Source organism: Pelophylax lessonae, assembly GCF_965119305.1.
Source record: "Pelophylax lessonae genome assembly, chromosome: 6".
Classification (NCBI taxonomy): domain Eukaryota; kingdom Metazoa; phylum Chordata; class Amphibia; order Anura; family Ranidae; genus Pelophylax; species Pelophylax lessonae.
In genome coordinates, this window is record NC_138773.1 from 123,916,410 (window position 1) to 123,988,498 (window position 72,089).

Genomic DNA, 72,089 nt, shown 5'->3' on the forward strand with positions numbered 1-72,089 from the left:
TATCACACCTATATATGTCTAGGGGTATATATTCAGACATATATGTGTATATATACCCCCTATACACATGTTCAGATGTTTTGCATGCCTCAAAAGAACCCAAAAAAATGCCAAAAAAACGCTAGCGTCAAAAAAAAAATGCCCAGGTGTGTTTTTGCTGGCATTTTTTGGGGGTTTTTGGAGGCAGTCAAAACATCAGAACTTGTGCACAGTACCACTATACACAAGTTCAGATGTTTTTCCTGACTGCAAAGAACCCAAAAAAATGCCTTCTATTAAACCGGCAAGGTGTTAAAGCAGCGAAGCCAACCCCCTGAGCTGAAAGTTTTCTAATACAAACGATCTTTTTTTTATGGTTCTGGACATGCTACAGAGCTGAAACTTCACATGTACACTTTTTAGACCCCCCCAGATACTAAATCCAAAGTAAAAATCAAAAAATCTCTTTTTTTTTTTTTTTCAATAATTGGCTTTTTTTATCAAAAATGACAATTTTTAAGAACTTTTTTTGTGTGATTTTGTGTCTGGGGGGTCTAAAAGGTGTACCTGTAAAGTTTCAGCTCTGTAGCATGTCCAGAACCAGAAAAAAAAAGGATTGTATGTATTAGAAAACTTTCAGCTCAGGGGGTTAGCTTCTCTCCTCGGTTTTCACACCTTGCCGGTTTCAAAGCAGGCATTTTTTTGGGTTCTTTGCAGTCAGGAAAAACATCTGAACTTGTGTATAGTGGTACTGTGCACAAGTTCAGATGTTTTGCCTGCCTCCAAAACCCCCAAAAAATGCCAGCAAAAACACACCTGGGCATTTTTTTTTGACGCTAGCGTTTTTTTGGCATTTTTTTGGTTCTTTTGAGGCAGGCAAAACATCTGAACATGTGTATAGGGGGTATATATACACATATATGTCTGAATATATACCCCTAGACATATATAGGTGTGATAGTAGCAGAAATATATTACTGTAAATGATTTCATTAGCGCAAGCATTTATTTCTGCTACTATCACACCTATATATGTCTAGGGGTATATATTCAGACATATATGTCTATATATACCCCCTATACACATGTTTAGATGTCATGTCTGACATCAAACATGTCCTCAAAAAAGCACTGGCAGTGGCAGCCCCTGCAGCATAAAAAATGCTTGGCTGGTGAGAAGCCATCTGGGTGTGCCGAAGCAATTCAGAGAAATAATCATTTCTCTATAGCGGTCACCCTGCTATGGAAGGGTTTTGTCACCCTGCCATAGCAGTCACTGCCAGTTAACCCTACACTACACTACGGTCCCCTTACATTTAACACTTTCCCTACAGAAACTAAATTTTTGAAGCTAACTTAAGTGTAAAGGAGCACTCTAACTACACTAGATATCCCTTTCCTCACACTAATAAATAAAAATCAAAAAATCTCTTTTTTTTTTTAATTTTTCAATAATTGGCTTTTTTATCAAAAATTATAATTTTTAAGAACTTGTTTTGTGTGATTTTGTGTCTGGGGGGTCTAAAAGGTGTACCTGTGAAGTTTCAGCTCTGTAGCATGTCCAGAACCAGAAAAAAAGATCATATAGGTGTTAAAGGAGGGTCCCACATCCCTGTTCTACTGAAAAATTATCTTTTTTTTTTTCATGGTTCTGGACATGCTACAGAGCTGAAACTTCACATGTACACTTTTTAGACCCCCCAGATTCAAAATCAAAAAATCTCTTTTTTTTTTTTTTTTTTTCAATAATTGGCTTTTTTATCAAAAATGACAATTTTTAAGAACTTTTTTTGTGTGATTAATAGTTAATGGGGCATGACCCAGAACCCTAGGCACTTTTTAGGGGCATTTATTGGGTTTTAGGGCTTAAAAATTGTGTTTTTTGATTACCGAAGTTCGGGTCCCATTGATTTCAATGGGGTTCTGAAATCCGAACCGAACTTTTGGGAAATTCGGGTGTTCTGGTCGAACCAAACTTTTCAAAAGTTCGATCATCCCTACTCTCCAGGAGAGTGCTACACAATATTATGTTTATACACTAAATAACATTAACAAAATAAATGTGTGTTCCAATAAACCATACATTTATTGTCTCCCTAAGATTTTGAAACAACCCAACTAGACAACCAAGAAGACCAACTGTAATTGGTAAAGATTCTGTGACAGCTAAACTTGGGGAAAGTTGGTATATTTATACAGCTGTTAGCTACCACCACTGCTACGTTTTTGAAATATATGAAGCATTTTATTCAAATTGTAGACAGCACCCCATTAAGTTTAATATTAGTCATTAACTGTGTAATATTGTTCTAACATCTAAATGCCCATCATATACCAAGTGCCAGAAAATTCACAAAAACCCCACAAGACCACCAGGAAGACCCATTATAAATGCAGTTGAATCATTATATTCAAGAACTGAAGAATACTTAGACCATTTTCTCCAGCCATTGGCACAACAATCACCATCTTACCTGAGCGATAGTAGGAATTTGTTAAATCATATTGAAGGGCTAACCGTTACTGAAAATACTATATTTGCCAGCGTGGATGTGGATTCCCTCTATACAAACATAAAACAAAAAGATGCCTTAGCAGCGGTAGAATGGGCTTTAAAGAAAGATAATACATTTCCACTACCCCAAGTTCAATTCATTTTGGATATCTTGGAAACTGCCATGGGCAATAATTATTTTTGGCATAGTAACAACTTCTATAAACAAAGAAGAGAGGTAGCCATGGGGGCGAAATATGCTCCCACGGTGGCAAATATATTTATGAACAAGTGGGAAACAGAATATATTTTTAACCACCCACACCCTTATTTAAGGGCTTTTAAATGATACATTGATGACATTTTAATAGTATGGAAAGGTCCAGAAGATGCCCTTAAAGATTTTATTAAATGTATGAACAATAATGTTTACGACATCTCTTTTACAGCCAATTACAGTAATGTAAAAATCAACTATTTAGACCTAACTATTTTCAAACAAAACATACATATGGCTTCCAAAACCTATTTTAAAACCACTGACAGAAATAGTTATATTCCTGTGAACAGTGGACACTATCCTTGGTGGCTGTCAGCAGTCCCCAAGGGCCAACTATTAAGAATAAAAAGAAATTGCCATCTAGAAAGGGACTATCAAACACAATCCAAATTATTAATTTAGAGGTTTGTGGACAAGGGGTAAAAGCCTACACAGCTTAATCAAATACAACAGAAAGTGAATAAAATCAACAGAAAATATTTATTAAAATCTAAACCAAAAGTAGAAAAAGAATTTGGACTGGCCTTCTGTACAGAGTTTAATCAGCAATACCGCCAACTGTAAAAAAATATTTAACACACATTGGCCTATTTTATTAAGGGACTCCACATACAAAAAGAGCTGTTACCTTTTTGAATCAGACGGGTTTCTTCAGGTGCGGCAGATGCATCACTTGCCGAACCTGTAAGACCAACAATAAATCAAAAAAGATGACACATTTTCAATCTAACTCTACCCTACGAGAATATGAAATAAATAAATGTATTACCTGTAGCAGCACCCACGTCACATACCTACTGGAATGTGAATGTGGGTTGCAATGCGTAGGCAGGACCACAAGAGAATTACATGTCAGATTAAGAGAGCACATTAATAATATAGGGAGGGAATAAATAATTAGCATTCAATAGTGTAAAAATATATAGTGATATTAAATCAGAATAAATTCTATGATGGCATGCAAAGTTGATAAAATCAAATCCTACACACTTAAAAGGTGACCTAAAATAAAACAATAAAGGTGTATTGCTTCTAATATAGCATAAAATCTAGATAAAGTGCTCTAGTGCTAACATTACAAGCATGGACTTTGCTATAAATCAATAAACTGAAGGTGACATAAAGTGACAAGTGCTCATTCAATTTACATATATAGAAAGCAGGTAAATATAAAGTGCTTATCAGTGAATAAAGGTGCTTATAGTGTCCAAAATGGTGTCCAAATCATTAAAACCGCATAAGCAGAATTTCTTCTTTTTTCTCTTCACTCTTTAAACCTCCACCTTTCACCAAGTGATAATGGGGTGCTTCTTACTCCTTAGAACCCCTAGGGGTGTGCTAACCGCTCACCTCAATATATAAAGAAATGCGCCTTGTAATTATAATCATATGGCTCTCATTTTCCACTCCTCTTCTTACCCACTCCACAGACAGGGTCTTATCTGGATCGGGGTAAATCCTCTCAAGATATTCCACGATATCTCAAAGAAAAGTGCTTATATAGTGCAGTATTGTCATAAAACCATTTATTTAAAGAAAAATATATATTGCACTCACATAAAAAGAAGGTTTGAAAGCCTTAAAACGAGTACAGCTTCGCTGCGGACCTTAATCTCCGCGTCTGACGTCACTTCCGGTATACCGCCCTACGCGTTACGCCACTTCCGTTCACGTGGCTTCTTCAGGGGATCTGTATTCGTTTTAAGGCTTTTAAACCTTCTATATATGTACATTGAATGAGCACTTGTCACTTTATGTGACCTTCAGTTTATTGATTTATAGCAAAGTCCATGCTTGTGATGTTAGCACTAGAGCACTTTATCTAGATTTTTTGGTATATTAGAAGCAATACACCTTTATTGTTTTATTTTAGGTCACCTTTTAAGTGTGTAGGATTTGATTTTATTGACTTTGCATACCATCAAAGAGTTTATTCTGATTTAATATCACTATATATTTTTACACTATTGAATGCTAATTATTTATTCCCTCCCTGGAGCGCGATACCCTCCCCCCTCTTAACTTGTTTATATACTGTCTGGCTCACAGAACGGGTATACGCAGCTTTAAGGGGTGTTTTATATACAGATTTTATCCTCTAGATAGCGCGAGACTCACATCACTATCTACATTAATAATATAAAAAAGGGTTTTCGTAAGCACAGTCTGTCAAAACACTACAGACTTTACCACAATAGGGATCTGAGTAAATTAAAATTTTGTGGTATAGACAAAATAGAAAAACACTGGAGAGGCACCAACATGAAAAAAGGCCATCTCCCAGTATGAGACCAAATGGATCCATCAACTCCGTAATATGACACCTGCAGGTTTGAATGTAGAATTAGACATTAATTGTTTTATTAATGATTTTTAAATAAATATTTTTTTCAGATTTGTTTTCAGATTTTTAAATACAAACCCGATTCCAAAAATTTGGGACACTGTACAAATTGTGAATAAAAACAGAATGCAATGATGTGAAAGTTTCAAATTCCAATATTTTATTCAGAATACAACATATTGATGACACATCAAATGTTTAAACTGAGAAAATGTATAATTTTAAGGGAAAAATAAGTTGATTTTAAATTTTATGGCATCAACACATCTCAAAAAAGTTGGGACAAGGCCGTGTTTACCACTGTGTGGCATCCACTTTTTATAACAGTCTGCAAACGTCTGGGGACTGAGGAGACAAGTTGCTCAAGTTTAGGAATAGGAATGTTGTCCCATTCTTGTCTAATACAGGCTTCTAGTTGCTCAACTGTCTTATGTCTTCTTTATCGCATCTTCCTCTTTATGATGTGCCAAATGTTTTCTATGGGTGAAAGATCTGGACTGCAGGCTGGCCATTTCAGTACCCAGGTCCTTCTTCTACGCAGCCATGATGTTGTAATTGATGCAGTATGTGGTCTGATATTGTCATGTTGGAAAATACAAGGTCTTCCCTGAAAGAGACTACATCTGGATGGGAGCATATGTTGTTCTAGAACTTGGATATACCTTTCAGCATTGATGGGGCCTTTCCAGATGTGTAAGCTGCCCACGCCACACGCACTCATGCAACCCCATACCATCAGAGATGCAAGCTTCTGAACTGAGTGCTGATAACAACCTCGGTTGTCCTTGTCCTCTTTAGTCTGGATGACATGGCATCCCAGTTTTCCAAAAAAGAACTTCAAATTTTGATTCGTCTGACCACAGAACAGTTTTCCACTTTGCCACAGTCCATTTTAAATAAGCCTTGGCCCAGAGAAAAAGCCTGCGCTTCTGGATCATGTGTAGATAAAGGCTTATTTTTTGGCCTATAGAGTTTTAGCAAGCAGCGGCGAATGGCACAGTGAATTGTGTTCACCGACAATGTTTTCTGGAAGTATTCCTGAGCTCATGTTGTGATTTCCATTACAGTATCATTCCTGTATGTGATGCAGTGCCGTCTAAGGGCCCGAAGATCACGGGCATCCAGTATAGTTTTCCGGCCTTGACCCTTACGCACAGAGATTGTTCCAGATTCTCTGAATCTTTGAATGATATTATGCAGTGTAGATGATGATAATTTCAAACTCTTTGCAAGTTTTCTCAGAGAAACTCCTTTCTGATATTGCTCCACTATTTTTCACCGCAGCATTGGGGGAATTGGCGATCCTCTGCCCATCTTGACTTCTGAGAGACACTGCCACTCTGAGAGGCACTTTTTATTCCCAATCATGTTGCCAATTGACCTAATAAGGTGCAAATTGGTACTCCAGCTGTTCCTCATTTGTACATTCAACTTTTCCGGCCTCTTACTGCTTCCTGTTCCAACTTTTTTGGAATGTGTAGCTCTCATGAAATCGAAAACGAGCCAATATTTGGCATGACATTTCAAAATGTCTCACTTACAACATTTGATATGTTATCTATATCATATTGTGAATAAAATATACGTTTATGAGATTTGTAAATTAGTCCATTCCTTTTTTACTCACAATTTGTGCAGTGTCCCAACTTTTTTGGAATTGGGTTTGTATGTAATTTTTCAGATTTTTTGTATTTTGGTTGAGGAATATAAGCCTATGAATTTTATATATACATTTTTATTATATTTATTTATTAATTATTGTTTGTATCGATTGTCATTCTATGTAATTTATTTAATGTAATATATTGATTGGGTGACACGGTATATGCTTATATAGGAAGTCTCCACTAGGGGACACCGTAGTCCTAAGGCAATTCAGGAATGTACATATAATTATGTATATATATATACACTCTCAGGAGGATTAAGTAACATTAAGTTAGAGAAAATATATTTATAAATGAAGCACAGCAATTAATAAAGATAGTTCATAGTAAGAGCCCCGGGCACTTACGGCGGACGTTTCAGCAAGGTGTATTAGATACACAGTGGTGTAGTAGGAGGAGTGTACTCGCATAAAAGAACATAGCACGCTACACGTACCAGCTACAGATGATGCCTAGTGGGAGGGCGAAACGCGTCTAGCTAGGTACAAGCAAACTACATTACTTCCGGCTGGTGGAACGCATCCACACTGTGCAGTAACCACGAGCTGTAAAGAGGACACTTGTGATTTTAGGTGTAAGTGGATACTTTTTCTTAATAAAGCGGTTTAAACGTATTTCCCCATGGAGAGTCTTTTCCTTTATTGTGTCACCGAGGAGGAGTATACAGGAGATCTCAAGGCATAGCAGTCCGGTACAGCCATTTTGTGGTTCCTGCTCAGATCTTCATTGGAATATGATTCGTAGGATACAAGCTCCTATCTAAGTTGTTCCGGTGAGTGGGGACACATAAGGGGAGCACAGATCAACAAGCAGGATTTCAGCACTTTTAATTGGAGCACTACAGCACCTTTTTGCCATTTTTACAGCAGCACTTTATGAACTTATTTATTTATTTGTGGACATTTTGTATATGTATACAGCTGCACTAAATTTCTCTTATTGATTGTACGGGGCACTTTTTATGGTTTAAGTGATTTTGATGTATTACAGTGGTTAGCTTGTGAAGCAGCGCTGACACTCACGTTTTTTCATATTTAAATGCATACTCACCTTTTCGTCAGCAGCAGCTTCTCTTTTCAACCTATATGTTATTGCACATTTGTAGCACACACACCATACTCTCTTAAGGAATATAACAAACTGTTTCCAGTTAGTGGGACACATAGGACCGGTTATAGTTTATTATAGTTGTTTCTCACTTTCAAGTAGTCAGTATGGCAAAAGACAGCACAATAGTTTTGCATTGGCTAACAGTGGCACTTAAAGCATGTGACACATTTCTTTTAAATGCATTGATTCTCAAAGCATAACATACTGTATGCCTTGTGGTTATTTTCAGTGAAGGTGCTAATGTGTTGGGGTGCCTTTCAAAATAATTACATTTAATTGAAACACAAATCATCACGGTTCAAACTTTACCATACTTTCTGGTAACGTGATAAAATGGGCTTTTTTGCCATGCATTACTGCAACACATGAATAAGCATCTGCTTTTTAACAGAAAACATACAATGAGATTTGTGTGCCATAGAAAGAGATAGATAGAATAAAGCCTGGCAGTTAACCAAACACTGAAAGCAATAACATGATTTGTTTTTAAAAACCCCTCCAGTATTTGATAAATCTGTGTTAAATACACCAAAAATTGATGTATATACTGTATAAACAAAAAAATACATAAGCATAAGATATTTACTGTATATATTACTGTATATATAATGTGTACTATAGTAACATTTTAGGACATGTTAGTTGTAGTAAACATTTATTTTAACATTACTAATTTATGTTTTTGACAATGGGTCAAGAATGTTATAAGGGGACAGGAAATAACAGGTACTTGAAAAGATGGATGAGTTTTCTGCAGAGCAAGCATTATGCCCTCCAAATTCCCCCTGGCTTGAATTTAGAATAGGATTATCCATAAAGTGACTGCTCCTAGCAGTGATGCCCTCTTTAGAATAACTGTCTAAATGTTGTGTCAGCTGAAACAAAATATAGAGCGCCTCACTTCAGCACTTAACACGGGAACAATTTTCTCAAGGCAGCTGTCTTCTCTAGTAAGTTTTCATTTTTTAACAATAGGAAATAAAATGCTGTAAATTGTCATTAATTCCATTTCATTTGGATCATTCCGAGGCTGTAAATAGAACAAGAAGAGGAGCAGGATTCTGAAAAAGTTGAGGTGAGAGTGTTTGCTGGCATCTTCTTTCCTAGCAAGCCAATCTTCTATTTTTTTCTTCTTTTAGTTGCAGAAATTCTATCAAAAATAAAAGCATTTTTTGTACAGAAAGACAGTGGAGCCTTCTTAGAACTAAAGGTATTTACATGTCTCATTCCATCCATTCAGTAAACAAAAAATAAGGAGATTATTCTTCGTTTCAGATAGTGGTCAGAGCTTTGCAAATCATTCCTTTTTTTCTTGATGGCTAACAGAACATCCAGAACAGTTTTTTATTATTATTTTCAACAATACTGGATAACACCCATTTTGTAAACCTTATATAGCAAAGTAATATAAGCTGTTCATTGAAAATGACAGTATTTTGGAGTATTCAGAGCAGGGGCAGACTGACAACTCATGGGGCTCTCAGGCAATAAGAGATTATGTCCCTGCCCACACTGGGACTGTGGGGGTTGCCAACCCCCACAACTTTTTTTACATGAAAAAAAGAGAGAGGGAAGGGTGAGAGAGAGGGAGGGATGAGAATGAGAAAGGGGTGAGAGAGATAGGGAGTGGTGAAAGAGAGAAGGGGGGGGTGGGGAGAGAGGGAGGTAAAGAGTGAGGAGGGGTTAGAGATAGGGAGGGGTGAGAGAGAGTGAGATGAGGGAGAGAGGAAGGATGAGAGAGAGGGGGTGAAAAAGAGAGAGAGGGGGAGGGAGATAGAGAGGGGGAGAGTGAGGGAGGGAGGTTTGAGAGAGAGTGGGTGGAGGAGAGCGGGGTGAGAGAGAGATAGGGGGTAAGAGAAAGAGAGGGGATAAGAGAGATGGGGGTAAGAGAGAAAGAAGGGGGTGAGAGAGAGAGAGGGGGGGTGAGAGGGAGAGAGAGAGGGGGTGAGAGAGAAAGGGGGGTAAGAGAGAAAGTGGGGGTAAGAGAAAGAGAGAGAGGGGTGAAAAGACAGAGGGTGGTGGGATAGAAAGAGGAGGGGGTGAGAGAGCAAGGGGGTGTGAGAGAAAGGGTGATTTGTGAGGGAGAGAGTGGGTAAGAGAGTGAGAGAGAGGGGGGTGAGAGAGAGAGGGGGTAAGACAAAGCGAGAGAGAGGGGGGTGAGAGAGAGGGGGTGAGAGAGAGAGGGGTGAGAGAGAGGGGGGTAAGGGAGAGAGTGGGGGTGAGAGAGAGAGAAGGGGTGAGAGAGTAAGAGAGGGGGCAAGAGAGAGAGAGGGTGAGGGGTTAGGAGAGAGAGGGGATGAGAGAGCGAGAGAGGGGGGTTGAGAGAGAGAGAGGGAGTGAGAGAGTAAGGGGGTAAGAGAGAGGGGGTGAGAGAAAGGGGAGTGAGAGAGAGGGGGGTAAGAGAGGGGATAAGAGAGAGACAGGCTTAGAGAGAGAGGGGGTAAAAGAAAGGGGGTGAGAGAGAGAGGGTGTGGGAGGGGGTGAAAGAGAGAGGATGATAAGAAATGGAGAGAGAGGGGATAAGAGAGAAAGGGGGTGAAAGAGAGAGAGGTGAGAAAGGGGGATAAAGGAGAGGGAGGTGAGAGAGGGGGATGAGAAAGGGGGGATGAGAGAGACGGAGGTGAGAGAGGGGGGAGAGAGAGAGGGGGGTAAGAGAGAGTTGAGAGAGAGGTAAAGGGGGGGTAAAAGAAAGAAGAGGTGAGAGACATGGAAGTGAGGGAGAGAGAGGGGTAAGAGAGAGTTGAGAGAGAAAGGTGAAAGGGGGAGAGCGAGAGGGGGGTAAGAGAGAGTTGAGAGAGAGAGGTGAGAAAGGGGGGTGAGAGAGATGTAGATGAGAGAGGGGGATGAGAGAGAGGGAGGTGAGAGAAGGGAGTGAGAGAGGGGGATGGGAGAGAGGGAGGTGAGATGGGGTGAGAGAGGGGGATGTGAGAGAGTGGGTTGAGAGAGAGAGGGGGGGGTAAGAGAGAGAGTTGAGAGAGGTGAAAGGGGGGTGACAGAGGGGGTGACAGAGAGGGAGGTGAGGGGGAGATAAGAGAGAGTTGAAAAAAGAGAGAGAGAGGTAAGAAAGGAGGATTAGAGAGAGGGAGCTGAGAGAGGGGGTGAGAGAGAGAGGGGTAAAAGAGAGTTGAGAGAGACAAGGGAAAAGGGGGGTGGAGAGAGGGAGTGAGGGAGAGAGAGAGAGGGGGGTGAGAGAGAGGTGAGGAAAGGGGGATGAGAGAGAGGGGTGAGAGAGAGGGGGTGAGAGAGAGGGAGGTGAGAGAGGGGGGTGAGAAAGAGGGAGGGGAGAGAGGGGGTAAGAGAGAGTTGAGAGAGAGCGGTGAATGGGTGAGAGAGAGGGGGAAGAGAGACGTAAAGGGGGGTGAGATAGATGGAGGAGGGTGAGATATGGGTAAAAGAGAGTTGAGAGAGGTGAGAAGTGGAGAAGAGGATGGAGAGAGAGGGAGGTGAGAGAGGGGATGGAGGGAGTGAGAGAAGGGGGGTGAGAGAGGGGTATGAGAGAGAGGGAGGTGAGGGGGAGAGAGAGGAAGGGGGATGTTCAGTATGTCTGCTACTTACATCATGACAAGGTTTTCTCTCCCGTCAGCTCAAGCAGCCAGGATCTAGAGCTGTTGTGTTACATCTACCGCTTCCATGGCCCCTTTCACAGCAGTGTTTGCACTGTAGTCTAATATTCTTTTATGCAGTTGATCACGCTCCATCCACAAACAGGAACATTTTCGGATCACCCAGCAGGGGACACAATAGAATGAAATTGGAGATCAGGGCTGCAGAACTAGGACTGTGATCCCAGTGGCTGGGCAGCAGAGGAGTGGTGGGACTTGCCATGCATGGGGCTCTCCACGCTGTCTCCATCCTCTCCTAGAGTTAGGGGGTCTGTGTGTGCAGGGAGGATGGGGGTACCATCATATGTCACTGATTTACTGGAATTAATAGAAAACTGTTGAGGAAGAGCACTAAAATACAGAGACGGCTGTGCAGAAAACTTTTAAGGAGCCTGTATGATCGATGCTCTGCAACAAGTAGGGGTGCAGTGAGGGAGCCTCTCATTGGACCCCCTCCTGGGCTCGGGCCCTCGAGCAGGGCCTGAGTGCCCTAATGATCAGTCCACCCCTTATTCAGACTACTGAATCCTCATTCTGCCTCATATTGTTGAAATCTTCTGAGTATCCCCTTCTATGGCCTGGTCTGTATGGAGCAGAGACATCTCACATTCAATCTTCACCAGATACAGTAGCTGAATGCACCCACAAATATCTTATTTTCATGCAGAAGTTCACTTAAACAATGCAATGAGGTAGATGTTAGGAGCTTCAGATGAAACCATGGCAACTTCAGAAGTAGATACAGTGGAGACCGTTGGTAGCACCTTGCTACGCACTTCGGAAAAAGAAAAGCTTTCCTGTGCAAAAGGTACAATATTCACGTCATCATCAGCAAGATTGATATAACAGCTGTACCTCTTTTCTTCACAGATTGTTTCTTATTGATGCTCATTGTCAGAGGATGGACCGGATCAAAACGGAGAGGCCATTTATAGTTTCTGCGCTGCCTTCCCACTGCAATGTTTCCGGCAACAGAGGCCGGGCGGATGTGACGAAACCGGACGTCGTCACCAGCATCTTTTGAAACAACGACATCCATAAGCGGGCCTCAGCAGAGAAACACGGAAGAAGATTCAAATCACCGGAAGCAGAAAGAGGAGAGGAAGGCTGAGTCGCCGGTACCGCAACAGAAAACTGAACCACCGGGAGAGAAAGGCACCGCTTTGCCATCGCTTTCTCCGGCCCGCTCCATCGACCTCCGCAGCAAGGAATCCATAATGAGGTACTGTAATGCTTCTTCTTCCTCTGATCCCCGCTGACTGACTGTGCTTAATGACTTTTTCTCTTTTTTATAGGCAGCTACTCGTGCCAACATGACAGTATACTCCACAATTGAAAAAAATTACAGGTAAGTACTTAACTGAAAAAAATGTTTATTTTAACAGCTTTCAACTAAAATGTAGAGTTGAGCGAACACCTGGATGTCCGTGTTCGGCGGGTTCGGCCGAACTTGAAAAAAAAGTCCGGGTCCGTGTCCCGGACTTTTTCCGAACTTTACCCGGACACCAAACCCCATTGAAGTCAATGGGGACCCGAACTTTCAGGCACTAAAATGGCTCTAAAACACCAATGGAAAGGGATAGAGTGCTGCAAATGGCAGCAAAATGTAGTTAAGAGCATGGCATCTGCTCTGCAAACAAATGTGGATAGGGAAATAACTTAAAACAACAAAAAAAAACAGAAAAATAAAACAATTTTCTTCATCTGTGAAGGACAAAGCCCATATGGAGTAGGAGGGAGGTTGAGGTGGCGGTGGATGTGGCGGTGTAGGTGGAAGCGGCGGTGGAGGGGGACGAGGTAGCCAACACTGCTTTTTTTCAGTAATTTTAAATTAGGGTACACCCCAAAAGAGTGAGAAAGATCAAAAATATAACAATGGCTGGGTAAGGTCGGTATCCATCTCTATTCTGCACAAGGTACGGAAAAGTCCTGTGGGATCCATGCCTGGTTCATTTTAATGAACGTGAGCTTGTCCACATTGTCTCTGGACAGGCGGCTGCGCTTGTCTGTGATAACGCCCCCAGCCGTGCTAAATACACGTTCAGATAATACACTGGCTGCAGGGCACGCCAGCACCTCCAAGGCGTAAAGGGCAAGCTCAGGCCATGTGCCCAATTTGGAGACCCAGAAGTTGAAGGGGGCAGACCCGTCATTCACTACATGTAGGCGTGTGCACACATACTGCTCCACCATGTTGGTGAAATGCTGCCTCCTGCTAAGACGTTCCATATGAGCTGCTGGTGCTGCTGTATGTTGTGGCGTGCTGACAAAGCTTTTCCACATTTCGGCCATGCTAACCCTGCCTTCTGAGGTGCTGGCGGTGCCCTGGTTGCGTTGGTGACCTCTTCCTCCTCCTCCTCCGCCTTGGCCTTGTGATTCCACTGTGGCCCCGCTGTCAGGTGGGAATGCCAGCAGCATCGCGTCTACAAGCGTGCGCTTGTACTCGCGCATCTTGCGATCACGCTCCAGTGAGTGAATTAAGGACGGTATGTTGTCCTTGTAACGGGGATCCAGCAGCGTGGCCACCCAGTAATCAGCACAAGTTATAATGTGGGCAACTGGGCGGTCGTTGTGGAGACACTGCAGCATGTAATCGCTCATGTGTGCCAGGCTGCCCAGAGGCAACGAAAGGCTGTCCTCAGTGGGAGGTGTATCGTCTGTGTCCTCTGTATCCCCCCAGCCACCCACCAGTGATGGCCATGAGCTGGCCTGGGTGCCACCCTGCTGTGAACATGGTTCCATCTCCTCCTCCATCTCCTCCTCCTCATCCTCCAGAACTGTGCCCCTGCTGGACAATTGTGTACCTGGCGTTTGTGTGTGCAGGAACCCACCCTCTGAGCCACTTGCGAATGACTGCCCTGAAAGCCTTGGAAATGTTACCTCTTCATTCTCCTCCTCCTCCTCATCCTGTGCCACATCCTCTTCCATCATCGCCCGAATCGTTTTTTCAAGGAGGCATAGAAGTGGGATAGTTAAGCTGACAACGGCGTCATCGGCACTGGCCATGTTGGTGGAGTACTCAAAACAGCGCAACAAGGCACACAGGTCTCGTATGGAGGCCCAGTTATTGGTGGTGAAGTGGTGCTGTTCCGCAGAGCGACTCACCAGTGCGTGCTGCAGCTGAAACTCCACTATGGCCTGCTGCTGCTCGCACAGTCTTTCCAGCATGTGCAAGGTGGAGTTCCAACATGTGGGCACGTCACATATGAGGCGGTGAGCGGGAAGGCCGAAGTTACGCTGCAGCGCTGACAGGCGAGCAGCAGCAGGGTGAGAACGCCGAAAGTGCACACAGACGGCCCGCACTTTCTGCAGCAGCTCTGACATATCGGGGTAATTTTTAAGGAACCTCTGCACCACCAAATTCAGCACATGCGTCAGGCAAGGGATGTGCGTCAAACCGGCTAGGCCCAGAGCTGCTATGAGATTTTGCCAGTTATCGCACACCACCAGGCCGGGCTTGAGGCTCGCTGGCAGCAACCACTCATTTGTCTGCTGTTCCATGCTCCTCCACAACTCCTGTGCGGTGTGTGGTTTTTCCCCCAAACAGGCAAGTTTTAAAACTGCCTGCTGTCGTTTACCCCTGGCTGTGCTGAAGTTGGTGGTGAAGGTGTTACGCTGACCGGATGAGGAGGCGGTAGAGGATGAGGAAGCGGAGTAGGTGGAGTTAGGAACAGGAGGCAAACTGAAGCGCCCTGCAATCCTCGGTGGTGGAAGGACATGCGCCAAATTGCTATCCGCCTCAGGCCCATCCGCCACTGCATTTACCCAGTGTGCCGTTAGGGAGATATAACGCCCCTGACCGTGCTTACTGGTCCACGTATTGGTAGTTAGGTGGACCTTGGCACAGATGGCGTTGCGCAGTGCACACCTGATTTTTTCCCCCACTTGGTTGTGCAGGGAAGGGATGGCTTGCCTGGAAAAGTAGTGGCGGCTGGGCACGACGTACTGTGGGACAGCCACCGACATAAGGCTTTTAAAACTGTGCGTCTCCACCAGACGGAATGACAGCATTTCAAAGGCCAATCATTTTGAAATGCTGGCATTCAGGGCCAGGGATCGCGGGTGGGTAGGGGGGTACTTCCTCTTCCTCTGAAGTGTTTGGGAGATGGAAAGCTGAACGCTTCCACGGGACATTGTGGAGATGGTTGGTGACCCAGGTGGGGGTGTTGCTGACAGATCATCTGTTTGCAGGGTGGCAGGTGCCGGTATCACTACAGAGGTGGATGAAGAGGCCGAGACTGCAGCAGAAGAGGAAGCAGGAGGAGCCAGAGACCTTTCTTGGTTTTGAAGGTGTCTACTCCACTGCAGCTCGTGCTTTGCACTTAGATGCCTGATCATGCAGGTTGTGCTCAGGTTGAGAAGGTTTATGCCTCGCTTCAGGCTCTGATTGCACAGGGTGCAAACCACTCCTGTCCTGTCATCAGCACATTTTCTGAAGAACTTCCACGCTAGAGAACTCCTTTGAGCTGGCTTTGGTGCGCTCGGTCCCTTGCTGCGTTGGGCAGTAGAAGGCGTAGTGTCTAGGGCACATCCGCTCCGCTTCTGCACCCTGCTCCCTCTTCTGCTGTGCTGGTGGCTCTGTGCGACCACCGCCTCTTCCTCCAAACTACTCAGGTCACCTGCATGACCTTCATTCCATGTGGGGTCGAGGACCCCATCGTCTTCCACATCATCTTCCACCCAGTCTTCACCCCTGCCCTCCTTGTCGGTCTCCACAATTCTGAGTGCCGCAGCAGTTGGCACCTGCGTTTCGTCATCATCGGAGACGTGCTGCGATGGTCCTTCCATGTACTCATCTTGAGAAATAAGTGGTTGGGCATCGCTGCACTCAATCTCTTCCACTTCTGGGGCAGGGCTAGGTGGATGGCCCTGGGAAACCCTGCTGACAGAGTCATCAAAAAGAAGAAGAGACTGCTGCATGACTTGGGGCTCAGACTGCTTGCCTGATTTGCAAGGGGGTGAGGTGAAAGACGGTTGGACATCGGCTGCAGGTGCCAACTCTGACCTTTCTGCAGTAGACTGGGTTGGAGACAATGTGAAAGAACTGGAGGCACTGTCAGCAGCAAACCAATCTACTATCGCCTCTACTTGTTCTGGCCTCATCACTTGTAGAGGCGCAAGATGCCCTACCAAATACTGCTGCAGGTTCTGTCGCCTACTCACACTTGAGGAAGGTGTTTCACTTGTGCGTGTAGCTGGCACAGATCGACCACGTCCTCTCCTTGCAACAGGAGCTCTACCAGCAGCACCATGACCCAGGCCACGGCCCCTATTTGACGGTCTCCTCATATTTCTGTAATTTATGATCTTGCCCTAGAAAGGTGTTTATTGAATAGCGGAACAAAACAACAACAGTATCGCACGGGTGTATCTCACAGTCAAATATGCAAACTATGCCGCAATATAATTTTTTTTTTACCCCCAAAGGGTGTTTATTAAATAGCGGAATAGAAAAACAGTATACAAATACAACGGGTGTATCTCACAGTCAAATATGCAAAGTATGCCGCAATTTAATTTTTTCACCCCAAAAGGGTGTATATTGAATAGCGGAATAGAAAAAAGGATATAAAACGGTGTATCTCACACGTACAAACACAGACTAGGCCCCGATTACAATTTTTTGTACCCTAAAGGGAGGATGAGGAAGAGGAGTAGGAGGAGTTCGGAACAGGAGGCAAACTGAAGCACCCTGCAATCCTCGGCGGTGGAAGGAGATGCGCCAAACAAATTTAAAAGGTGTATCTCACACGTACCGATACAGACTATGCTGTAATTTAATTTTTTACACTCCAAAAGGGTGTATATTGAATAGCGGAATAAAAAACATTTCATAAAATGGTGTATCTCACACGTACAAACACAGACTAGGCCCCGATTACAATTTTTTGTACCCTAAAGGCAGGATGAGGATGAGGAAGAGGAGTAGGAGGAGTTCGGAACAGGAGGCAAACTGAAGCGCCCTGCTATCCTCGGCGGTGGAAGGAGATGCGCCAAACAAATTTAAAAGGTGTATCTCACACGTACCGATACAGACTATGCTGTAATTTAATTATTTACACTCCAAAAGGGTGTATATTGAATTGCGGAATAAAAAACATTTCATAAAACGGTGTATCTCACACGTACAAACACAGACTAGGCCCCGATTACAATTTTTTGTACCCTAAAGGCAGGATGAGGATGAGGAGTAGGAGGATTTCGGAACAGGAGGAAAACTGAAGCACCCTGCAATCCTCGGTGGTGGAAGATGCGCCCCAAAAATTTGGAAGGTGTATCTCACACGTACCGATACAGACTATGCTGCAATTTAATTATTTTTACCCCAAAAGGGTGTAGATTGAATAGCGGAATAGAAAATATGATATCAAAATGTGTATCTATCTCACACGTACAGACCCAGACTAGGCCCCGATTACAATTTTTTGTACCCTAAAGGCAGGATGAGGAGTAGGAGGAGTTCGGAACAGGAGGCAAACTGAAGCACCCTGCAATCCTCGGCGGTGGAAGATGCGCCCCAAAAATTTGGAAGGTGTATCTCACACGTACCGATACAGACTATGCCGCAATTACATTTTTTTTACCCCAAAAGGGTGTCGATTGAATAGCGGAATAGAAAATATGATATCAAAATGTGTATCTATCTCACACGTACAGACCCAGACTAGGCCCCGATTACAATTTTTTGTACCCTAAAGGCAGGATGAGGAGTAGGAGGAGTTCGGAACAGGAGGCAAACTGAAGCACCCTGCAATCCTCGGCGGTGGAAGATGCGCCCCAAAAATTTGGAAGGTGTATCTCACACGTACCGATACAGACTATGCCGCAATTACATTTTTTTTACCCCAAAAGGGTGTCGATTGAATAGCGGAATAGAAAATATGATATAAAAAGGTGTATCTATCTCACACGTACAGACCCAGACTAGGCCCCGATTACAATTTTTTGTACCCTAAAGGCAGGATGAGGAGTAGGAGGAGTTCGGAACAGGAGGCAAACTGAAGCACCCTGCAATCCTCGGCGGTGGAAGATGCGCCCCAAAAATTTGGAAGGTGTATCTCACACGTACCGATACAGACTATGCCGCAATTACATTTTTTTTACCCCAAAAGGGTGTCGATTGAATAGCGGAATAGAAAATATGATATAAAAAGGTGTATCTCACACATACAGACCCAGACTAGGCCCCGATTACAATTTTTTGTACCCTAAAGGCAGGATGAGGAGTAGGAGGAGTTCGGAACAGGAGGCAAACTGAAGCACCCTGCAATCCTCGGCGGTGGAAGATGCGCCCCAAAAATTTGGAAGGTGTATCTCACACGTACCGATACAGACTATGTAATTTTTTTTATCCCAAAAGGGTGTAGATTGAATAGCGGAATAGAAAATATGATATAAAATTGGTGATTTTCCAATAGCACATGTGAACACAGCAGTGTCTTATGTTTTATGTCACGGTCAGCTCAGCAGCAGGCTATGAAGGGAAAAAAAAAAAATTCCCCTTTAACTTTGTAATTTTTAAATAGCAGATTAGTACAGACTATGCCACAATTTAATTTTTTTTAACCCAAAAGGGTGTATATTGAATAGTGGAATAGAAAAAAGTATATAAAATTGAAAATCACTCAATAGCACATGTGAACACAGCAGTGTCTTATGTCACGGTCAGCTCTGCAGCGGGCTATGAAGGGAAAAAAAAAAAATTCCCCTTTAACTTTGTAATTTTTAAATAGCAGATTAGTACAGACTATGCCACAATTTAATTTTTTTAACCCAAAAGGGTGTATATTGAATAGTGGAATAGAAAAAAGTATATAAAATTGAAAATCACTCAATAGCACATGTGAACACAGCAGTGTCTTATGTCACGGTCAGCTCAGCAGCAAGCAGGCTATGAAGGGAAAAAAAAAATTCCCCTTTAACTTTGTAATTTTTAAATAGCAGATTAGAACAGCAATCTGTAGTAAAATATAGCTGAACGCTGCACACAACAGACTCATAAAAATATATTTTTTTCTCCCTCCTCCTCCTCCTCCTCAGTGGGCTCAAGTGAGGGCAAAAAGATTGTTCACTGCACCACCCCCCACACTGCAAAATCGATGTAGATCGCTAATGGACGATTGTTCTGTCCCTGCCTAATCTCTCCAGCCTGTCCCTAAAATGCTCAAATAACTTTCCCTGCCTACACCTGTCCCTGCATTCTTTTCGGGCACAATTTTTCACTGTCTGTCCCTAATCAGCAGCCAGCACGTATGATGTGTGCTCTCTCCCTACACTACAGCAGAATGATGCACCGCGCTGTGTCTCTCGAACTTATAAAGACATGGGTCATATGCTTCAGATGGCCAATCACAGCTACTAATACATTAGTAGGCATGGCTGGGATGGCTTAAGGCACACCAGTTAAACGCTTGTTGATTGGCTGTTGAAAGCCCGCCATTAAAAGCGCGCCATTACATACAAAACAGGAAATAAAATTACCGAACACGGATTTCAAACCCGAACATACAGTAAAGTTTTCGGGTCCGTGCCAGTGTAGCAAAAATCCAATTATCCGGTACGAACCCGAATAATACAGTCCGTGTTCGCTCAACACTACTAAAATGTCTTGCCACGGCTCCATACATGGAGGGCGGGTAAATTTCATGACCCTCCCTCCATTTTCATTCTCACTCCATACAATTTAATGGGTAAAACATCTTGTGGGATTAAAACAGAGAACTCCAATGGCATAGTAACTGAAAACCATCCAATTTTAATAAAAAATATATATAAAAGAGCTACTCAAATTATGTAAAAACAATTCCGGTGTTTGCATATATGGATCAGAGAGGCATTTCTATGGTCTAATGTCTCGCCACCGATGGACGCTGCCCAATCCACATCCCGGTGTCTTCTGTGGTCGCTGCATGAAAATAAATGCAATTCAAGCAGAACTTCCCATGATTCCTATGGGGATGGTTCACATTTATGCACTGTAGTTTACTTGCCCTCCTGTTGGCAGCCATCATTCTGTTTTATTCCCACAAGACATTTGATCCATTAAATTGTATGGAGTGAGAATCTGGCATCTACCTTGGAGCTGTTTGATTATAGCTGGTTTGCCGACCATGGCAGAGAGTGAGTGGAAGGCATTAGTAGCTGGTGAGTTCACATCCATGGGGAGTGGGATCACTTTTTGCACGTGAGACGGTGTTGGAAATGGACTTTGCATAAGGAAGACTTCACTGTTTTTATGATTTAAAGAGTTTTTTGGCACATTAGCAACACCAACAGCATCGGGTGTCTTCATATTATATGGACTTTATTCTATGGCACATTCATTTTTATTGTTAAATAATTGTTGTGTTTTACCAATTTTCTGTTAACAACCAATATCCTAATGTCCAAATCTGTTTCATCAAGATCTTTGTTCCAAGTTTTCATATTTGAGTGAAAACAGTAAGTTAGCTGTTCATAGACTTCTGAAATTGAGTAATTTTTGGTTTGTATGAGACGATCAATTAGGGAGGATCTGAAGAGTTTAGATTTATCTGAACCACAAGATTTAGTGTAACTACAAAACATTTGTGTGCTAGCACTAAGTGGGTCAATCTGTGGCAGTGTGCAATACGTGTACATATACGGACACTAAATAATAGGTGTAAATAAATGCAGCGCTCAATTAAAATGATTCCTTATGTATCAAAAAAGTATAAATAAAGAATCAAGTTAATAATAATCAATAATGTAGTCAAAAACTGTAGTGACGTAGTGTTACACCATATAAATAGTGCAAGAAATAATTGTCCTTTAAAACGTTAATAGATAATACATTTCATAAGAAAACAAAGGTGATCAGCAATGTAGGAACCTCCACCTTGGTGTTCTTGCCTCCATCAAACATAAAGAGTGCAAACTCACCAGAACCAATTGCTGTCTAGCATAGATATACAACAACAAAACCTAGGGGTATACATAGCATTCACCGGATATGAATATTCTTCCGACTTTAAACATGGACATCAGAGGGAAAATTCATTTGCATCCTACTGGACAGTGAATCACCGATACCAGAGAGAAAAGGATTATAGTGTGGTATTTGTTTCCAACAAGAGATTAAAAGTATATAAACCAGTAAGAACACACAGTGGTCTGCAAAAATAAAATGCCATTATATATGCTGCTGGGCCACACCAATTTACATCTGATGCCACTAAACTACAGAAAGAATGGTGGCTGGACCTCAGGTGTATCACAGTAGTTCAAATATATATATAAACACACAAACATACAGAAACACACACACACCTGTGTTTGAGCTTTGACGTACACACCCTAATGCAATAGGCTGTGCCCACCTATGCATTGCATTCTTGTAAAAGAATACCACTACATTTAAGACTTCCTTCAGCCTGTGACTGGATAGGGAAGTAACAGTAATATACTGATCAAGTCATCACTCTGTTTTCGCCTGTTATCAATGCTAGATGGACAATACTACACAATAGAGTGTAGTCAGACTAGCTCCTAGTCCTAGGGCAATTTTCCAACACCTTATCTGAATGCAGCATAAATGTTATAGAAGGCTAATATAGATTAGGTTAAAGATAGATTAATGTATGTTTGTCAGCTTAATGTATAAATACATTTAATTATTATTTCCCTTACCTTGATACAATTATTTTTTAACTGCCAGCTTTAGGTTTATCATGCTGTATAATAAACCTTGCTGTCAATCATTGATTAATCTCAAAATGTATAGTAATTAATGAAAGGTAAGACTATTACTTGTCATCTGTCAACACTATTTAAACAATCATTTTGATGCACCTGTATTCTACTCTATTTATAGCATTTAATTATTTTTTCCAAGTTCATAGAGAACGTGAACTGCCTCAACATGAGTAATCCTTACTAATAAAGCTACTGACAATTTTTTTATTATTTACGCTATTTTAATACAATCGGCAGGTGAACCCACTTATAGAAACTACTGAGAGCAAACAGTTGATTACATTTGATGTTGACATTGTAGGGTTTTAGCAGGTAGAAGTCTTTATGTGCAACTTTGTTCCAGACCAGATACTAAAAAAGAGCTTGTATATGAAGGATGCACCTAAAAAATACAAGCATTGGGCAAAAGACTACTCATCAGTATTGCCTATAGGCAATACTAATCTATCCCCTATAACTGACCTACCATGCGTTTTACACTGTTTCTCTGTGTGGTTATCTAATAAGAGGCAGGGATTTGCTTCCTAATAACAAAGCTACCTCATTGATGACTGGTGGGGAAATGTCAGGAAGCAGCTGCAGAGAAGCCTAAAGCACAGATCAACAAATTGAATTAGGAAGAATCAGGGATATCCTACTACTGTATTTTCTCAAGCGAGAATTGTGAAAAAAAACAAAACAATATTTTTCGCTTTCTGCTATTTGACATCCCCCCCCCCCCCCCCCCAAATGTAAAAATCAAACTTTTTCAACCTTTTAGGTCAGTTTGTATTGTGCTACATATTTTTGGTAAAAAAAATCCCAAAAAACGTATTTTGATTGGTTTGCGCAAAAGTTATCGTGTCTACAAACTAGGGGAAAGATTTATGTCATTTTTATTTATTTATTTATTTTTTACTAGTAATGGCGGCAATTTGCGTTTTTTAGCGTGATTGTGACAGTGCGGCAAACAGATTGGACCCCTAACTGACATTTTGGACACTTTTGGGGGGACCAGTGACATTACTACAGTAATCAGTGCTAAAAATATGCACTGTTATTGTAATAATGACACTGGCAGGGAAATGGTCAACATAGGCGTGATCAAAGGGTTAGGTGTGGGACTAGGGGAGTGTTTTCTAACTGTGTGGGGGAGGGACTTGTGGAATCAACACAGAGACCTGTGATCCTAAATAGGAGGATCACAAGCGCTCTGTGTTCATTCCAGAGAGAACAACGGTCTGCCGTGTTTACAACAGCAGACCGTCGTTCTCTCTCCACGGGGAGCGATTGCGGGTGCCCGGCGGCAATCACGGCCGCCGGCTTTTTGGATCGGCTTCCCTGCTGCCTGACAGGGGCGGGTGCACGTCACGCGCCCACAGGTACGGCGGTTCGCACAGCCGAGCCAGCCTGCCGCAGTATATATGCGGCGGGCAGTCGGTAAGTGGTTAAATAAACATTTTTTTTGAAAACTATGCATTCCATGTAGGTTTTAGAAGTTGAGCTTAAGCTAAGGGCTGAAGTGTCAATAAGCCCACATCATTAAAAATTATCAATACCTGCTGTATTACACGCTGTCTATTCTCACTCTGTCACTATAGGATTTGTTTTCTCTACTCTGCAAAACAACTTGGTTGATCCTGTTGTTATCTATCCCCTCCTCCCCAGTAGCGGCTGGTGCTCCAAATTTTTTTTGGGGGGGGGCGCAAAAAGAAAAATGTAATATTTGCTTCGCGGCAAAAAACACAATAAAAAATTGCGTGACTTTGAGGTCATGGTACAGGCATGGCACAGATGATGGTATAGGCATAGCACAGGTGATGGTATAGGCATGGCACAGGTCATGGTATAGGCATGGCACAGGTGATGGTACAGGCATGGCACAGGTCATGGCCCAGGCATGTCACAGGCATGGCACAGGTCATGGTCCAGGCATGGCACAGGCATGGCACAGGTCATGGTACAGGCATGGCACAGGCATTGCACAGGTCATGGTCCAGGCATTGCACAGACATGGCACAGGTCATGGTACAGGCATGGCACAGGCATGGCACATCATGGTCCAGGCATGTCACAGGCATGGCACAGGTCATGGTCCAGACCTGGCACAGGCATGGCACAGGTCATGGTACAGGCAGGGCACAGGCATGGCACAGGCATGTCACAGGTCATGGTACAGGCATGGCACAGGTCATGGTCCAGGCATGTCACAGGCATGGCACAGGTCATGGTACAGGCATGGCACAGGCATGGCACAGGTCATGGTCCAGGCATGTCACAGGCATGGCACAGGTCATGGTACAGGCATGGCGCAGGTCATGGTCCAGGCATGGCACAGGCATGGCACAGGTCATGGTACAGGCATGGCACAGGTCATGGTCCAGGCATGTCACAGGCATGGCACAGGTCATGGTACAGGCATGGCACAGGTCATGGTTCAGGCATGGCACAGGCATGGCACAGGTCATGGTACAGGCATGGCACAGGCATAGCACAGGTCATGGTCCAGGCATGTCACAGGCAATGTGTAATAATCAGCGCAAACCAAATGAATGAATAAATGAATAAAACGCACACAAGGCAGCAAACAATCAGTGCTATACACAAAAATACCAGTGAATAATAGATAAATAAATATTGCTGCGCCAAGTGAAATATAATCAATCAGGGTGATTAACATATAAACAACATCATTGGTGTATGTAAAATAAATCAATACGTATTTAAATGACAATAATCTGTGCCAGATGCTAAAATAGTGAAACAAAGTCCAAGTGCTAGTGGCACAGTGATTATGAAAGTCCCAAAATCAATAACAAATAGATCAAAATGATCAAAATAATTCCATCTGTAATCCAAATTATACTGCAAACGTACTCCACACTCCAAACCAGTGCTCCCAGTGCTTGGTGCAAAAATGGCAGCTCACCTCAAGGATAGACTCCAGGGAGTTATACATGTTTTTAAGGATAATAGATACTGGACAAGCAGCCTGTTTACTCCTCTCCTTCTCCTCCTCCTTATACTGACAGTCCGAGTGCAACAGGAAACTCAGTAGGATAAAGAAAAAAGGGATCTAGTGCTCTCAGTTTGAATGATTTATTAAAGGTAAAGATAGAGATACACTTACATTCACCGGCACTTATGCAGTGCGGGCTTCCGAACAGCTGATGTGTATTCAAATTAATCCATTGTGGATTTGGTACTTTTCGGATTTTTAATTTTTCCACTCGGCGAGCGTCAGACCCTGGGAGGTTCAGCCTTTGAATACACATTAGCTGTTCGGAAGCATTCAAACATTTAGAAGAGATTCTTGTATCCTAATACAAACATGTAACTTTTACTCAAGCTCCTGATGAATGGATGGAGGTCCATGAAACGTATTGAGTCTACAGATATTAAGACATATAATTGTATTGGATGCATTAGATAGAGACCGTGAGCCCACAGATATCAAGATGTATTATTGAATTATATATGCTTTTTAAAGATTGACTATATAGTTCCTTGAAATATTTTATTAATGATTTATTATGAAGTGTAACAATATATGAATTGCCATATGTCAGCTTTCTGTACATATGTATGTATTATAATTGTATATTATTTTTATGTATTTAATAACAATCAAGGAACGCACAATAAAATTGTAATTTGAATTTACCCTGTTGCTATTTATATATTCAATGACCTAGTTTAAAGTCCCAAAACAATTGTTTTTTGTTTTATATATACATATATAGGGTTTGAGGTACATAGATATTGAATGTGTCAGATCATATTTTGCTTTTCTGTATAAATTGGGTGGAAGACACCCGGGTTTCTGTGATCTGCCACATTTCCTATTCAGATTCTTCGGCTGACGCTAACTGGCATCTCCAATGACACCAATACAATACACCAATACAAGGATCATTAAAATCACTGTACTTGGTGACAATGTAACAGGGAGTGAAAGTGTTAATGGGGGTGGGGGTGAAATATGTGCCTATGTGTAATGGTGTCAGTGTAGTGCTTGTGTACTAACTGTCTGATGCTCTCTCCTCGCTCACTGAAACCGAAAAGCGCTCCAGTAGGGTCGATTGCACAATTTCCTGTGCCTGTCTTTACATTACACAGGCACAGGAGGTTCTTCCAATGGTCAGAATCGATCAGCAGGTCCAGGCCATAAATCTTTGGCCTGGACCTGATGACTGATTGGCACTGAAACTAATCAGATTGCTGCAGGGACATAGCTGCGGCCATAGCTGCGGGCGCAAATTATCTACCTGTACATGATTTTGCGCAGCCGGGCCGCCCTGCTGCAGTATATGTACATGGGGCAGCGGCTACTCCTTCCAGTAAGGAGGATTACTTCATCACAGTGGTGCTGTGTGGTTCCTCTGTCACACTGAAGCTGGTGCTGAGATTATCTCCCCTTTGGCTGGTCCCTCATAAGGACTTTTTTATTATGGTATATGTTTTCTCTTAATCAGCGCTGCATGTTTTTATTATATATGGTCTATTTGCAATCAACAAATGTGATGCTAGCTGCTGATTTTGAGGTTTTGTGTACTGTTAGCGCATATAGTTTTTACATTTTGAATTGTTTTTGAATGATCTTCAAAGTTGTTTATCCTTTTGCTTCACCCTAGTGATTTTCTTTATTAGCAGTATGATTGTACATTTAGAACTTTATTATGTACATACATTGTTTATTTAAAATTAGGATTTTTAGCAAGTAAGAATAAAGTTTGATTATACTGCGGCACAGTGTTGAAGCAGAGTATGAGCTTGCAAACTAAATGTCCTGTTCACCTGCCAGTTAAAGCAAACCTCTGGCTGTTCAGGAGTCATTCAATTAGTGGTGGTAGTATCTCCCTTCATTTTCACTTAGATTGTGGCTATACTTTTGGGCAGGAACTTCCTGGAGCCTCAGTTTAACCACCCTCACAAATGCTCCCAGCCAGGACTACCAGTGTAAATTCCCATGCTTCGAGGCCTGACACACACAGTGCAACAGGAAGCCTTATTCCATGCAGTTCTTTTAACTACTTGCCGACCGCCTACCGCATATTTACTGTGGCAGGTCGGCTCTATTGCACGAAATCATGTACCTGTACATGATTTCGTGCAATAGCCACTGGGGAGGGGGGCAGTGGACCCGATGTCCGCCTGCCACTCACGATCATTCCCGGGAGAGGCAGAAAGGCGGTCTGCCTAAGTAAACAATGCAGATTGCTGTTCTGACAGGGAAGACGATTGGGGATGTTGTGTTGCAGCTAAGCAGGAACATGGATCTCTGTCTTCCCCCAGTCAGAGAACCCCCCCACAGTTAGAAGGCACCCCCTATGGACACATTTAACCCTTTGATCGACCCTGATATTAACCCCTTCCCTGCCAGTGTCATTAGTACAGTAACAGTGCATAGTTTTAGCACTGATCACTGTATTGGTGTCACTGGTCCCCCATAAAAGTGTTTAAAGTGTCAGTTAGGTGTCCAATTTGTCTGCCGTAATGTTGCAGTCCTGCTAAAAATCACTGATTGTTACTAGTAAAAAATAAATAAATAAAACTTCCTTTAAAATATCCTATTGTTTGTAGACGCTATAACTTTTGTGCAAACCAATTAATATACGCTTATTGGGATTTTTTTTTACCAAAAATATGTGGCTGAATACATATCGGCCTAAATTAATGAAGAAAAATGATTCTTTCAATTTTTTTTTATTGGATATGTTTTATAGTAGAAAAACCAGTAGCCATACACACAATTTTCTAAACCTTTCCCTATACCAGCTATTTAATCACCCCCCCCCCCCCCATTACCCCTTGGCATAGTTTCATCTATGCTTTTATAGTGTTTACTGGTAGACACTGTGTTAACAAATAAAGTGGACATTCACCCTAGAATTACTGTATGGCTATTAACCACTTCAGCTTTGGAAGGTTTTACCTACTTAATGACCAGGCCATTTTTGCGATTCGGCACTGCGTAATTTTAAAGAAAAATTGCACGGTCGTGCGATGCTGTATCCTACTACAATTGATGTCCCTTTTTCTCACAAATAGAGCTTTCTTTTGGTGGTATTTGATCACCTCTGCGGTTTTTAGATTTTGCGCTATAAACAAAAAAGAGCGACAATTTTGAAAAAAACACAATATTTTTCACTTTCTGCTATAAAACATTCGCAATAAAAAAATTTAAAAAATCTAATTTTTTTTTAAGTTTAGGCCAATTTGTATTCTGCAACATATTTTTGGTAAAAAAAACTAAGGGTTTGATTTTTGGACTTTTTTTTTTTTTTTTAGTAATGGCAGCGATCAGTGATTTTTAGCGAGACTGCAAGACTGTGGCGGACAGATCGGTCCCCTAACTGACATTTCTGACTATTTTTGGGGACCATTGACATTAATACAGTAATCAGCGCTAAATAATATGCACTGTTACTGTATAAATGACACTGGCAGGGAAGGGGTTAACACTGGGGGTGATCAAAGGGGTTAATGTATGCCTAACTGTGCTTACTCACTGTGGGGGGGAAGGGCTTTGTGACAGGCACAGAGAAATCAGGGTTTTAGCTTAGCTGAAACTCCTGATCTCTCTCTTCCTGTGTGACAGAAGACTCGCCTGCTTTGTTTATATAAGCAGGCAGGTCTTCTGTCAGTTTCTCTGACAATTGCGGGAGGCTTGCAGCAATCGCCGCCGCTCCTCCCGTGGCCCGCCTCCTCCTGCGGTGCGCTTGTGCGGCGAGGTCGCGTGCAAAAAATCACGTAGTTGTAAGTGATTTTGCGCAGCTGAGCTGCCCTGCCTCAGTAAATCTGCGTGGGGCAGTAGGCAAGTGGTTAAACAGCAATATAACACATGTACCTTGATAAATGCATAGCATCATGTTTGAATTTTGTTCACACTCAAGTTTTTCAGCAAACAGCTTTGGAAAATGCTGGCCATTTAGCAGTAATACTATGCAACTCCCGATGTTGCTCAACCCCCCTCAAGCACAAGACTTGGATAATATGGGGTGGCTGAGCAATACCATGAGTTGCATATTGTCCCTGGTAAATGATAAGTACCTTAAAAGTGCATTTGTCCTTTAAAACATATTCATATGTAAGTTATGGATTTGTCTTTTGTTTTTATCAGTGACAGATTCAGCTTAAATGTTAAAATATTCTGTTCTGCTGCTGCTGCTCTTAAGACATTTCTTTGTTAAAAGTTCACGGAAAATCAAAATATGCTCAACCTGCCAGCATTCTGTCAATCATAACCTACAAGCTTTTTCTGATTGAAAGAAGCATCCTTATCACTTTTGTACGTGAATTTATAGCTATAGAACTGTGCTCAGTATTAACAAGCTTGCATTTTAAACAAATCGACCACAATACAGCTACAAGAGTGGATGAGAAAACAGATCAGGCTTAGGTTTCTTGAAGAATTGCAGCAGCACAGAACCATATTATGAAAACCCTGCTTTGGGAATGAGAAAAATGACAACGGCGGAAAACAATTTTTCTGCTTGAGTTTTTATTACGATCTGTAGCAATAGATCTTTTGGAAGTGCTGAGGAAAAAAACATATGAAAACATTGTGGCCTGATTTCATACACTCAGTCCAATAAATCATTGCTCTTGAAGCAGATGGAACATTAGCTGGGTCACTTTCTTTCAAATTGAGAAATATCTTTCATGAGGAAGCCTTGACTTCTAATTTTTGTCAAACAACAAAATGTTAAAAGACCTTTGGCTAGACCCTGTACTGCAATTATTACCTTTCAGGGCTCATTCACACCATAACACATGCATTAACATGCTTTGTAGTAACATGTGCTGACATACTGTATATTTCAGATGCTTTGCTTTTGAAGGACCGTTTAAACTGTCTGAAGTTGAAAGTTGCAGGCCAGTGTACTAAAATGTATTGTAGTATGCAAGGAACAGCAGGGCAGTGCATCACAATAAAAAACATTGATCTGAAAGAGCCCTAATGAAAACATATATAGATTTTTTGACATGCCTCCTTATACTAATAGTGAAAGTAGTCCCCCCTTAAATTGGCATCAGTAAATAGGTGCCCCCTAGATTGGTGGTAAGTGTAGTGTCCCTTTAAATTGGTGATCTGTGTAGAGAGGAACCTCCTTATTAGTGCCACTGCACTTGAGAAAGGAGTGTGCATGCCCTGTGCACGCTCGGAAACGCGGTGTGCGATTGGCTGCTGGATCTGTCACGCTGGGCTCCCCTATCTGTAGGCGCCGGATGTACTGAGGAGCACGGCGCCCTTCTGAAGCCGTCGGCCATCCTACCAAACGGTCTCTCGGCTCACCAGGTGTCTCCCTGAGGAAGAGAACACCTTCCTGAAGCAGCCGACCATCCTACTATCCGGTCTCTTGACCCTCCAGGCATCTCCCTCCTTCACCATCCCCTGCACCACCTCTTGGAGCCACAACATCCAGCCGGGGACCCCTGTGTTCCTGCAGACCCCGTAACAGATGAGCTATTTTATACTGTTTTTAATGTGAGCAGTTTTCCTGTACCTGCCTTACCCTTTTAATTAAACTGATAACACTTAGAGGCGCTCTGCTTTTTGTTTTTATTTCCACTTTCAGAGCTGACCTCTCTGCAGCTGAGTGTCATCTATTTCAGCCACCAACTACACCAGACTAATGACTATACATGAACTGCATACCCGTTGATGCTATCTGGGTATGTGTGATGCGCGACTCCTATTCTGCTTGTTCATGTCCTTATTATTGGTCAGTGGTGAAATGCCTGCTTACTTTGGTCAGTTAAGCGGTGAAGTGCCCCATAATATTGGTAGCCTGTAGCATCTGAATGCCTGTCACCATCATTCTGTACAAAGCATGCAACCCACTATTGACAGTAATATGCCAATGATAAAAGTTCTGGGGGAAGGGTTGCAGGGTGCTGCAGACCACTGATAAAATCTGTCTCTGGTTAATTCAAACTGAAATCAAGCTAATATGCAACTATCAATGTATTTTGCCTTCTTCTAAACTGCACCAAACTGATCTGCATAGTAAAATGTAGTCTAAAGCACACATTACAAAAATAGATGTATACTCACAAGCAACATATCATCTCAACCTCATCATGGCCCACAGTTTCCCGCATAGCCTGATCCACTGCGAGAGTTCCAAAATAGCTGAAGCGTTTCGAGGATGGGTCCCCTCTTCCTCAGAGTCAAATGATAGCCATAGTCTTCATTATATATTGTACTGTATTACACCAGTCACAAAACTCCCCACACACACACAGATGTGAACATGTAACCATTCTCATATACATACATGTAAACATTAGTATATCAATAAAAAATGGCCATATCTCGATCTTCCTTCTCCAAAAAATTAAACAGTATGCTTTGTCTAGATATAATATAATATAATGAAATCATATAATGTCATGGCCCCATGATAAATAAAAGGAAATACATTATTACACTATATTGTCAAAAGTATTGGGACACCTGCCTTTACACCCACGAGAACTTTAATGGCATACCAGTCTTAGTCTGTAGGGTTCAGTATTGATTAGGTGAAGGTGTTCTTTAGGGTTGAGGTCAGGACTCTGTGCAGGCCAGTCAAGTTCCTCCACCGCAAACTCGCTCGCTCATCCATGTCTTTATGGACCTTGCTTTGTGCACTGGTGCACAGTCATGTTGGAACAGGAAGGGGCCATCCCCAAACTGTTCCTACAAAGTTGGCAATAGGGATGGGTGAACGGGTCTGCCCGAGCATGAGTTTGGGCCAAACATTGGTTGTTCGCCCCTTCGACGAACACTCAAATTATGGTGGCGTTCAACCATTTGTTCGGCCCGCTGAATGACCACAAGGTACAGCGCCACCGCACAGTGCATCAGAAGCCCTGATTGGCTAAACAACAAAAGCTTTTCCTAATCCGGGCACAGAGCACTGTCAGAGCCATGATTGGAGAAAGTAATAATGACTTTATTCAATCATGGCTCATTGCTCTTAGTCCCACCCCACACTATAAAAGTATTCTTTCAATAGCGGCCATTTGTAGTGTGATATCGGGGTGGAGAGAGCTTGAACAGGGCTCTGTTCAGTGCTTCTAGAGAATTATAAAATATCAGTATAGTGTAAATCTAGTGATAGTTTAGTTAGTGTTAGTGTAGTGACCATTAATTTTTACTTTAGTGTCAGTTTATTTTGTCACAGCAGGTTTACTGCATTATAGTTTAGTGCACGTTTAAGGAAGTATATTTCTGTGCTTTACTCCATGTTTAACGCAGTATAATTCTGTGTAATATGTGCAATTTAACGCAGTATATTTCAGTGTGTTACGTGCCGTTTAACGCAGTGTATTTCTGTGCATTAATGCATGTTTAATGCAGTATATTTCAGTGTGTTACTGCACGTTTAACGCAGCCTTTTTCTGTGCCTTGGTGCATTTCTGTGCATTTTTTCACATTTTGGGCAGAATATTTCTGTGTGTTAGTGCACATTTAATGCAGTATAATTCTGTGCATTAGTGTGCATTTAACACAGTATATTTCAGTGCGTTACTGCACATTTAACGCAGTATATTTCAGTGCGTTAGTGCACATTTAATGCAGTATATTTCAGTGTGTTACTTGCCGTTTAATACAGTATATTTCAGTGCGTTAGTGCATGTTTACTGCAGTATATTTCAGTGTGTTACTGCACGTTTAATGCAGTATATTTCTGTGTGTTAGGGCACATTTAATGCAGTACATTTCATTGCATTCCTTGCTGTTTAAAGCAGTTTATTTTAGTGTGTTATGTGCCGTTTAACACAGTATATTTTAGTACGTTACTACATGTATAACACAGTATTTTTCTGTGCAATTGTGCATATTTAACGCAGTATATTTCAGTGCCTTAGTGCACATTTACCACAATATATTTCAGTGTGTTACTGCACGTTTAACGCAATATATTTATGTGCATTACTGCACGTTTAACGCAGTATATTTCTGTGTGTTAGTGCACGTTTAACGCAGTATATTTCTGTGCGACAGTGCATGCTTAACACAGTATATTTCAGTGTGTTACTACATGTTTAAAGCAGATTATTTCTGTGCGTTGGAGCACGTTTAACACACTATATTTCTGAGCGTTAGTTTACATTTAACACAGTATATTTCAGTGCTTCACACGCAGTACTGCATGTTTAACGTAGTATTTTTCAGTGCTTTAGTGCGCGTTTAATGCAGTATATATAAGTGTGTTATGCGCCGTTTAACGCAGTATATTTCAGTGCATTACTGCACATTTAACGCAGTATATTTCAGTGCGTTAGTGCATGTTTAACACAATATATTTCAGCGAGTTACTGCACGTTTAGCGCAGAATATTTCTGTGTGTTAGTGCACGTTTAACACAGTATATTTCAGTGCATTACTGCACTTTTAACGCAGTATATTTAAGTGTGTTAGTGCACATTTAACACAGTATATTTCAGTGTGTTACTGCACGGGTAACACAGTATATTTCAGTGCGATAGTGCACATTTAATGCAGGTTATTTCAGTGTATTACTGCACGTTTAACGCAGTAAATTTCTGTGCGTTAGTGCACGTTTAACGCAGTATATTTCAGTGCGTTTCTTGATGTTTAAAGCAGTATATTTCAGTGTATTACTTGCTGTTTAACACTGTATATTTCAGTGCATTAGTGCACGTTTAACACATTATATTTCTGCTCGGCCTTCCTGTTGACAAGTTAATGAGGATTGATAGAGCCCACAGGGCCTTTCGCCCCCGCAGCCTGCAGACAGAGACCCCAAGAGATATCATATGCAGGATTCATCACTATCCTGAGAAGGAGCGTATAATGCTTAGAGCTCGGGAAGTCCAAAATCTGGACTTTGATGGGGCACCTTTGTCGCTTTATCCTGACTTGGCTAGGGAGACCTTGGAGCGCCGCAGGGTATTAAAGCCCCTCACAGAAAAGCTGAGAGCGACCACTATAACATACCGGTGGGGTTTCCCTTCCTGTCTAATCGCATCTAGAGAAGGACGCATTGCAACTTTGCGATTCCCCGAAGATTTAGAGGGCTTTTGCATGGCGCTTAATATACCAATACCTGACCTCCCGGGCTGGCAAGATGAAGCCTTTCTGGCTCCAGCCTCATCTGTAGATGGTGCCTGGCAGAAGACGTCTAAATCGCAGAAACCACGGAAATCTCCCTCTGACAAGCCTACTTGATTATAACGTGAATATTGGCAAGCTTTCCTGGATCCAACCCCATCTGTAGAGGCTATCTGGCAGAAGATGCCTAAATCACAGAAATCACGGAAATCTCCCTCTGACAAACCCACTTGAATACTACTTGAATATTAGCAATTACAATATTGCACTAATTTTTTTTTTTCTATTTGGCCCCCTTCTCCCTTTTTTTTTTTTTCTCTGTTTTCCTGGAACTGATTGACTGACTGATAGGTTGGACTGGTCCTTTAAGGCCGTATGGTCATCATTTTTTGGCCCCTTATGTTTCGGTTTAGACGAACAGAGGTCAACCATAGCGTTTTTTTTTTTTTGTTTTTTTTGGGCTATTCGGAAGATACAAAGAGAGAAAAAGTGATAATTTGATAAATTTTTCAGCCACCTGGCGAAGTCCCGCGGAGGGGCTCCGGACTTTTCAGGGTTTTTATCTCTGATTGGTTTTGCCTTGACCCCCCTCTCACTGCTCACCCCTCCCCAATTTTTGAGCGGAGCTCGGCTTTCCCTCACCTGCGTTTCCCGCCAGGTAGCGGGTCTCCAGGTGGGACCGTGGCTGAGGGATCGCCGTTTTTCCGCTTTTTGGTGAGTGTTCCTCACCAATATACTGTCGCGATGGCGACAACCTTTTTCCTTCTATTCCCTTTTTTTTTTTTTCTCCTCTCTCTCCTATTGTTCCTTTCCCCCCCTTGGTGTACACCAGTCTATGTGTGGATATCAGTATATATCCGGTTTAGATTTCAATGTCGAAAGTGACATATCTATCCTATAATGTAAGGGGGCTTCATACTCCAGCTAAACGGCATTGTCTATATAGGGAACTGAATGCGCTGAAAGGAGAAGTAGTGTTCCTGCAGGAGACCCATATCACCCACACCTCAAATCTTAAATTGACTACCCCCACGTACCCTACTTGGTACTATAGCCTTTCGGATATTCGTAACTCCAAGGGTGTTGCCATAGGGTTCCGTAAAGGCTCATCCTTTAAACTCACACAAATGGTAGCTGATAAATTTGGGCGTTATTTGTTCCTGAAGGGCACCCTGGGCGGCACTGTTGTTTCTTTTGCAAATGTTTATGCTCCTAATCAAGATCAAGTGTCTTATTTAACGACCACCCTGCGCAGGTTCCACGAATTTGCTGACGGAATATCAGTGGTGGCAGGCGATTTCAACGTCACTATGGACCCCTTGCTGGATACCTCCTCGGGTAAGTCTTATATTTCATATAAACGGTTAAGCTATTTGCATACACAATTGCATGAATTTCAATTAATAGATGCTTGGCGTGTTTTCCACCCTTCAGATAGGGATTACTCGTATTTTTCCAAAACACATAACTCATATTCAAGACTTGACTATTTCTTGGTGGACCACTTCCACCTCGAACTAGTTGACTCTGTCACTATCGCTTCATCTTCTATTTCGGATCATTCCCCTATTTGTCTGACCTTGAAGATTCCTTCTCTCCTTTATAAAAAATCCACATGGAAGTTAAATGATTCCCTAATTCTGAGCCCCCTGGACAAACAAAATATAGGTAAAGAACTAGATAATTTTTTTTGTGGACAATTCTTTGCCGGAGGTCAGTACTGCTGTTCGCTGGGAGGCCCATAAGGCCTATATTAGAGGTAAACTAATAGAATTAGGAGCAAGGAAGAAGAAAGAGCGCGTATCATCTCAAAGAACTCTTGTTGCTGAAATACAGGCTCTCGAGCGCTCTCATAAGGCCTCCCTTGCTATTTCTACCTTACAGTTATTGACTAAAAAACTGGAGGAGCTTAAGGCCCTATTTCATGCACAAAACAAGGCCATATACCGCAAGGTGTCCCAAAGGATATACGAATGGGGTGATAAACCTGGCCGACACCTGGCACGGTCCTTGCAACAACAAAAAGTAGCCTCTTATATTCCTAAAATCAAGCGACATGATGACTCTTTGGCGCACGACTCCACCTCCATCGCGGCCGAATTTCACAAATTTTATTTAAATCTCTATTCTGTTCCGAAAGCTATCTCGGATCCAGAAAAGCGTAGATTATTGATGTCAGAATATCTTGCTAGTGCCAATCTCCCTTCTATCCCACCAGAGAAAGTTAATTCTCTGGAGGATGAAATTTTGGTGGAAGAACTCCAAATTGCTTTAATCTCTACCCCAATGGGGAAGGCCCCGGGCCCTGACGGCCTCTCGGCCTTTTACTATAAACAATACACCGAAACCTTGATCCCTCACTTGGCCTCCTATGTTAATTCTATTCTGGTAGACTCTTCTTTGCGTCCTGAGACTTTGCATGCATATTTTACATTAATCCCGAAAGAAGGTAAAGACCCCTCTTTATGTTCTAGTTATCGTCCCATTTCTTTGTTAAATGTCGATGTTAAACTATATGCCAAGGTAATCGCCAACAGATTGCTCCCCTTTTTACCCGCTAGTATCGCCAATAGTCAAACGGGTTTCATTCCTGGTAGTGAGGTGAGGGACAATGTGTCACGTACAATTTCACTTTTATCTTTTGTTCACCGGCACTCCCAGCCCACCCTGTTGCTTTCCACGGATGCTGAAAAAGCGTTCGACAGGGTGGACTGGGAGTTCCTGATGGCGACACTACAGGCGTTTGGTCTAGGCCCCCGCCTGTGTCGTTTGATTAATGCGTTATATAAATCCCCTACTGCTCAGATTAAGGTTAATGGTATCCTTAGAGAATCAATTAAGCTCTCTAATGGGACCAGACAGGGTTGCCCGCTCTCCCCTATACTTTTTGTTTTATCTTTGGAACCATTTCTGGCTAGAATTCAAGCAAACCCCTCGATTCACGGTATCACGGTCGGGTCTATGTCACACAAATACGCGGCTTATGCGGACGATGTTCTTTTTTTTGTACAATAACCCATGATATCCCTGCCTAACCTTCTTTCTGAATTTGATAGATATAGTGCTTTGTCTAATTTCAAAATCAATTTAACGAAATCGGAAAACCTAAACGTCACAATTGACCCGGCAATGGCACATGTTATCAGCCCAGCATTTCCCTTTATATGGCAACCCTATTCTTTTAAATACATAGGGGTACATATTACTGCCCAGGTGGAGGATCTAGCACGAGTAAACTATATTCCTTTACTTAACACAATTAGAGCTAACTTTGCAAATTGGCATCATTTAGCCACCTCTTGGATAGGGAGGGTAGGTGTTGTCAAGATGAATGTGCTGCCCAGGGTGCTCTTCATGTTTCAAATGCTCCCGTTTAACATACCCGTCAATTTGGTGAGGACTTTAAACTCTCTGGTTAGAGCATATGTGTGGCGTAGCTCACAGCCTCGGCTTGTGCTCTCGCTACTATCGCGGGGCAAAAGCCGGGGGGGGGGGTTGGCGGTGCCGGACTTTGGGAGATATCTGAATGCCGTCTCCCTGGTTCGAATAGCCGACTGGAAATTTCATACAGAGGAAAAGCTCTGGGTTCAGCTTGAGCAGAAGCTGGCAAATACATCATTATATAATCAACTTTGGATACCGCCAGAGACTAGAAATTTTGCTGACACTATTTCGCCTTTAACCAGTTCGGTTTTCCGCGTCTGGGATCGGCTTCATAGGCTCTATAAAATTCCATATAACTCACCGCTTATGCCGATTTTAGGCCATAGCCTTTTCCCGCCTGGTCATAAAGATCACTCTTTCTCCCAGTGGCTACCACAGGCCAACGCCACGCTGTTGCATCATATAACGGGGATGGAAGGAATACTCCCATTCTCTAAAATATGCCAGGCCTCACCAAAGACATTTATGGATTGTTGGAAATACCACCAACTTCAGCAATTTGTGAAAAAATTGCCTCACCCCTTACGCAACATACATTCCCTGAACCCAATTGAACAAATTCTAGCACGTCCTGAATCAGGTAAAGGTTTATTATCAAAGTTTTATAAGTCATTGGACGCACTAGGCTCCAACTCCACCCCACACTTTTTGAAACAATGGCAACTAGACTTTAAGTGCACATTTTCGCCGACACAGGAGGAGGTTATTCTTCAATTGTCTCATAGTTCAGGAACATCGGCGCGGACAGCAGAAGCCAATTATAAGTTTCTCACTAGATGGCACTACTCCCCCGTTAAGCTACAGAGGATGACACCATCTCTCTCGGCTGCCTGTTGGAGAGGCTGTGGGCTTAGAGCTACGCACGCACATATATGGTGGTTCTGCCCAGCAATTCGACCCTTCTGGACTAGCGTATTATCTTTAATTGAAGAAATTCAGGGTTTACCTATTGCTATGGATCCGTTGTCTGTCTTATTCCATGACACTAAACTACCTCCGGCCCAGTATCGAAAGTCCATTACCCCTCACCTTTTAAATGCAGCCAAAGCATTAATCCCAAAATATTGGAAACAGTCTACAGTTCCCTCGATACCTCAATGGTTGCGGGCAGTTGACCGTATCTATTATCTGGAAGACATGACACTGGATCTTCGTGGTCAGGCATCTCTGGCACGTCAGATTTGGTCATGTTGGTTAACATTTACCCACACTAACATATACGCTTCATACATGGCTGAGGCCTCTCTAGGCTAGAACGTCAAGACTGGTGAAACACCAAGGGACCCCCCCCTTTTTTTTTTTTCTCCTTCCTTCTCTCTTTTCTCTCCTTCCTCTCTTTATTGGAGAGCCCCCGCTTAAACAACTGGACTAAAATATTTAACAATCCCAGAAATATTGATTTTTGTAGGTAAATTACACCGGATGTTTTCTGCATTGGTTCTAGTTATGACGAGCAGGGATTGCCTAACTGTATAAAATCTGGGGAGACTCCCCTTTTTTTTTTTTTCTCTTTTCCATTTCATGTTTGTATAATTCGTATAGAATTCAATAAAAAAATATATTAAATAAAAAAACACATTATATTTCAGTGTGTTACTGCATGTTTAACGAAGTGTATTTCAGTGCGTTAGTGCACATTTAACGCAGTATATTTCAGTGTATTACTGCACATTTAATGCAGTATATTTCTGTGCTTTAGTGCACATTTAACACAGTATATTTCAGTGCATTACTTGCTGTTTAACACAGTATATAGGAGTGCATTAGTGCACTTTTAACACAGTATATTTCAGTGTGTTACTGCAAGTTTAATGCAGTATATTTCAGTGCATTAGTGCACATTTAACACAGTATGTTTCAGTGTGTTACTGCATGTTTAACGTAGTACATTTCAGTGCGTTAGTGCACGTTAAACGTAGTATATTTCAGTGCTTTAGTGCACGTTTAACGCAGTATATTTCAGTGTGTTCCTGCACATTTAACACAGTATATTTCAGTGCCTTAGTGCATGTTTAACACAGTATATTGATGTGCATTTGTACACGTTTAACACAGTATATTAATGTTACTGCACATTTAATGCAGTATATTTCTGTGCGTTAGTGCTTGTTAAACGCAGTATATTTCAGTGCATTAGTGCACATTTAACACAGTATATTTCAGTGCGTTAGTGCACGTTTAACACAGTATATTTCAGTGTGTTACTGCACGTTAATGCAGTAAATTTCTGTGCATTAGTGCATGTTAAACGCAGTATATTTCAGTGCCTTAGTGCACATTTAACACAGTATGTTTCAGTGTGTTTCTGTATGTTTAACGTAGTACATTTCAGTGCGTTAGTGCACGTTAAATGTAGTACATTTCAGTGCTTTAGTGCACGTTTAACGCAGTATATTTCACTGTGTTCCTGCACGTTTAACACAGTATATTTCAGTACATTAGTGCACGTTTATTGCAGTATATTTCAGTGCATTACTGCATGTTTCACGCAGTATATTTCTGTGCACTAGTGCACATTTAATGCAGTATTTTTCAGTGCGTACTGTGCCGCCACACAGTGCATCGGAAGCCTTATTTGGCTGAAGCAATGAAAGCTTTATCCAATCAGGGCACAGAGCACCATCAGAGCCATGATTGGGGATTGCATAATCTATGGACAATTTCATATGATTGGACACTTTTTTTGGAATAATTTTTTTGTTTGCACATATCTAATATAGAGTGGTTTCATAAGTTTGGGTGTTTTATATATAGCATGAGCCCAGTGCTTTGTGTATTATGTAGTCCAGAACCCAGTGATCTGTGTATTATGTATTCCTGGGCCCATCGCTCTGTGTATTATGTAGTCCTATGCCCAGCACTCTGTGTATTATGTGGTCCTGTGCCCAGCGCTCTGTGTATCATGTAGTCCTGGGCCCAGCACTCTTTGTATTATGTAGTCCTGTACCCAGCATTCTGTGTATTATGTAGTCCTGTGCCCAGCGCTCTGTGTATTATGCAGTCTTGTGCCCAGCGCTCTGTGTATTATGTAATCCTATGCCCATCGCTCTGTGTATAATGCAGTCCTATGCCCAGCACTCTGTGTATTATGTGGTCCTGTGCCCAGCGCTCTGTGTATTATGTAGTCCTGGGCCCAGCACTCTTTGTATTATGTAGTCCTGTACCCAGCATTCTGTGTATTATGTAGCCCTGTGCCCAGCGCTCTGTGTATTATGCAGTCTTGTGCCCAGTGCTCTGTTTATTATGCAGTCTTTTGCCCAGCTCTCTGTGTATTATGCAGTCTTGTGCCCAGCGTTCTGTGTATTATGCAATCATGTGCCGTGTCAAAAAAAATATGTCCCCAGATTTCATTTTAAAACTCTGGTCACCTTACTCTAGACCTCACTGTTGGGTTATTTATTAGCGATCGGATCTTTCTATATTTAACCACTTAACAACCAGCCACGTAGACCTACGTCGGCTGACTTTAAGTGGTTTTACCAGGGTGATGCTAGCTAGATGCATCACCCCAGTACCATTTTTTAGAGCCGGCAGTCGGCTTTCCGGCGGTAATGACCGATGCGTTACACCAGCGAGCGGGAGGGGACGCCCACTCCTGCCGCCTTCCGCGGCTCTGCCTGAGTCTCCCGTCCCACCGGAATCTGGTTGGAGTCTGGTTGGAGTCCCGATCAAAGCCGGATGCAGCTTCGATCTGGTCTCGGATGACTTAACCCGGAGGCAGCGTCCATGACGTCACATCCAGGTTACCAGGCTGCTAAAGGCCCTGGATTTAAAAAGTGAATGTATTCAAAAATGCAGTTTTCGGCGTTTTGAATACATGGAAGTATAGTGGAGGGGGTCTAGGGTCTTTTAGACCACGATCCCTCCATATAGAGTACCTGTCACTGCCTATTTCTGTCACAAGGGATGTTTTCATTGCTTGTGACAGCAATAAAAGTTTTTTTAAAACCTGTGCTAAAATAAAATAAAAAAATAAAATAAATAGAAAAAAAAAATGTAGCCACTCCCGTCGCTGTGAACTCGCGCACGAAAGAAAACGTATACGGAAGTCGGGCCGCAAATGAAATCGCTGTTCAAACCACACATGTGAGGTATCGCTGCGATCGCCAGAGTGAAAGCAATAATTAAAAAAAAAAGAGCTACACTGTAACTCTAAACTGGTAACCATTAGAAAATGTTAAACGTCACCTTTTTTATTGATCGTAGTTTGTCGCCATTCCGCGGGTGTGCGCAATTTTAAACCGTAACATGTTTCCTATCTATTTACTCGGCGTGACATCATCTTTCACAATATACAAAACAAAATGGGCTAACTTTACTGTTTATTTTTTTTTAAATGCAGTGATATGTAATTTTTCGTAATTTTTCCAAAAAAATGGCATTTGAAAGACAACTGCGCAAATACCACGTGACAAAAAATATTGCAATGACCGCCATTTTATTCTCCAGAGTCTTTGCTAAAAAATATATATATATATATATATATATATATATATATATATATATATATAATGTTTGGGGGTTCTGAGTAGTTTTCTTTAAAAAAAAAAAAATGATTTTGACTTGTGAACAAAATGTGTCAAAAATGGGCTTGGGGCTACAGTGGTTAATAAACAGGATTCACTATAGGATTGTTTTTCAGCAGATAAATTAGGGGCTCATGGTTGATGCGACATGCATGTACTCTTGCAAATCCATAACACAAGCACATCAATTATCTTCATAGAAATTCCTCCTTGACCTTGTGCATTTTCTTATAGTAAGTCAGGTCCATGTGTCTACCACATCTTCACTCAAGCATTCTTACTGTTGAAAATATAAATACCTGTCAGAGATCATTGTTCTGGAACTCAAATGTGTACAGCATCAGCTGTAATTAGACAGAAGACTATGCTCAATTAGCATCAAATTCATCTGTTACAAACATACTTAAAGTACATCAAACATTTTAAAGCATGTGATAACTGGGTAGTTTGATGGTGAATCTCAGGCCTCAGAATTTAGATACAAAAAAAAATGCTTTTATTGAGTTACTGTAGTGAGTAAAATAATTTATATATGATGTGTATTGGACTTCACAGGTTTTTCAGAATTAATTGTGCTGTGATTAATCTAAAAAGAGACATTTACAAAAATGTAAGATTAGGATTTGGGTTATTTTCCAGGAGAGAAGGTAAAAGTGTAAAAAAAAAAAAGCTTTAGTTCAGAAATATTTTTTCTGTGGAGTACAGCAATGCTAGAGCCTCATCAGCTTTTTATTCTTCCACTAATACATATGATGCAACACTGTGTTACCAACAACCAGTGTGTAGAGGCAACCAATCTCACATTAAATAAAACACATATCCTAAAGCACACCACACTCAACCTTGGATCCAGCTGTTTATGTCAACAGCAAGAGAGTTGTGGATCAGATTTGTTATTGAGCACACATTTTCAGTGGTGCATAGAACACCTTTTCTTCCCTAGGAAATATGCACAGGGGGCATATAGACCCTTTGCATCCAATCCAGGTGTCTTAGTGCACCCAGGAAGTACAGTTGCGGCATCTAGACACATTGCGTGCAGCCTGTTATATACAGCCTAGACAGTATATAACAGGCTGAAGCACTCTGTGGCTGGCATTACCAAGGGAAGGGGGGATAAAATGGGGAACACCAGGAAAGCAACTCAAAACCCCTGTGACGGGGTATGAGGATGTGACATAGATAATTGGAGTACAACACCTATTACCCAGCGGTATATGACCTGTGAGCCAAGCAACTGGAGCAAGGATCAAGTAAAAAGAAAGAAGAAGTTGCAAGTATGGCTCCAACAAGGGTGTGGTGTGTATAAAGTTCTGTACTTTATTGAGGCAAAAAATTAAACATATGAAAACCATTAGGGTTGAGCGGACACCTAGATGTCCGTGTTCGACGGGTTCGGCCGAACTTTAAAAAAAAGTCCGGGTCCGTGTCCCGGACTTTTACCGAACTTTTCCCGGACACCGAACCCCATTGAAGTCAATGGGGACCCGAACTTTAAGGCACTAAAATGGCTCTAAAACACCAATGGAAAGGGCTAGAGTGCTGCAAATGGCAGCAAAACGTAGTTAAGAACATGGCAAGTGCTCTGCAAACGAATGTGGATAGGAAAATAACTTAAAACAACAAAAAAAAACAGAAAAATAAAACAATGTTCTTCATCTCTGAAGGACGAGGCCCATATGGAGTAGGAGGGAGGTTGAGGTGGTGGTGGATGTGGCAGTGTCATAGGCGTGCGCACAGGGTGTGCCGGGTGTACCTGGGCACACCCTAATCACCTAGGGCACATAGCATTATCGCTCTGTTTGCCAGTGAGGAGATGGGAAAGATCTCCCTCGGACCTGCTCTGCTCTATTTCTCTTTGCCAGCAGGGAGAGTAATGTATCGGGGCCATGTACATGTAGGCAAACACATGCATGTGTATTTCAACTTTGGGGTGCACACCCTAATGCAATAGGCTGCGCACACCTATGGGCGGTGTAGGTGGAAGCGGTGGTGGAGGAGGACCAGGGCCGGATTAAGAGCATCATGGTCTTGGTGCTGAGGATTTTGAAGGGCCTTAAGGGCCGTGCCTTGGCATGCACCCAGAGGAGGAAGGGTGCAGCCATGCATGCCTAATTCAACATGGGATGCTGTCTCTGAAGCCCATAAACACATCCATGCATCGGCAACTGTCCCTCCTTGTCAGGCCTTCGCGCTGTGTGGGGAGGTTCTGAGGGTGCTGCCTGGGGAAGCGAGCATAGAAGCCAGACTTCTGTGTTTACAAGTGACAGAAGAGCGGTCACAGTGAATATAACCAACCCGGGGCCTATATAAAAGGTAGGGGCCTGGAGCTGCAGCTCCAATAGCCCCTACGTTAATCTGGCCCTGAGGAGGAGGACGAGGTAGCCAACACTGCTTCTTTTCACAAATTTTAAATGAGGGTACACCCAAAAAGAGTGAGAAAGAGCAAAAATGGAACAATGGGTGGGTAAGGTCGGTATCCATTGCTATTCTGCACAAGGTACGGAAAAGTCCCGTGGGATCCATGCCTGGTTCATTTTAATGAACGTGAGCTTGTCCACATTGTCTCTGGACAGGCGGCTGCGCTTGTCTGTTATAACGCCCCCAGCCGTGCTAAATACCCGTTCAGATAATACACTGGCTGCAGGGCACGCCAGCACCTCCAAGGCGTAAAGGGCAAGCTCAGGCCATGTGCCCAATTTGGAGACCCAGAAGTTGAAGGGGGCAGACCCCTCATTCACTACATGTAGGCGTGTGCACACATACTGCTCCACCATTTTGGTAAAATGCTGCCTCCTGCTAAGACGTTCCATCTGAGCTGCTGGTGCTGCTGTTTGTTGTGGCGTGCTGACAAAGCTTTTCCACATTTCGGCCATGCTAACCCTGCCTTCTGAGGTGCTGGCGGTGCCCTGGTTGCGTTGGCGACCTCCTCCTCCTCCTCCTCCTCCTCTGCCTTGTGCTTCCACTGTGGCCCCGCTGTCAGATGGGAATGCCAGCAGCATCGCATCTACCAGCGTGCGCTTGTACTCGCGCATCTTGCGATCGCGCTCCAGTGAGTGAATTAAGGACGGTACGTTGTCCTTGTAACAGGGATCCAGCAGCGTGGCCACCCAGTAATCAGCACAAGTTAGAATGTGGGCAACTCGGCGGTCGTTGTGGAGACACTGCAGAATGTAATCGCTCATGTGTGCCAGGCTGCCCAGAGGCGACGAAAGGCTGTCCTCTGTGGGAGGTGTATCGTCCGTGTCCTCTGTATCCCCCCAGCCACGCACCAGTGATGGCCATGAGCTGGCCTGGGTGCCACCCTGCTGTGAACATGGTTCCATCTCCTCCTCCAGCTCCTCCTCCAGCTCCTCCTCCTCCTCATCCTCCAGAACTGTGCCCCTGCTGGACAATTGTGTCCCTGGCATTTGTGTGTGCAGGAACCCACCCTCGGAGCCCCTTGCGAATGACTGCCCTGAAAGCCTTTGAAATGTTACCTCTTCATCCTCCTCCTCCTCCTCCTCATCCTGTGCCACATCCTCTTCCATCATCGCCCGAATTGTTTTTTCAAGGAGGCATAGAAGTGGGATAGTTAAGCTGAGAACGGCGTCATTGCCACTGGCCATGTTGGTGGAGTACTCAAAACAGCGCAACAAGGCACACAGGTCTCGCATGGAGGCCCAGTTATTGGTGGTGAAGTGGTGCTGTTCGGCAGAGCGACTCACGCATGCGTGCTGCAGCTGAAACTCCACTATGGCCTGCTGCTGCTCGCACAGTCTTTGCAGCATGTGCAAGGTGGAGTTCCACCTTGTGGGCACGTCACATATGAGGCGGTGAGCGGGAAGGCCGAAGTTACGCTGCAGCGCTGCCAGGCGAGCAGCAGCAGGGTGAGAACGCCGAAAGTGCGCACAGACGGCCCGCACTTTCTGCAGCAGCTCTGACATATCGGGGTAGTTTTTAAGGAACCTCTGCACCACCAAATTCAGCACATGCGCCAGGCAAGGGATGTGCGTCAAACCGGCTAGGCCCAGAGCTGCTATGAGATTTCACCCATTATCGCACACCACCAGGCCGGGCTTGAGGCTCGCTGGCAGCAACCACTCATTTGTCTGCTGTTCAATGCTCCTCCACAACTCCTGCGCGGTGTGTGGTTTGTCCCCCAAACAGGCAAGTTGTAAAACTGCCTGCTGTCGTTTAGCCCTGGCCGTGCTGAAGTTGGTGGTGAAGGTATTACGCTGTCCGGATGAGGAGGCGGTAGAGGATGAGGTAGCGGAGTAGGATGAGTTAGGAACAGGAGGCAAACTGAAGCGCCCTGCAATCCTCGGTGGTTGAAGGACATGCGCCAAATTGCTATCCGCCTCAGGCCCATCCGCCACTGCATTTACCCAGTGTGCCGTTAGGGAGATATAACGCCCCTGACCGTGCTTACTGGTCCACGTATCGGTAGTTAGGTGGACCTTGGCACAGATGGCGTTGCGCAGTGCACACCTGATTTTTTCCCCCACTTGGTTGTGCAGGGAAGGGATGGCTTGCCTGGAAAAGTAGTGGCGGCTGGGCACGATGTACTGTGGGACAGCCACCGACTTAAGCTTTTTAAAACTGGGCGTCTCCACCAGACGGAATGACAGCATTTCAAAGGCCAATAATTGTGAAATGCTGGCATTCAGGGCCAGGGATCGCGGGTGGGTAGGGGGGTACTTCCTCTTCCTCTCAAGTGTTTGGGAGATGGAAAGCTGAACACTTCCACGGGACATTGTGGAGATGGTTGTTGGTGACCCAGGTGGTGGTGTTGCTGACAGATCGTCTGTTTGCGGGGTGGCAGGTGCCGGTATGACTACAGAGGTGGCTGGAGCGGCCGAGACTGCAGCAGAAGAGGAAGCAGGATGAGCCAGAGACGTTTCTTGGTTTTGAAGGTGTGTACTCCACTGCAGCTCGTGCTTTGCACTTAGATGCCTGATCATGCAGGTTGTGCTCAGGTTGAGAAGGTTTATGCCTCGCTTCAGGCTCTGATTGCACAGGGTGCAAACCACTCGTGTCCTGTCATCAGCACATTTTCTAAAGAACTTCCACGCTAGAGAACTCTTTTGAGCTGACTTTGGTGCGCTCGTTCCCTTGCTGCGTTGGGCAGTAGCAGGCGTAGTGTCTAGGGCACGGCCGCTCCGCTTCTGCACCCTGCTCCCTCTTCTGCTGTGCTGGTGGCTCTGTGCGACCACCGCCTCTTCCTCCAAAATACTCAGGTCACCTGCATGACCTTCATTCCATGTGGGGTCGAGGACCTCATCGTCCTCCACATCATCTTCCACCCAGTCTTCACCCCTGCCCTCCCTGTCGGTCTCCACAATGCTGAACGCCGCAGCAGTTGGCACCTGCGTTTCGTCATCATCGGAGACGTGCTGTGATGGTCCTTCCATGTACTCATCTTGAGAAATAAGTGGTTGGGCATCGCTGCACTCAATCTCTTCCACTTCTGGGGCAGGGCTAGGTGGATGGCCCTGGGAAACCCTGTTGACAGAGTCCTCAAAAAGAATAAGAGACTGCTGTATGGCTTGGGGCTCAGACTGCTTGCCTGATTTGCAAGGGGGTGAGGTGAAAGACGGTTGGACATTGGCTGCAGGTGCCAACTCTGACCTTTCTGCAGTAGACTGGGTGGGAGACAATGTGAAGGAACTGGAGGCACTGTCAGCAGCAAACCAATCTACTATCGCCTCTCTGTGTTCTGGCCTCATCACTTCTAGAGGCGTATGATGCCCTACCAAATACTGCTGCAGGTTCTGTCGCCTACTCACACTTGAGGAAGGTGTTTCACTTGTGCGTGTAGCTGGCACAGATCGACCACGTCCTCTCCTTGCAACAGGAGCTCTAGCAGCAGCACCACGACCCCGGCCACGGCCCCTATTTGACGCTCTCCTCATATTTCTGAAATTTAAGATATTGCCCTAGAAAGGTCTTTATTGAATAGCAGAACAAAAGAACAACAGTATCGCACGGGTGTATCTCACAGTCAAATATGCAAACTATGCCGCAATTTAATGTTTTTTACACCAAAAGGGTGTGTATTGAATAGCGGAATAGGATAAATAACTGTGTATCTCACACGTACAAACACAGACTAGGCCCGATTAAATTTTTTCCTACCCTAAAGGGAGGATGAGGAAGAGGAGTATGGAACAGGCAGCACCCTCAAATCTTCAGAAGTATGAGAAGAACCTCAAAAACTTGGAAAGGTGGATCTCACACGTACCGATACAGACTATTCCGCAATTTAATTGATCCCCAAAGGTTTTTATTGAATAGCGGAATGGGAAATATGATCAAAAAAAGTGTATGTATCTCACACGTACAGAAGCACACTAGGCCCCAATTACTATTGTTTGTACACCTAAAAGGATGGATGAGGAGGAGGAGGAGTATGGAACAGGCAGCACCCTTAAATCTTCAGAAGTATGAGATGAACCTCAAAAACTTGGAAAGGTGGATCTCACACGTACCGACACAGACTATTCCGCAATTTAATTGATCCCCAAAGGTTTTTATTGAATAGCGGAATAGGAAATATGATCAAAAAAAGTGTATGTATCTCACACGTACAGAAGCACACTAGGCCCCAATTACTATTGTTTGTACACCTAAAAGGATGGAGGAGGAGGAGGAGGAGTATGGAACAGGCAGCACCCTCAAAGCTTCAGAAGTATGAGATGAACCCCAAATACTTGGAAAGGTGGATCTCACACGTACCGACACAGACTATCCCGCAATTTAATTGATCCCCAAAGGTTTTTATTGAATAGCGGAATAGGAAATATGATCAAAAAAAAGTGTATGTTTTTCACACGTACAGAAGCACAATAGGCCCCAATTACTATTGTTTGTACCCCTAAAAGGGTGGATGAGGAGGAGGAGGATGAAACAGGCAGCACCCTCAAATCTTCAGAAGTATGAGATTGTGTTCACTGTACCCCACAAAGATTGTGTTCACTGCACCCCAAAAGGATTGTCTTCACTGCACCCCACAAAGATTGTGTTCACTGTAATCCACAAAGATTGTGTTCACTGTACCCCCCAAAGATTTTGTTCACTGCACCCCACAAAGATTGTGTTCACTGTACCCCACAAAGATTTTGTTCACTGCACCCCACAAGGATTGTCTTCACTGCACCCCACAAGGATTGTCTTCACTGCACCCCACAAAGATTGTGTTCACTGTACCCCACAAAGATTGTGTTCACTGCACCCCAAAAGGATTGTCTTCACTGCACCCCACAAAGATTGTGTTCACTGTACCCCACAAAGATTGTGCTCACTGTACCCCCCAAAGATTTTGTTCACTGCACCCCACAAGGATTGTCTTCACTGCACCCCACAAGGATTGTCTTCACTGCACCCCACAAAGATTGTGTTCACTGTACCCCACAAAGATTGTGTTCACTGCACCCCAAAAGGATTGTCTTCACTGCACCCCACAAAGATTGTGTTCACTGTACCCCACAAGGATTGTCTTCACTGCACCCCACAAGGATTGTCTTCACTGCACCCCACAAAGATTGTGTTCACTGTACCCCACAAAGATTGTGTTCACTGCACCACAAAAAGGATTGTCTTCACTGCACCCCACAAAGATTGTGTTCACTGTACCCCACAAAGATTTTGTTCACTGCACCCCACAAAGATTGTGTTCACTGTACCCCACAAAGATTGTGTTCACTGCACCCCAAAAGGATTGTCTTCACTGCACCCCACAAAGATTGTGTTCACTGTACCCCACAAAGATTTTGTTCACTGCACCCCACAAAGATTGTGTTCACTGTACCCCACAAAGATTGTGTTCACTGTACCCCACAAAGATTTTGATCACTGCACCCCACAAGGATTGTCTTCACTGCACCCCACAAGGATTGTCTTCACTGCACCCCACAAAGATTGTGTTCACTGTACCCCACAAAGATTGTGTTAACTGCACCCCAAAAGGATTTTCTTCATTGCACCCCACAAAGATTGTGTTCACTGTACCCCACAAAGATTGTGTTCACTGTACCCCCCAAAGATTTTGTTCACTGCACCCCACAAGGATTGTCTTCACTGCACCCCACAAGGATTGTCTTCACTGCACCCCACAAAGATTGTGTTCACTGTACCCCACAAAGATTTTGTTCACTGTACCCCACAAAGATTGTGTTCACTGTACCCCACAAAGATTTTGTTCACTGCACCCCACAAAGATTGTGTTCACTGCACCCCAAAAGGATTGTCTTCACTGCACCCCACAAAGATTGTGTTCACTGTACCCCACAAGGATTGTCTTCACTGCACCCCACAAAGATTGTGTTCACTGTACCCCACAAAGATTGTGTTCACTGTACCCCCCAAAGATTTTGTTCACTGCACCCCACAAGGATTGTGTTCACTGTACCCCACAAAGATTGTGTTCACTGTACCCCCCAAAGATTTTGTTAACTGCACCCCACAAGGATTGTCTTCACTGCACCCCACAAGGATTGTCTTCACTGCACCCCACAAAGATTGTGTTCACTGTACCCCACAAAGATTTTGTTCACTGTACCCCACAAAGATTGTGTTCACTGTACCCCACAAAGATTTTGTTCACTGCACCCAACAAAGATTGTGTTCACTGCACCCCAAAAGGATTGTCTTCACTGCACCCCACAAAGATTGTGTTCACTGTACCCCACAAGGATTGTCTTCACTGCACCCCACAAAGATTGTGTTCACTGTACCCCACAAAGATTGTGTTCACTGTACCCCACAAAGATTTTGATCACTGCACCCCACAAGGATTGTCTTCACTGCACCCCACAAGGATTGTCTTCACTGCACCCCACAAAGATTGTGTTCACTGTACCCCACAAAGATTGTGTTCACTGCACCCCAAAAGGATTGTCTTCACTGCACCCCACAAAGATTGTGTTCACTGTACCCCACAAAGATTGTGCTCACTGTACCCCCCAAAGATTTTGTTCACTGCACCCCACAAGGATTGTCTTCACTGCACCCCACAAGGATTGTCTTCACTGCACCCCACAAAGATTGTGTTCACTGTACCCCACAAAGATTGTGTTCACTGCACCCCAAAAGGATTGTCTTCACTGCACCCCACAAAGATTGTGTTCACTGTACCCCACAAAGGTACGTTGTCCTTGTAACAGGGATCCAGCAGCGTGGCCACCCAGTAATCAGCACAAGTTAGAATGTGGGCAACTCGGCGGTCGTTGTGGAGACACTGCAGAATGTAATCGCTCATGTGTGCCAGGCTGCCCAGAGGCGACGAAAGGCTGTCCTCTGTGGGAGGTGTATCGTCCGTGTCCTCTGTATCCCCCCAGCCACGCACCAGTGATGGCCATGAGCTGGCCTGGGTGCCACCCTGCTGTGAACATGGTTCCATCTCCTCCTCCAGCTCCTCCTCCAGCTCCTCCTCCTCCTCATCCTCCAGAACTGTGCCCCTGCTGGACAATTGTGTCCCTGGCATTTGTGTGTGCAGGAACCCACCCTCGGAGCCCCTTGCGAATGACTGCCCTGAAAGCCTTTGAAATGTTACCTCTTCATCCTCCTCCTCCTCCTCCTCATCCTGTGCCACATCCTCTTCCATCATCGCCCGAATTGTTTTTTCAAGGAGGCATAGAAGTGGGATAGTTAAGCTGAGAACGGCGTCATTGCCACTGGCCATGTTGGTGGAGTACTCAAAACAGCGCAACAAGGCACACAGGTCTCGCATGGAGGCCCAGTTATTGGTGGTGAAGTGGTGCTGTTCGGCAGAGCGACTCACGCATGCGTGCTGCAGCTGAAACTCCACTATGGCCTGCTGCTGCTCGCACAGTCTTTGCAGCATGTGCAAGGTGGAGTTCCACCTTGTGGGCACGTCACATATGAGGCGGTGAGCGGGAAGGCCGAAGTTACGCTGCAGCGCTGCCAGGCGAGCAGCAGCAGGGTGAGAACGCCGAAAGTGCGCACAGACGGCCCGCACTTTCTGCAGCAGCTCTGACATATCGGGGTAGTTTTTAAGGAACCTCTGCACCACCAAATTCAGCACATGCGCCAGGCAAGGGATGTGCGTCAAACCGGCTAGGCCCAGAGCTGCTATGAGATTTCACCCATTATCGCACACCACCAGGCCGGGCTTGAGGCTCGCTGGCAGCAACCACTCATTTGTCTGCTGTTCAATGCTCCTCCACAACTCCTGCGCGGTGTGTGGTTTGTCCCCCAAACAGGCAAGTTGTAAAACTGCCTGCTGTCGTTTAGCCCTGGCCGTGCTGAAGTTGGTGGTGAAGGTATTACGCTGTCCGGATGAGGAGGCGGTAGAGGATGAGGTAGCGGAGTAGGATGAGTTAGGAACAGGAGGCAAACTGAAGCGCCCTGCAATCCTCGGTGGTTGAAGGACATGCGCCAAATTGCTATCCGCCTCAGGCCCATCCGCCACTGCATTTACCCAGTGTGCCGTTAGGGAGATATAACGCCCCTGACCGTGCTTACTGGTCCACGTATCGGTAGTTAGGTGGACCTTGGCACAGATGGCGTTGCGCAGTGCACACCTGATTTTTTCCCCCACTTGGTTGTGCAGGGAAGGGATGGCTTGCCTGGAAAAGTAGTGGCGGCTGGGCACGATGTACTGTGGGACAGCCACCGACTTAAGCTTTTTAAAACTGGGCGTCTCCACCAGACGGAATGACAGCATTTCAAAGGCCAATAATTGTGAAATGCTGGCATTCAGGGCCAGGGATCGCGGGTGGGTAGGGGGGTACTTCCTCTTCCTCTCAAGTGTTTGGGAGATGGAAAGCTGAACACTTCCACGGGACATTGTGGAGATGGTTGTTGGTGACCCAGGTGGTGGTGTTGCTGACAGATCGTCTGTTTGCGGGGTGGCAGGTGCCGGTATGACTACAGAGGTGGCTGGAGCGGCCGAGACTGCAGCAGAAGAGGAAGCAGGATGAGCCAGAGACGTTTCTTGGTTTTGAAGGTGTGTACTCCACTGCAGCTCGTGCTTTGCACTTAGATGCCTGATCATGCAGGTTGTGCTCAGGTTGAGAAGGTTTATGCCTCGCTTCAGGCTCTGATTGCACAGGGTGCAAACCACTCGTGTCCTGTCATCAGCACATTTTCTAAAGAACTTCCACGCTAGAGAACTCTTTTGAGCTGACTTTGGTGCGCTCGTTCCCTTGCTGCGTTGGGCAGTAGCAGGCGTAGTGTCTAGGGCACGGCCGCTCCGCTTCTGCACCCTGCTCCCTCTTCTGCTGTGCTGGTGGCTCTGTGCGACCACCGCCTCTTCCTCCAAAATACTCAGGTCACCTGCATGACCTTCATTCCATGTGGGGTCGAGGACCTCATCGTCCTCCACATCATCTTCCACCCAGTCTTCACCCCTGCCCTCCCTGTCGGTCTCCACAATGCTGAACGCCGCAGCAGTTGGCACCTGCGTTTCGTCATCATCGGAGACGTGCTGTGATGGTCCTTCCATGTACTCATCTTGAGAAATAAGTGGTTGGGCATCGCTGCACTCAATCTCTTCCACTTCTGGGGCAGGGCTAGGTGGATGGCCCTGGGAAACCCTGCTGACAGAGTCCTCAAAAAGAATAAGAGACTGCTGTATGGCTTGGGGCTCAGACTGCTTGCCTGATTTGCAAGGGGGTGAGGTGAAAGACGGTTGGACATTGGCTGCAGGTGCCAACTCTGACCTTTCTGCAGTAGACTGGGTGGGAGACAATGTGAAGGAACTGGAGGCACTGTCAGCAGCAAACCAATCTACTATCGCCTCTCTGTGTTCTGGCCTCATCACTTCTAGAGGCGTATGATGCCCTACCAAATACTGCTGCAGGTTCTGTCGCCTACTCACACTTGAGGAAGGTGTTTCACTTGTGCGTGTAGCTGGCACAGATCGACCACGTCCTCTCCTTGCAACAGGAGCTCTAGCAGCAGCACCACGACCCCGGCCACGGCCCCTATTTGACGCTCTCCTCATATTTCTGAAATTTAAGATATTGCCCTAGAAAGGTCTTTATTGAATAGCAGAACAAAAGAACAACAGTATCGCACGGGTGTATCTCACAGTCAAATATGCAAACTATGCCGCAATTTAATGTTTTTTACACCAAAAGGGTGTGTATTGAATAGCGGAATAGGATAAATAACTGTGTATCTCACACGTACAAACACAGACTAGGCCCGATTAAATTTTTTCCTACCCTAAAGGGAGGATGAGGAAGAGGAGTATGGAACAGGCAGCACCCTCAAATCTTCAGAAGTATGAGAAGAACCTCAAAAACTTGGAAAGGTGGATCTCACACGTACCGATACAGACTATTCCGCAATTTAATTGATCCCCAAAGGTTTTTATTGAATAGCGGAATGGGAAATATGATCAAAAAAAGTGTATGTATCTCACACGTACAGAAGCACACTAGGCCCCAATTACTATTGTTTGTACACCTAAAAGGATGGATGAGGAGGAGGAGGAGTATGGAACAGGCAGCACCCTTAAATCTTCAGAAGTATGAGATGAACCTCAAAAACTTGGAAAGGTGGATCTCACACGTACCGACACAGACTATTCCGCAATTTAATTGATCCCCAAAGGTTTTTATTGAATAGCGGAATAGGAAATATGATCAAAAAAAGTGTATGTATCTCACACGTACAGAAGCACACTAGGCCCCAATTACTATTGTTTGTACACCTAAAAGGATGGAGGAGGAGGAGGAGGAGTATGGAACAGGCAGCACCCTCAAAGCTTCAGAAGTATGAGATGAACCCCAAATACTTGGAAAGGTGGATCTCACACGTACCGACACAGACTATCCCGCAATTTAATTGATCCCCAAAGGTTTTTATTGAATAGCGGAATAGGAAATATGATCAAAAAAAAGTGTATGTTTTTCACACGTACAGAAGCACAATAGGCCCCAATTACTATTGTTTGTACCCCTAAAAGGGTGGATGAGGAGGAGGAGGATGAAACAGGCAGCACCCTCAAATCTTCAGAAGTATGAGATTGTGTTCACTGTACCCCACAAAGATTGTGTTCACTGCACCCCAAAAGGATTGTCTTCACTGCACCCCACAAAGATTGTGTTCACTGTAATCCACAAAGATTGTGTTCACTGTACCCCCCAAAGATTTTGTTCACTGCACCCCACAAAGATTGTGTTCACTGTACCCCACAAAGATTTTGTTCACTGCACCCCACAAGGATTGTCTTCACTGCACCCCACAAGGATTGTCTTCACTGCACCCCACAAAGATTGTGTTCACTGTACCCCACAAAGATTGTGTTCACTGCACCCCAAAAGGATTGTCTTCACTGCACCCCACAAAGATTGTGTTCACTGTACCCCACAAAGATTGTGCTCACTGTACCCCCCAAAGATTTTGTTCACTGCACCCCACAAGGATTGTCTTCACTGCACCCCACAAGGATTGTCTTCACTGCACCCCACAAAGATTGTGTTCACTGTACCCCACAAAGATTGTGTTCACTGCACCCCAAAAGGATTGTCTTCACTGCACCCCACAAAGATTGTGTTCACTGTACCCCACAAGGATTGTCTTCACTGCACCCCACAAGGATTGTCTTCACTGCACCCCACAAAGATTGTGTTCACTGTACCCCACAAAGATTGTGTTCACTGCACCACAAAAAGGATTGTCTTCACTGCACCCCACAAAGATTGTGTTCACTGTACCCCACAAAGATTTTGTTCACTGCACCCCACAAAGATTGTGTTCACTGTACCCCACAAAGATTGTGTTCACTGCACCCCAAAAGGATTGTCTTCACTGCACCCCACAAAGATTGTGTTCACTGTACCCCACAAAGATTTTGTTCACTGCACCCCACAAAGATTGTGTTCACTGTACCCCACAAAGATTGTGTTCACTGTACCCCACAAAGATTTTGATCACTGCACCCCACAAGGATTGTCTTCACTGCACCCCACAAGGATTGTCTTCACTGCACCCCACAAAGATTGTGTTCACTGTACCCCACAAAGATTGTGTTAACTGCACCCCAAAAGGATTTTCTTCATTGCACCCCACAAAGATTGTGTTCACTGTACCCCACAAAGATTGTGTTCACTGTACCCCCCAAAGATTTTGTTCACTGCACCCCACAAGGATTGTCTTCACTGCACCCCACAAGGATTGTCTTCACTGCACCCCACAAAGATTGTGTTCACTGTACCCCACAAAGATTTTGTTCACTGTACCCCACAAAGATTGTGTTCACTGTACCCCACAAAGATTTTGTTCACTGCACCCCACAAAGATTGTGTTCACTGCACCCCAAAAGGATTGTCTTCACTGCACCCCACAAAGATTGTGTTCACTGTACCCCACAAGGATTGTCTTCACTGCACCCCACAAAGATTGTGTTCACTGTACCCCACAAAGATTGTGTTCACTGTACCCCCCAAAGATTTTGTTCACTGCACCCCACAAGGATTGTGTTCACTGTACCCCACAAAGATTGTGTTCACTGTACCCCCCAAAGATTTTGTTAACTGCACCCCACAAGGATTGTCTTCACTGCACCCCACAAGGATTGTCTTCACTGCACCCCACAAAGATTGTGTTCACTGTACCCCACAAAGATTTTGTTCACTGTACCCCACAAAGATTGTGTTCACTGTACCCCACAAAGATTTTGTTCACTGCACCCAACAAAGATTGTGTTCACTGCACCCCAAAAGGATTGTCTTCACTGCACCCCACAAAGATTGTGTTCACTGTACCCCACAAGGATTGTCTTCACTGCACCCCACAAAGATTGTGTTCACTGTACCCCACAAAGATTGTGTTCACTGTACCCCACAAAGATTTTGATCACTGCACCCCACAAGGATTGTCTTCACTGCACCCCACAAGGATTGTCTTCACTGCACCCCACAAAGATTGTGTTCACTGTACCCCACAAAGATTGTGTTCACTGCACCCCAAAAGGATTGTCTTCACTGCACCCCACAAAGATTGTGTTCACTGTAATCCACAAAGATTGTGTTCACTGTACCCCACAAAGATTTTGTTCACTGCACCCCACAAGGATTGTCTTCACTGCACCCCACAAGGATTGTCTTCACTGCACCCCACAAAGATTGTGTTCACTGTACCCCACAAAGATTGTGTTCACTGCACCCCAAAATGATTTTCTTCACTGCACCCCACAAAGATTGTGTTCACTGTACCCCACAAAGATTGTGTTCACTGTACCCCCCAAAGATTTTGTTCACTGCACCCCACAAGGATTGTCTTCACTGCACCCCACAAGGATTGTCTTCACTGCACCCCACAAAGAGTGTGTTTACTGTACCCCACAAAGATTTTGTTCACTGTACCCCACAAAGATTGTGTTCACTGTACCCCACAAAGATTTTGTTCACTGCACCCCACAAAGATTGTGTTCACTGCACCCCAAAAGGATTGTCTTCACTGCACCCCACAAAAATTGTGTTCACTGTACCCCACAAGGATTGTCTTCACTGCACCCCACAAAAATTGTGTTCACTGTACCCCACAAAGATTGTGTTCACTGTACCCCCCAAAGATTTTGTTCACTGCATCCCACAAGGATTGTCTTCACTGCACCCCACAAGGATTGTCTTCACTGCACCCCACAAAGATTGTGTTCACTGTACCCCACAAAGATTGTGTTCACTGTACCCCCCAAAGATTTTGTTCACTGCACCCCACAAGGATTGTCTTCACTGCACCCCACAAAGATTGTGTTCACTGTACCCCACAAAGATTTTGTTCACTGTACCCCACAAAGATTGTGTTCACTGTACCCCACAAAGATTTTGTTCACTGCACCCCACAAAGATTGTGTTCACTGCACCCCAAAAGGATTGTCTTCACTGCACCCCACAAAGATTGTGTTCACTGTACCCCACAAGGATTGTCTTCACTGCACCCCACAAAGATTGTGTTCACTGTACCCCACAAAGATTGTGTTCACTGTACCCCCCAAATATTTTGTTCACTGCACCCCACAAGGATTGTCTTCACTGCACCCCAAAAGGATTGTCTTCACTGTACCCCACAAAGATTGTGTTCACTGTACCCCACAAAGATTTTGTTCACTGCACCCCACAAAGATTGTGTTCACTGCACCCCAAAAGGATTGTCTTCACTGCACCCCACAAAGATTGTGTTCACTGTACCCCACAAGGATTGTCTTCACTGCACCCCACAAGGATTGTCTTCACTGCACCCCACAAAGATTGTGTTCACTGTACCCCACAAAGATTGTGTTCACTGTACCCCCCAAAGATTTTGTTCACTGCACCCCACAAGGATTGTCTTCACTGCACCCCACAAGGATTGTCTTCACTGCACCCCACAAAGATTGTGTTCACTGTACCCCACAAAGATTGTGTTCACTGCACCCCAAAAGGATTGTCTTCACTGCACCCCACAAAGATTGTGTTCACTGTACCCCACAAAGATTGTGTTCACTGTACCCCCCAAAGATTTTGTTCACTGCACCCCACAAGGATTGTCTTCACTGCACCCCACAAAGATTGTGTTCACTGTACCCCACAAAGATTGTGTTCACGGTACCCCACAAAGATTTTGTTCACTGCACCCCACAAATATTGTGTTCACTGCACCCCAAAAGGATTGTCTTCACTGCACCCCACAAGGATTGTCTTCACTGCACCCCACAAAGATTGTGTTCACTGTACCCCACAAAGATTCTGTTCACTGTAACCCACAAAGATTGTGTTCACTGCACCCCAAAAGGATTGTCTTCACTGCACCCCACAAAGATTGTGTTCACTGTACCCCACAAAGATTGTGTTCACTGTACCCCCCAAAGATTTTGTTCACTGCACCCCACAAGGATTGTCTTCACTGCACCCCACAAGGATTATCTTCACTGCACCCCGCAAAGATTGTGTTCACTGTACCCCACAAAGATTGTGTTCACTGTACCCCACAAAGTTTTTGTTCACTGCACCCCACAAAGATTGTGTTCACTGCACCCCAAAAGGATTGTCTTCACTGCACCCCACAAAGATTGTGTTCACTGTACCCCACAAGGATTGTCTTCACTGCACCCCACAAGGATTGTCTTCACTGCACCCCACAAAGATTGTGTTCACTGTACCCCACAAAGATTGTGTTCACTGCACCCCAAAAGGATTGTCTTCACTACACCCCACAAAGATTGTGTTCACTGTACCCCACAAAGATTGTGTTCACTGTACCCCCCAAAGATTTTGTTCACTGCACCCCACAAGGATTGTCTTCACTGCACCCCACAAAGATTGTGTTCACTGTACCCCACAAAGATTGTGTTCACTGTACCCCCCAAAGATTTTGTTCACTGCACCCCACAAGGATTGTCTTCACTGCACCCCACAATGATTGTGTTCACTGTACCCCACAAAGATTTTGTTCACTGTACCCCACAAAGATTGTGTTCACTGTACCCCACAAAGATTTTGTTCACTGCACCCCACAAAGATTGTGTTCACTGCACCCCAAAAGGATTGTCTTCACTGCACCCCACAAAGATTGTGTTCACTGTACCCCACAAGGATTGTCTTCACTGCACCCAACAAGGATTGTCTTCACTGCACCCCACAAAGATTGTGTTCACTGTACCCCACAAAGATTGTGTTCACTGTACCCCCCAAAGATTTTGTTCACTGCACCCCACAAGGATTGTCTTCACTGCACCCCACAAGGATTGTCTTCACTGCACCCCACAAAGATTGTGTTCACTGTACCCCACAAAGATTGTGTTCACTGCACCCCAAAAGGATTGTCTTCACTGCACCCCACAAAGATTGTGTTCACTGCACCCCACAAAGATTGTGTTCACTGTACCCCCCAAAGATTTTGTTCACTGCACCCCACAAGGATTGTCTTCACTGCACCCCACAAAGATTGTGTTCACTGTACCCCACAAAGATTGTGTTCACTGTACCCCACAAAGATTTTGTTCACTGCACCCCACAAATATTGTGTTCACTGCACCCCAAAAGGATTGTCTTCACTGCACCCCACAAGGATTGTCTTCACTGCACCCCACAAAGATTGTGTTCACTGTACCCCCACAAAGATTCTGTTCACTGTAACCCACAAAGATTGTGTTCACTGCACCCCAAAAGGATTGTCTTCACTGCACCCCACAAAGATTGTGTTCACTGTACCCCACAAAGATTGTGTTCACTGTACCCCCCAAAGATTTTGTTCACTGCACCCCACAAGGATTGTCTTCACTGCACCCCACAAGGATTATCTTCACTGCACCCCACAAAGATTGTGTTCACTGTACCCCACAAAGATTGTGTTCACTGCACCCCAAAAGGATTGTCTTCACTGCACCCCACAAAGATTGTGTTCACTGTACCCCACAAGGATTGTCTTCACTGCACCCCACAAGGATTGTCTTCACTGCACCCCACAAAGATTGTGTTCACTGTACCCCACAAAGATTGTGTTCACTGCACCACAAAAAGGATTGTCTTCACTGCACCCCACAAAGATTGTGTTCACTGTACCCCCCAAAGATTTTGTTCACTGCACCCCACAAGGATTGTCTTCACTGCACCCCACAAGGATTGTCTTCACTGCACCCCACAAAGATTGTGTTCACTGTACCCCACAAAGATTGTGTTCACTGCACCCCAAAAGGATTGTCTTCACTGCACCCCACAAAGATTGTGTTCACTGCACCCCACAAAGATTGTGTTCACTGTACCCCCCAAAGATTTTGTTCACTGCACCCCACAAGGATTGTCTTCACTGCACCCCACAAAGATTGTGTTCACTGTACCCCACAAAGATTGTGTTCACTGTACCCCACAAAGATTTTGTTCACTGCACCCCACAAATATTGTGTTCACTGCACCCCAAAAGGATTGTCTTCACTGCACCCCACAAGGATTGTCTTCACTGCACCCCACAAAGATTGTGTTCACTGTACCCCCACAAAGATTCTGTTCACTGTAACCCACAAAGATTGTGTTCACTGCACCCCAAAAGGATTGTCTTCACTGCACCCCACAAAGATTGTGTTCACTGTACCCCACAAAGATTGTGTTCACTGTACCCCCCAAAGATTTTGTTCACTGCACCCCACAAGGATTGTCTTCACTGCACCCCACAAGGATTATCTTCACTGCACCCCACAAAGATTGTGTTCACTGTACCCCACAAAGATTGTGTTCACTGCACCCCAAAAGGATTGTCTTCACTGCACCCCACAAAGATTGTGTTCACTGTACCCCACAAGGATTGTCTTCACTGCACCCCACAAGGATTGTCTTCACTGCACCCCACAAAGATTGTGTTCACTGTACCCCACAAAGATTGTGTTCACTGCACCACAAAAAGGATTGTCTTCACTGCACCCCACAAAGATTGTGTTCACTGTACCCCACAAAGATTTTGTTCACTGCACCCCACAAAGATTGTGTTCACTGTACCCCACAAAGATTGTGTTCACTGCACCCCAAAAGGATTGTCTTCACTGCACCCCACAAAGATTGTGTTCACTGTACCCCACAAAGATTGTGTTCACTGTACCCCCCAAAGATTTTGTTCACTGCACCCCACAAGGATTGTCTTCACTGCACCCCACAAGGATTATCTTCACTGCACCCCACAAAGATTGTGTTCACTGTACCCCACAAAGATTGTGTTCACTGCACCCCAAAAGGATTGTCTTCACTGCACCCCACAAAGATTGTGTTCACTGTACCCCACAAGGATTGTCTTCACTGCACCCCACAAGGATTGTCTTCACTGCACCCCACAAAGATTGTGTTCACTGTACCCCACAAAGATTGTGTTCACTGCACCACAAAAAGGATTGTCTTCACTGCACCCCACAAAGATTGTGTTCACTGTACCCCACAAAGATTTTGTTCACTGCACCCCACAAAGATTGTGTTCACTGTACCCCACAAAGATTGTGTTCACTGCACCCCAAAAGGATTGTCTTCACTGCACCCCACAAAGATTGTGTTCACTGTACCCCACAAAGATTTTGTTCACTGCACCCCACAAAGATTGTGTTCACTGTACCCCACAAAGATTGTGTTCACTGTACCCCACAAAGATTTTGATCACTGCACCCCACAAGGATTGTCTTCACTTCACCCCACAAGGATTGTCTTCACTGCACCCCACAAAGATTGTGTTCACTGTACCCCACAAAGATTGTGTTCACTGCACCCCAAAAGGATTGTCTTCACTGCACCCCACAAAGATTGTGTTCACTGTAATCCACAAAGATTGTGTTCACTGTACCCCACAAAGATTTTGTTCACTGCACCCCACAAGGATTGTCTTCACTGCACCCCACAAGGATTGTCTTCACTGCACCCCACAAATATTGTGTTCCCTGTACCCCACAAAGATTGTGTTCACTGCACCCCAAAAGGATTTTCTTCACTGCACCCCACAAAGATTGTGTTCACTGTACCCCACAAAGATTGTGTTCACTGTACCCCCCAAAGATTTTGTTCACTGCACCCCACAAGGATTGTCTTCACTGCACCCCACAAGGATTGTCTTCACTGCACCCCACAAAGATTGTGTTTACTGTACCCCACAAAGATTTTGTTCACTGTACCCCACAAAGATTGTGTTCACTGTACCCCACAAAGATTTTGTTCACTGCACCCCACAAAGATTGTGTTCACTGCACCCCAAAAGGATTGTCTTCACTGCACCCCACAAAGATTGTGTTCACTGTACCCCACAAGGATTGTCTTCACTGCACCCCACAAAGATTGTGTTCACTGTACCCCACAAAGATTGTGTTCACTGTACCCCCCAAAGATTTTGTTCACTGCACCCCACAAGGATTGTGTTCACTGTACCCCACAAAGATTGTGTTCACTGTACCCCCCAAAGATTTTGTTAACTGCACCCCACAAGGATTGTCTTCACTGCACCCCACAAGGATTGTCTTCACTGCACCCCACAAAGATTGTGTTCACTGTACCCCACAAAGATTTTGTTCACTGTACCCCACAAAGATTGTGTTCACTGTACCCCACAAAGATTTTGTTCACTGCACCCCACAAAGATTGTGTTCACTGCACCCCAAAAGGATTGTCTTCACTGCGCCCCACAAAGATTGTGTTCACTGTACCCCACAAGGATTGTCTTCACTGCACCCCACAAAGATTGTGTTCACTGTACCCCACAAAGATTGTGTTCACTGTACCCCACAAAGATTTTGATCACTGCACCCCACAAGGATTGTCTTCACTGCACCCCACAAGGATTGTCTTCACTGCACCCCACAAAGATTGTGTTCACTGTACCCCACAAAGATTGTGTTCACTGCACCCCAAAAGGATTGTCTTCACTGCACCCCACAAAGATTGTGTTCACTGTAATCCACAAAGATTGTGTTCACTGTACCCCACAAAGATTTTGTTCACTGCACCCCACAAGGATTGTCTTCACTGCACCCCACAAGGATTGTCTTCACTGCACCCCTCAAAGATTGTGTTCACTGTACCCCACAAAGATTGTGTTCACTGCACCCCAAAAGGATTTTCTTCACTGCACCCCACAAAGATTGTGTTCACTGTACCCCACAAAGATTGTGTTCACTGCACCCCAAAAGGATTGTCTTCACTGCACCCCACAAAGATTGTGTTCACTGTAATCCACAAAGATTGTGTTCACTGTACCCCACAAAGATTTTGTTCACTGCACCCCACAAGGATTGTCTTCACTGCACCCCACAAGGATTGTCTTCACTGCACCCCACAAATATTGTGTTCCCTGTACCCCACAAAGATTGTGTTCACTGCACCCCAAAAGGATTTTCTTCACTGCACCCCACAAAGATTGTGTTCACTGTACCCCACAAAGATTGTGTTCACTGTACCCCCCAAAGATTTTGTTCACTGCACCCCACAAGGATTGTCTTCACTGCACCCCACAAGGATTGTCTTCACTGCACCCCACAAAGATTGTGTTCACTGTACCCCACAAAGATTTTGTTCACTGTACCCCACAAAGATTGTGTTCACTGTACCCCACAAAGATTTTGTTCACTGCACCCCACAAAGATTGTGTTCACTGCACCCCAAAAGGATTGTCTTCACTGCACCCCACAAAGATTGTGTTCACTGTACCCCACAAGGATTGTCTTCACTGCACCCCACAAAGATTGTGTTCACTGTACCCCACAAAGATTGTGTTCACTGTACCCCCCAAAGATTTTGTTCACTGCACCCCACAAGGATTGTGTTCACTGTACCCCACAAAGATTGTGTTCACTGTACCCCCCAAAGATTTTGTTAACTGCACCCCACAAGGATTGTCTTCACTGCACCCCACAAGGATTGTCTTCACTGCACCCCACAAAGATTGTGTTCACTGTACCCCACAAAGATTTTGTTCACTGTACCCCACAAAGATTGTGTTCACTGTACCCCACAAAGATTTTGTTCACTGCACCCCACAAAGATTGTGTTCACTGCACCCCAAAAGGATTGTCTTCACTGCGCCCCACAAAGATTGTGTTCACTGTACCCCACAAGGATTGTCTTCACTGCACCCCACAAAGATTGTGTTCACTGTACCCCACAAAGATTGTGTTCACTGTACCCCACAAAGATTTTGATCACTGCACCCCACAAGGATTGTCTTCACTGCACCCCACAAGGATTGTCTTCACTGCACCCCACAAAGATTGTGTTCACTGTACCCCACAAAGATTGTGTTCACTGCACCCCAAAAGGATTGTCTTCACTGCACCCCACAAAGATTGTGTTCACTGTAATCCACAAAGATTGTGTTCACTGTACCCCACAAAGATTTTGTTCACTGCACCCCACAAGGATTGTCTTCACTGCACCCCACAAGGATTGTCTTCACTGCACCCCTCAAAGATTGTGTTCACTGTACCCCACAAAGATTGTGTTCACTGCACCCCAAAAGGATTTTCTTCACTGCACCCCACAAAGATTGTGTTCACTGTACCCCACAAAGATTGTGTTCACTGTACCCCCCAAAGATTTTGTTCACTGCACCCCACAAGGATTGTCTTCACTGCACCCCACAAGGATTGTCTTCACTGCACCCCACAAAGATTGTGTTTACTGTACCCCACAAAGATTTTGTTCACTGTACCCCACAAAGATTGTGTTCACTGTACCCCACAAAGATTTTGTTCACTGCACCCCACAAAGATTGTGTTCACTGCACCCCAAAAGGATTGTCTTCACTGCACCCCACAAAGATTGTGTTCACTGTACCCCACAAGGATTGTCTTCACTGCACCCCACAAAGATTGTGTTCACTGTACCCCACAAAGATTGTGTTCACTGTACCCCCCAAAGATTTTGTTCACTGCATCCCACAAGGATTGTCTTCACTGCACCCCACAAGGATTGTCTTCACTGCATCCCACAAAGATTGTGTTCACTGTACCCCACAAAGATTGTGTTCACTGTACCCCCCAAAGATTTTGTTCACTGCACCCCACAAGGATTGTGTTCACTGTACCCCACAAAGATTTTGTTCACTGTACCCCACAAAGATTTTGTTCACTGCACCCCACAAAGATTGTGTTCACTGCATCCCAAAAGGATTTTCTTCACTGCACCCCACAAAGATTGTGTTCACTGTACCCCACAAGGATTGTCTTCACTGCACCCCACAAGGATTGTCTTCACTGCACCCCACAAAGATTGTGTTCACTGTACCCCACAAAGATTGTGTTCACTGTACCCCCCAAAGATTTTGTTCACTGCATCCCACAAGGATTGTCTTCACTGCACCCCACAAGGATTGTCTTCACTGCATCCCACAAAGATTGTGTTCACTGTACCCCACAAAGATTGTGTTCACTGTACCCCCCAAAGATTTTGTTCACTGCACCCCACAAGGATTGTGTTCACTGTACCCCACAAAGATTTTGTTCACTGTACCCCACAAAGATTTTGTTCACTGCACCCCACAAAGATTGTGTTCACTGCACCCCAAAAGGATTTTCTTCACTGCACCCCACAAAGATTGTGTTCACTGTACCCCACAAGGATTGTCTTCACTGCACCCCACAAGGATTGTCTTCACTGCACCCCACAAAGATTGTGTTCACTGCACCCCACAAAGATTGTGTTCACTGCACCCCAAAAGGATTGTCTTCACTGCACCCCACAAAGATTGTGTTCACTGTACCCCACAAGGATTGTCTTCACTGCACCCCACAAAGATTGTGTTCACTGTACCCCACAAAGATTGTGTTCACTGTACCCCCCAAAGATTTTGTTCACTGCATCCCACAAGGATTGTCTTCACTGCACCCCACAAGGATTGTCTTCACTGCATCCCACAAAGATTGTGTTCACTGTACCCCACAAAGATTGTGTTCACTGTACCCCCCAAAGATTTTGTTCACTGCACCCCACAAGGATTGTGTTCACTGTACCCCACAAAGATTTTGTTCACTGTACCCCACAAAGATTTTGTTCACTGCACCCCACAAAGATTGTGTTCACTGCACCCCAAAAGGATTTTCTTCACTGCACCCCACAAAGATTGTGTTCACTGTACCCCACAAGGATTGTCTTCACTGCACCCCACAAGGATTGTCTTCACTGCACCCCACAAAGATTGTGTTCACTGTACCCCACAAAGATTGTGTTCACTGTACCCCCCAAAGATTTTGTTCACTGCACCCCACAAGGATTGTCTTCACTGCACCCCACAAGGATTGTGTTCACTGTACCCCACAAAGATTGTGTTCACTGCACCCCAAAAGGATTGTCTTCACTGCACCCCACAAAGATTGTGTTCACTGTACCCCACAACGATTGTGTTCACTGTACCCCCCAAAGATTTTGTTCACTGCACCCCACAAGGATTGTCTTCACTGCACCCCACAAAGATTTTGTTCACTGTACCCCACAAAGATTGTGTTCACTGTACCCCACAAAGATTTTGTTCACTGCACCCCACAAATATTGTGTTCACTGCACCCCAAAAGGATTGTCTTCACTGCACCCCACAAAGATTGTGTTCACTGTACCCCACAAAGATTCTGTTCACTGTAACCCACAAAGATTGTGTTCACTGCACCCCAAAAGGATTGTCTTCACTGCACCCCACAAAGATTGTGTTCACTGTACCCCACAAAGATTGTGTTCACTGTACCCCCCAAAGATTTTGTTCACTGCACCCCACAAGGATTGTCTTCACTGCACCCCACAAGGATTATCTTCACTGCACCCCGCAAAGATTGTGTTCACTGTACCCCACAAAGATTGTGTTCACTGTACCCCACAAAGTTTTTGTTCACTGCACCCCACAAAGATTGTGTTCACTGCACCCCAAAAGGATTGTCTTCACTGCACCCCACAAAGATTGTGTTCACTGTACCCCACAAGGATTGTCTTCACTGCACCCCACAAGGATTGTCTTCACTGCACCCCACAAAGATTGTGTTCACTGTACCCCACAAAGATTGTGTTCACTGCACCCCAAAAGGATTGTCTTCACTGCACCCCACAAAGATTGTGTTCACTGTACCCCACAAAGATTGTGTTCACTGTACCCCCCAAAGATTTTGTTCACTGCACCCCACAAGGATTGTCTTCACTGCACCCCACAAAGATTGTGTTCACTGTACCCCACAAAGATTGTGTTCACTGTACCCCCCAAAGATTTTGTTCACTGCACCCCACAAGGATTGTCTTCACTGCACCCCACAAAGATTGTGTTCACTGTACCCCACAAAGATTTTGTTCACTGTACCCCACAAAGATTGTGTTCACTGTACCCCACAAAGATTTTGTTCACTGCACCCCACAAAGATTGTGTTCACTGCACCCCAAAAGGATTGTCTTCACTGCACCCCACAAAGATTGTGTTCACTGTACCCCACAAGGATTGTCTTCACTGCACCCCACAAGGATTGTCTTCACTGCACCCCACAAAGATTGTGTTCACTGTACCCCACAAAGATTTTGTTCACTGCACCCCAAAAGGATTGTGTTCACTGCACCCCAAAAAGATTGTGTTCACTGCAGCCCACACACAAAAAAATGGATGTGGATCACTGACACCTGCCTATCCCACACCACACAGCAATATCGATTGTAGTTTGTAGAACACACTGACCCTATAATTCAGCAGACTCTATCCCTAAAATGCCTACAACTCGCCCTGCCTAAACACTCCGACCTGACCCTAAATTCTATCTGGACACCAATTCGTTTTCCCTGCCTGTCTTTCCCTAATCAGCAGCCAGCACGTATGTGTGCTCTGTCCCTGAGCTAAGCAGCAGAATGACGCCGCTGCGGCTGCCTCGAACTTATGAAGACTTGGTCACATGCTTCAGACGGCCAATCACAGCTACTCATACATTTGCAGGCATGGCTGGGATAGCTTAAGGCACACCAGTTAAACGATTGTTGATTGGCTGTTGAAAGCCCGCCATGAAAAGAGCGCCAAAACATGCAAAACCCGGAAATAAAACGACCGAACACGGATTTTTTACCCGAACATACAGTAAAGTGTCCGTGTCCGTGTTCGGGTAACAAAAATCCAATTATTCGGTACGAACACGAATAATACAGTCCGTGTTCGCTCAACACTAAAAACCATCAAACATCAAAAATACATGATAGAAGGTGTGCTCATTGACATAAAGATAAAATCATGTAAAGGGGTCCTGTCTCATAAAAACCACTGCATACGCCTTACTGAGACTCCACCCACCACCCCATCCAAACACTTTGTGAAGTTGATGAATGAAGATCTGCCACTAGGAATGCAGAGAGACCGGGTGGGATGTAAACTCCAGAGGGCTCCCAGTATAAGGTGAACTCCCAGCAGTGGGCAATGTGGATCTAGTGGCCAGACTGAATGAAGATTTTCTCTCAACCACTGTTAGCTCTGGCATACGGACGTAGACTTCCATTTATGGCTCCTCCACTTGAGTATAGTCCTGTAGGGGCAATAATGGCAAGAACACGGCAAAAGCACAGCAGCAGCAGCAGACTTTTAGCAAAGCAAAAAAGCATGAAGCAGTAAGCAGCAGTATAGATGCATATAAGCTGGCAATATAAGCTTCTCCAAGTCCAGGTCCCTATCCGGTCAGTGCAACCGAGGAGCCAATCATCACCTATGGCGGTGGATATAACAGTCCGGAATGAGTGATATTTGATCACAGGTTTGCTCAGTAAATGGGTGTCTGGACTCAGGACAGGTACAGCCAACAGCTAGAAGCAATATCTGTGACTGGACAAGGCTGAGCACTGTACTAAGTAGTACTTTTAGGGCCCTATGGACAAAACCCTCTAAGTGGGATTTTTTAGGGCATGAATTCCAACATAAATTTAAGAATTTTTACAATGAGCTTTACTAACATAATTAAAATTCATATACAAAAAAAATACTGATGCGGTTATAAATTAGTATTGGGTTCCTTGCTGTTCTTATGATCCATTGTGACAGAAAGTTGTGGTTATCTTTGTACACCTACCAACAATACTAATTTGTAAACACATCAGTATTTTTTTTGTATACATATTTTAATTATGTTAATAAAGTTTTTGTAAAAATTCTTAAATTTGGGGGGTTCGGCATGTGAGAGGACGCATCTCTCACAGCTCCTGCTTTCGATCCTGTTAGTCATCCTCCCCCAGCGTACAAACCGGCAACATTCCGGTTCAAACTGCTCGATACACCTGGGATCACCCTCTCTCCACCGATCGGGAATCAACAATATATTTCCCTGTTAGAAAATCTCTCTTGAATACATACACCAACAAATTAAGGTATGAGTATATACACTCTCCTTGCTAATATTCTGACATGATCTAACCTCAATATCCAACAGGAAATTTATATACATATATTTTTCAGAGGAATCAACCAATTTACAACACCCTCTTTCCTTTGAACCTCAGTGCAACAGGCACACCTTCCCAATCATAGGTGTTGAGACAACTGTCACAAGGTATCTCTTCCCTTACTCCTTTACCTATCTCGAGATTAGATCATCTATTCCTCTGAGTATATAATACATCATAAACATTCATTCTCTTGCATATACGTTTACACAGACGCTAGTGCGACCTTCCTCCAGGCATCCTCGTTGGGGCCACATTTGGGAGGACCCACACCCTCAGGGACCCAGTGGCGCTTATATCGGCACTCAACACAGCGGAATCCTCTTTCCTTTTTCTTTTAGCAGCTGGGACTCTCTTGTCACACCTTTAGTAGCTTACAGGTACGAAACTTTAATATCCAAACCTTATCTACATGTGCAATATTTAATGTTTGTTTGAAATCTACCTACACTGTAATTGATAAAAACTTCTATGCAATTAATTTATACAATGTTTACTATGTTATGTAGGAAATCACAAATCTCCCCACTTTCAGACCCCTGAAGAAAGGCCTGCGTGCCTGAAACGCGTCGGGCGGGAGGATTTCCTTCAAGAAGCCAACATATACCATTGAGTATATGCATCACAATTTTCTCTATTTTTCTTGAAATTACATTCATACATATTTTCTGTACAATTTATGTGACATTCCAGATCTATGTAAGATCTAATTTAAATTTTGTTAATAAAATTATCTAACTTTTATCTATTTGTGGAAGCGTGTTTGCCGGTAAAGTCCCACACCCTAGGGGGACCCCCCATTCTGCCTGTTCAGTTCAGGGATGTTGGCAAAACCACTTCTAAGCTTTCATATAGCTGGGGTATATATCTTCGATACACCCCTGGACATCACGGTGGAAACCCCGCCGGCTATCCGCACTCGAGGGATGACACGAATGGGGCAGAATAAGGTGCTGGGTCCCAACAGCTGGCACCACCTCGGCCTTGCTGAAGGGAACTTCACGTGGCATGAAGAAGGAGAAGGAAAAGGAGGTCAGCATGAAACCACAAAAGTCCCTAAAGGAGTCAGGGTAAGCATCCCCCCCAGAGACATGCTGTTTTCACTCAGAAACTGTCAGGGAACCTGGGGACAGAACGGATAGAAGCCTCAGGGGGTCCCTCAGACATAGGGATGAGGGAACAAGATCAGGCTCCCCTAGCTGCACATGGCTCTGACTCCCTGTCACAATCCTCACCCATCCAGGATAGTGAGAGGGCAGAACAGGATCAACCGACACTGGCGGATATACTTAAAGCTGTACATAATTGCACTGCATCTGTTAACATACTAAAGGATCAATTTGGGATCTAAGGGAGGATGAATCCCTACTGCGTCAGGATTTTCAGAAGGTCTGAGAGAGAACCACTGCGGTGGAAAGCAGTGTTATTATTTATATATGTACATATCTGTATGTGGTATACTCTATATATTTTTGTACGAGTGTGTTATCTATTATACACATATCTTTGGTTTACCGGGAGAATCATATGTTAATCCTTTAATGGTTTGATCAATGATATATGGTGTCTCATGGATCGTTCTTTGTTTGTGCACACGATTGTCGGGACATCTTCAATGGATGGTTTTCAGAGTTTTCCATTATGTATCTGTTTGGTATATATTTTATTTATACATCCCTTTCTCCTCCAGCTTTGCTTGCTCTCTCTTCATTTTCCTTTTCTTCTTTTTCCTTTTTATTCCTTTTTTCGTTTCTCTTTATCTTATTTTATTTATCAACATTTTTTCTTCTTCTTCTTGTACTCATTTTTTCTTCTTTTTTCTTTTTTACTTTCTGGTCTCTCTATATTTTTCTCTTTTGGGCTTCACTCATTTACCAGGTGTTTTACATCCATTATATTTTTGCTGGTGTATTTTGTTATATATTTGGTTTGGGGTGAAGCTGAAATATACAAACAATTCCTGCTTGGCTGTCTGTGTGCCTCTAATTGAAGATGAATACCTGCAGCTGTGTGCTCAATCAATTACGATCTAGGAGGAGCACATGAAATGTTTT